Below are 71,689 nucleotides of genomic sequence, written 5' to 3' on the forward strand. Positions count from 1 at the left end.
GAAACCATTCATGGAATAATTAAGTCTATTTCCCATACAAATGAATATTTATTCTAATGGGGTAAAAACTTGATTTCGAGTAGAGATCTATCGAAACCAATTGTTTTGGTCTTTTGGGGTAAGTGATGTTATCATAAAGCCAAGTACGTTTCATTGCGGTAAAGAAACCATAAGTAAGCTCAAGCGAATATCCTAACCCTCTTTTATAGGCAAAAACTCATTAGAATAATCACCACAAAATATACGCTCTCCAACACCTCAATGGTGGATAGAGCAGCATCAAGCTTTACCCTTTTTTTAATGATCAATGAGCTTATTCCAACTGACACTCTTAATGATATCAGGTATTACTATGCTATATATAATTGAAAAGTTCATAACATACAACAAATGAAATGCAAGAATCAAACGTTAGAACTTATTTATAACAATGACATGTATTTATAGCAGGGGTATAGATTTTTTATTCTAAATAAATAAATAAATACTTAAAAAAAAAAAAAAAAAAAAAAAGGAGGAGGGAAATTTGTTTTTGCCAAAGAAGTATCGTCACCAAAAAAAATCGATAGGGTTAAGCTACAAATTACTTTTTTAAACTTCAAACCCTAAATATCCGTCAGTTGAACTCCTAACATATGACCACCAACTTGGAAATCATTGCCATCTCACTTCTTCCCCATTTACACCACCACCAATGATACCTCTCTAGCCCCTGATGGCCCTCCTGAAATCATGCAAAACCCCGGAAGCCCTACGCCAAACCCACGCCCACCTGCTCGTGACCCAGAGCCTCGACCCTGTGTGCGAGGCCCAACTCGTGGCCTCATACGCGGGCGTATTAGGCCTCGCGCACGCGCGCCAAGCCTTTCTCTCTCTGCCCCACAAGGCCCTCGCCTCATGGAACGCGCTCTTGGTCGCGTGCATAGGCCATGGCCAGGCGCGCGAGGCCTTGGACCTATACGCTCGCGCACTTGCCCGTAGCTTGAGGCCTGATAGCTCCACCTACACGCTTGCCCTGAAGGCTTGTACGCGCCTCTTGGCCCATGAAACGGGACTCATGGTGCATGCGCGCGTTGCTAAGTGTGGCCATGTGCGTGACGTCTTTGTTGGCTCCGGTCTCCTCAACCTCTATGCGAAGTGCAGTCGACTCTGTGAAGCGCGCAGAGTGTTTGACGAAATGACGAAGAGAGATCTCGTGTCTTGGACTTCTATGGTTACTGGGTATTCACAAAATGGGTTTGGAAATGAAGCTTTTGCTGTATTTCGGGAAATGGAATATGAAGGAGTGAGGGCTGATTCAGTGGTTATGGTGGGCTTGGTTCAAGCTTGCACAAACTTGGGTGTTGTGAAATTGGGTTCGTCGATTCACGGGTACGTTATAAGGAGAGACATAAAGGTTGATGTGGTCTTAGAGACAAGTTTGGTGGATTTGTATGTGAAATTCGGGTTCTTGGAGCGTGCTCAAAGAATGTTCGATAGAATGGATGATAGAAATTTGGTTTCATGGAGTGCAATGGTTTCAGGCTATGCACAAAATGGGTTTGCAGCAGATGCTATATCATTCTTCATAGAAATGCAAGAGGAGGGGTTCTCACCTGATGTGGTGGCACTTGTGAGTGTTCTTTTGGCTTGCTCACACCTCGGGCTTTTGCACCATGGCAAGTCTGTGCATTGCTTTGTCATGAAAACCTTAGAATTCGATGTGGTTTCAGGCACCGCTCTTGTGGACATGTATGCCAAATGTGGTAGTCTTGGAAAAGCTCACGTTTTGTTTGACCAGATTAGCTCAAGGGATGCCATTGCTTGGAATGCCATGATCTCAAGTTATGGTATGCATGGTAATGGTGAGGCTGCTCTTTCTCTATTTACTCAAATGCTAGAGACACCCAGTAAGCCCGACCATGCCACCTTTGCTTCTTTGTTATCGGCATGCAGCCATGCAGGCTTGGTGGAAGAGGGCATGATTTGGTTTGACAGGATGGTGAGAGAGTTTCACATATCACCATATGAGAAGCATTATGCATGCTTGGTTGATCTACTCGCTCGTGCTGGCCAGCTTGAAAAAGCCTACAATATTATCCAGTCAATGGAGTTTGAGCCTGGGATAAGTGTGTGGGGTGCGTTGCTTGCAGGGTGTCGGAACTATAAGGAAACCAAATTAGGGGTGTTGATAGCTAAAATTGTTTGTGACCTAAAACCTGATGATCCGGGCATGTATGCCTTGGCTTCAAATGTTTTCGCTATGGCCAAAAGGTGATGTTATTGCATGCTTTTTTTATCTTGTATACTTTCCACATTTATTATTGAGCATAGATATGAAAAGTGCTTTGTGCGACAGTGAACGCATGCATCCTCTTTGCTCTTCCTTAGAGGTAGGACTCAAAGCACATTCCAAATCTTTGCATATCCATTTCTGCCTGAAACCCTTCAAAAATCATGCAAATCTGATGATATTTGAAGAATTGAATTTAATGGTCCAAAAAAAGGGGTACAAGATGCTTTTTCTCTTATCAATACAAATGTTAACAATCTCAAAAAAAAGGGTACAAGATGTACCATATTTAGACTCAAATTCCCCCCTCCCCGCCTTTTTTTTAATCAGATTCATGATTGGGGAGGTTGATTATAGATTTTCTATCCATCTCCAAGATGTCTTTTGAAGGGTGGATGCATGAGTGGGCAGATGCCTACTACCTTACCCAATTGATAATATAGCTTTTAACTAGTATGAGATTTAGTGTGGTATTTATGTGGATGCATATGCATCAAGAAGCTCTAAACCGTGCCACGAACATTGATATACAGGACGATTTGAAAATATGGTGGCTAATGTCTATTCATGATGTCAATTTATTATATCAGCCAAAGAAGCAGCAGCGATGGCAATCGATTAGCACTTGTTTTGGAGTTTTGATTTATAGTTTTTTGGCTTTTTGTTGGATCGACTTGTTTTTCTAGGTTGCTGTGACTCACCGTAACCTCTTAAAAGAGGATTTTGATTCCGTGTTTTGGCTTTCTCCTTGAGCATCCTTCTTTTGTGGATTGCCAAGATCTTGTCCTTATCTTCTCTTCAATTAAAGGTTAACACATTCAAAAAAATGTATATATATCTTCTAGTTGTATCTTTGTTGTAAATAGCTTGAGACTTGGACTCTCATAAGTCATAATGGTTCATATCCTCATGTGTTTTACTTGTTCATTCGTTCTAATCAGGTGGGAAGAGGTGGCAGAGGTGAGGGCAATAACGAAGAAGATGGGGATGAAGAAAACCCCGGGGTACAGCGTAGTGGAGATTAAGGGAAAGCTACATGGATTTCTAGTGGAGGACAAGACCCACCCTCAATACGAAATGATCAAGAAGGAATTGGGGAGGTTGGATTCCGAGATGAGGGCAGTTGGTTATATGCCAGACACTGCATCAGTGCTACATGACGTAGCAGAGGATGTAAAAGAAAACATGTTATGCAACCATAGTGAGAGACTGGCTATAGCATTTGCACTTTTGAACACATGCGCTGGGTCTAGAATCCGAGTCACCAAGAACCTTCGGGTTTGTGGAGATTGCCATGTTGCTACAAAGTTGATATCGAAAATTGTGGGTAGAGAGATCATTGTGAGAGATGTGAAGAGGTTTCACCATTTCAAGGATGGTGCGTGCTCTTGTGGAGATTATTGGTGAAAACATAGAACAAATTTTTTAAGGGAAAAGAGTGTTTGTTGCACCAAAGCAAATGGATGCAAGCTACTGGTAATGTTTCCTGATAGCCTTTCGATGCTATACAATGTTTTTATCTTTGTGATCATATTAGATTCCAAGTGGTGAAATGGTTGTTCAAATTTCAGAAGTGATGTGGTTTCTCTAACATAGGATTGCAATGTCCATGTCCATCCAAATGGAGAGTGTCAGATATCCTAGCAGAGGCAAAGGATTGGTGTAAACAATGAAAAAGAGGAGTGCACATGAACTTCAATGAGCCAATGGAGATGCCAATCGGTTGGCTAAGCATTATCAGTATGGATGTAATTCTTTTCTTTGTTTTCTTTCATTCTTTTTGGGTTGTCCCAAGCAACGTGCATTTATTTATGTATTTTTTTTAGGTTCTGTAGGCAGGTGGGTATTGGGACCCTTGAAATCACATTGTGGTAAACATGTATCTATTTCATTTTTTTTACTTTTAATTAATTTATTTATTTTGCTGTCTTTACTTAATAACAATCACTTGAACTAATGATTGGTTTATCCAAATATTTCAGTCAAATATAATCTAGGCGCTTGAAGACAGCCTGTATTTGATGAAAATATTCCTTCTCACACCAAAATGTCTCCTTCTGACAAACCTGATGCGAGGTCCATTCCATGGAAGACATGCTTGCAAAACCCCATTCGCAGCACCTCTGCCACTGGAGTGAGGGTCTCTGTTTCCTCTGCTGCTCTTGCTCTTTCTCAAGTGACAAAGCACATTTTTTTACCACTCCTCCTTGCAGTCCGGTAATTTCTTTTCACATATACATGATACAAAGTCAACTTGTCTCCCAAAAAAAAAGGAAAAAAAAGGTATGATCTAGAGGCATCAATGGTTTATGAATACATTTGTCTCAAAAAGTGCATGTGGAATATGGCCATCAAAGTGCTCAAATATTTGGGAGGTTCAGATTCCTCTTCCATGATTTATTTTTCAAATTTGGCTAGTTTGAAGCATGTAATGAGGAATCTAATGATCTATTCTTGGATATTTTGCTGGTAAGTACTTCACTAGTTATATTCTATGAATTAAGATTAATAGCCACATATTCTGTACATTTAGAAATTTAGAAGCAATTATAACACTATGAATAAGATGGGTTAAATACCTTTCAATAAATTTTTTGAATAAGTTCACATAATGACTTAAATTACATTTGCAATATATGCAAAATGTGTCAACTTCTTCTCTCTCCCTCTCTCTCCAAGGGCAGGGAGACAACTGCAGATATTGCCGTGCCACCCATCTTTTGTAGGTAGTGTGGATGAATGCTTCAAATCTCAAGAGACCCAACTCCTCGCTTGTTTTAGCGTGTCCCTTTCTCCTGCTCTCATTGCACTAAGGAGATCCCTCCATATGAAAATCTTAAGCGACTCTAATTTTACTTACCCCCGCTTCAAAGTTCAAATCCATTTTCTTTGAATTTCGCTTGCCCAAATATACTCTCCAGCATGCAGTATATGTTCTCTGACTCCGGGTGAGAAGTATTGCCAACATAAAACACATGAACTCTGCAATTCACTTCAATATAACTGCACCCTGGTGTTTTGCTCCTGACCACTCTCTCTCTCATGCTCTTTCTCACTCTAGAAACATCACGCCATCTCCCAGAAGCAGCATATGCATTAGCCAAGAGCACATAATACTCTCTATCACATGAATCCAAGTCAACCAACTTTCTAAAAGCCATCTCTGCAACTCCAATAGCCCCACAGTTTCTACAGGCTGAAAGCAAAGCACCCCACATGGAAGCATCTGGTGCATGAGGCATCCTCTCAATGATTACGACTGCCTCATTTGTGAGCCCTGCTCGCCCTAGAAGGTCCACCATGCACGCATAATGCTTTGGACATGGCATGATCCCATACACATCAACCATCTTTTGGAAACAATGTAAACCTTCTTCTATTAAACCCGAGTGCGAACATGCAGATATAACATTTAGAAAAACGACCCCATCTGGTTCAATCCCCTCCAGTTCCATCTCTTTGAAGAGCTTGATGGCTTCCTTTCCATAACCATGCATCCCATATGCACTGATCATTGCGGTGCATGAGATAACGTTTCTCTTACTAACTTCTTTGAAGGCCAATAGCGAACTCTCTAAGCACCCACACTTTGCATACATGTCAATTAGGGCAGACCCCAGCAGGGAGTGAGACACGAGCCCGTATTTGGTCGCATAGGCATGGACCCGACTCCCATGGTGCACCGAGCCTAAGTGTGCACTGGCTTGGAGCACACACGCCACCATTACATGATCTGGATCTAAACCTGACGAGCCCAACATTGTATAAAAGAGGTCTAAAGCTTCAAAAGCATGGCCATTTTCTGAATACCCATTGATCATGGATCCCCAAGTGATTATGTTCTTGAGAGGAACTTGATTGAAAAGCTCTCGAGAGGACAGTAGGTCTCCACATTTTGCGTATGCATCAATTAGCGTAGTTACGACAAGGTGAAATGAACCCAGGCCTGATTTGAGCACCAACCCATGAACCCACTTGCAAAGCTTGACTGACCCTTTAAAAGCAGGGATCAAACCCAAAATGGTTACTTCATTATATTCACAATCAGGGGCTGATCTCATTTTCTGAAACATTCTTAGAGCTTTATTGGAGTCCCCAAGCTCACTGTAACCTGCAATCATAGCACTCCAAGTGACCACATCTTTCTGAGGCATCTCATCGAATACCTTGTATGCAGCGTCCATATCCCCTGACTTTGCATAGAAATCCAACAAGGCTGTTGCTATATAGACATTGCTTTCCAGCCCAAGCTCCAGAGCGGTTTTGTGAAGCTTCTTGCCCTCTCTAGTGGCACACAACCCAGTTTGCGGATTGCTTTGTGAAGGCTTTTCACCATCACTAATGGCCGATAATCTCAGTTGCAGAGCGGTTTTGTGAAGCTTCTCCCCCTCACTAATGTCCGATAAACCAAGTTGTAGAGGAGTTTGTTTAAGCTTCTCACCATCACTAATGACCGACCATTGATGAATCTTCTGACCCTCTTTGGTGGCCGACAACCCAAGTCGTAGATTGCTCTGTTGAAGCTTATCCTCCTCAATAATGTCGGCTAGCTCAAATTTCCAATCAGTTCGCTGAAGCTTCTTTCCATTGTTGATGGCCGAAAGGGCAGCACAGGACTTGAGAACAAAAGGAAGGGTGAAGTGATCAGGAAGAACGCCTTTTCGTCGCATCTGCAGATAGAGTTGCAGAGCTTGGGGCCATAGCTCAAAGTGGGTATGAGCTCTGATAATGGCGTTGCAGAGAAAGATGTCCGGTTTAGAGTGAGAGTTGAAAAGAAGGCGAGCATCGCAAACGCGACCAGCTTTTGCATAGGATTTGAGGAGATGGGTGGCCAAGAAGGCGTTGTCTGAGAGGCCATGAATGACGACCTGAGCGTGGATTTGTTCAACTGTGGATGAAGGCGGGAAGCCACGGAGAAGGTTGTAACATACAGATGCCTTGCGACAAAAGAATGGATGCTCCCGCTGGAGCATGTCAGACCCTCCCTGGACCAGTTAACTCATCTACTCACTACTCCTTTAGGACCCTAACTTTTTGACTTAACCTCCTCAAGTGCATGGAACCAGTGTAGGAAAGCAGGACTCAGTCCCAGAACCCGCCACAGGGACGGGCCAAATTACTTGGCCCAAGTTGGGCAGCAGGTCTTGACCAGGCTAAAAAGTGTTAAAAAATAAAAAATACAAAACGATCCCAAGAAATATAAAAAATATGTTTAGAAGTAAAATTAAACAAAACACATCTAACTGATATTAAGAATATATGGAAAAAATGGATTCTGAAAAATTAACTTGTGACTTTTTAAAATAATCCAAAAAAAATATAAAAATAATTATTCATAACATTTGCCAAAATGATGGAAACTATAAAAGAACATATTACAAATAAATTTTTTTTATTTTATGGATTTTTTAACTTCTTTTAAGATTGCGAGCTTGATCACCGAAACTTGGATACTCGGGCGAGTCTGGATTCGCTTGCAGTAGTCAAGCACTAATGGTTTCTTTTCGATGCTAACATGTATCTATTTTATATCTACATTGAAATACAAGTTCTCTGGCCTGACTGCTGAAATAAAATTGCAGGTAGGTGATACCCAAATCCTAAAAATGTATTTATAATCAACTCCTAACCCTGTGACAGTATTGAACAATTCATCGACATATTGATACAAACAAGTTCGATTGGGTGCGGCATGTGGACGACATTGGGTGCAGCATGTGGACGACATGGACAGCACAAATTTAAAAGGAGTTCTGTTAAGCATGTAGACGACAGTTGAGTGTGCATGCCGAGAGAGAACTAAAATATATGTACACCCGCGAAGGCAACCCACAATTTTCTCAAATGCAATAAGACAGCGTCGGCGCACAGGGTCACAAGCAAAACCTAACAACAATGATGCATTATATTTGTGAATATTTTAAGATGTGACAACCTCTAACAAATTAGATAGTTAGGATAGGGTTCCAATGATGATAATTGTACAACTCAGTGGGCCGAAGGTCAATTGATCATTTTATATCAAAAGCAAACGGTCCTATTAAAACGTCCTATTAACACGTAATCAAACCGTTTACTTTTTGTAAAAGAAAATCACAACTATTTCTATTCATTAGATGACCTAAAAATGGCTAAAAGTGCATCACGAAGTTCAAAAAATTGTTTTTATATTATATATTCTTGAGCACCCTCCTACAACTCTTTTACAACTTGAATACAAGGGAGAATATGCCATTAAACCATTTAACTTTGGTACGACTATGCTTAACAGAAAATGCAATTTACCGCACTTAGAAGTTTAATTCTTTCTTTTTTCCCTCGACACACATCCAACACCCAAATTCGCATCTAATAACTAGGGATGATTGTGAACTTTTTGTATCAAAGACAAACGGTCTCATAATAAGCATATTGTAACTTGTCCTTTGTTTTTGTTTTGGTAAATGTATATAATAATGGTTTCTAAAAACCTTTAAAAAATGAGTCAAATGCACTTCTGGATACAATAGTCAAGTACCAACCTAACCAATAATCTCAACTCCAAAATGATACCAAAACACAACAGCACACCGCTTCTCATTGTGACTCTGAAAAAGAAGCATGGATACCAAAAAGGAAGCATAAATACCTTTAAATACCAAAAGACTAGCAAGCAAATTCATTATGGGCATGCATTAATTATTATCCAATGTACACAGCTTCCTTTTTCCTCTACATAGAGCCAAGCTCTGCCAAATTCCTACCTTTCTCAGGTTTCTTTCCCATATCTTTAGCAAAGAATTACTCTTCATACTTTTACAAATAAAGTTACTTTTTTAGGCAATACATTATCCTTAACTCTTTTTCTGATAAATAAGAAACCCTGGCCAAATGCTTACCCACCCACACTAACCTCTCTGTTAAAAGGTGGCCTCCATTTTCGATCTACGCACCCCTCAGTGAAAGAACATGAAGAAGAAGAAGCAGTAGAAGACTGCATGTTCAGCTTTTGATCTATGAGTTTGAGCAACTCCTGCAACCCCAATCCCATTACAGCAGATGCCTCTATATGTTGAATATTTTTAGGCTCTACCTGTGCTTCTTCCGAGAAGCTACCGACCTTATCATCCTCTTCTGATTTGGCTTCATCGGAATCCGTAGTTGCATGAGATGCAAGTTCAGATGCTTCATTATCTGGTTGTTCCCCTTCATCCTCTTGTAATTTAGCATAATGGCAATCCATGAGCTCAGATACTTCATCATGCTGCTCTTCTTGTTCTTCTACAACTTCACCATCACCTTCATCTTCTCCTTGATCTTCACAATCATTAGATCCACTCTTCTCATGCAAAAGATCAATCTGAGAAAGTACCAAATTGAATCATTTTGGTGTCACATAATGTGGAAGAGAATCAAGAGAACGAATTATGACAAGGAAAATAAGAATCAAGCAAGATATACCTTGTTCCAAACTTCAATCATATTTTGGAGCTTTACTTCGGGGACTCCTATCTGCTGCAGGACCTGCAGAACAGCAGCTCGCTGCTCTTCGAGGTTCATAGCACTCGAGTCCAGCACATGCTGCCAATTGTGAAAGCAGAAGCAATCTTTTTTACACATTTCTAATCCAACCCAACCTTACCCCCAATTGCATGCATGTGCACATGCACACGTGCAGATGCTTTGCACACACACACACTTCTAAATGTTTAGTTAGAATTCATGTGAAATTTAGATTATCAAGTTTTCCCATTTTATGAATAATCAGATTCTTCCAAACTAGATTCACACATCAAACATGTCTCGAGCATTTGAAATTTCTAAAATTCTATTTCATCTTTTTCTCTCTTTGTTTTTTAATATGATGACTGTATTAAACTTAAAGTGAGTACAGAATGTGTGTAAAGAGGGGGGCAGGATACCCACAGACGGGCTCCGCCCGAAACATAGGCTACCCACAAACCATGGGTAGATCAAAAATGCTTTACATGAATTGAATCATTAAGGATATCAAAATTGAATCATTAAGGATATCAATTCCAATTAGAGATAGGAAACCAAGAAAAAAATCCCCTAGGGGTAGCTCAGGTTGGCATGAGACAAGGTTGCAGCTGCCTTTGCTAGGGAATCAGCCTCAGCATTTGCTTCTCTCCAAACGCAATTCCACGAGATTTGTAGATTCCTTGTGAGTTGACTGTTCTCTTCGAAGATACTGTCGAGCCTCCAAGGCCAAGAGGGAGTGCCTGGGGTCAAGGCTATAACACTATAAGAGTCACCTTCGATAGTTATTGCAGTGTCTAATTTTCTAAGGCCTTCCCGGAGGGCTGAAGCCTCTACAATTGTTGAATCTGAGACACTAATGGGAATAGAAAAGGAGCAAAGGATATTGCTGTTGTGGTCGCGGAACAAGCCACCTATGCCTGCAAGGCCAGGATTTCCAAGAGAACACCGGTCAAAGTTAAGTTTGATGGGGCCTACTTCAGGTGGTCTCCAAAGGGAAAGCGTGGGGGCCTCTGAGGTTTAAGGAAAGAATGGGAGTCCAACTGTGTAGAAAATCAGAGTGGCAAAGATTTCTGAAATGTTTGTGGTGGGTGGCCCAGAAGATGACAGCAGCTCTGATCTTTTCTACTAGTGCCGTCAACGAAGATATTTGGCTTCGAAATATTCTGATGTTTCTCTCAGTTCAGATTGTCTAAAGAGTGGCAGCCACCGAAGCCTGCAACAGCAATGTGCCGGCCTTAGGCCAGGGAGTTGAGAAAGTTGAACTGATGAGATGAGGGACATCAAGTGGAGTCACCCACTACCATTGGAATAACTAAGGGATGTCAGCCCAAATAGACGAGGTACTTGCAATGGACGAAGAGGTGACCATTGGGTTCCTCATCTTCAGTGCACATAATGCATCTGCTTGGGATTTAGAGTCCCTTTCTTTGTAATTGATCCATGGTGAGGGCTCTGTCGGACCCAGCTATCCAATTGAAAAATTGAATCCTGGGGGGGACCAAAGGCATCCAAATTTGTTTACAAAAGAAGTGGTACAGATGGGGGGGGGCTTTTTCTCTCTCTCTCTTTGTTTCTATGAAATCTTTTTCGAGTATTTGACAAACCATAACATTCTAGTTTTCCCCAATTGTAAGATTCTTTTCCACTCTCATATGAGGCAAACCCATTGTTTCAAGCTTCAGAGGATTTTATGCCCACAAGGAGAAATAGTAATACACCACACTGTCAAAAAGTAGATTTTTTTTTTAATGAAATGAAGAAGTAGGACAAGATTATGCCACGAAACTTCAAAATGATGCTAGTGGAACTATACCAAAGGACAGATAGCACTGGAGCAGGTTGAGTTTCATAGGGTTACAAAAGCAGGTTGGATATGTCTTTTTTTTCTTGAAAGTAGATTGGGTATGTCTCTCGCCCATTATGTTTCTAGCCAAAACTGGAAGTTCAACCAAGATCAGTTGGTCACGTGACATTTCTATGTACTGGCCTGTATGGCTGTAACAGTCCCAGGCAGTCTAATCGGGCAGTTTAGCGCTCTAAGCTTCATCTGTTGACAAATTTGCATTCAAGCTGTTAGGGATCATTCTGTGTTGTCCTTTAACTTGGATTCATGACAATAGGAAATGGGGCTACAAAGTGCAATAGCCATTGTCCACAAATACAAATCTAACACTTGAAGTTAAGCCCGAACTCCCTGAGACCCCTGTACCACCTCCAGACCAAATCTTCATCGGTTTTCTTTCCAAATAATATGACCGAAACATAGAATTTAGTAACCTCTGTTCTTTCCTTTCCTTCTCCACCACCCGAATCTTCCAAGAGATGCTAACTTTCATTAACAGTGACGTGGAAGCCACCAGCACCAAACTCATACGGCCTTATTCTCCACCCAGCCATGTTTCCCATTGCTAGCACTTGGGGTTACCTAAGGTTTCCTTTCCACTTTTTGGATAATTTGACCACTGCATAATTTTTGTTTCCCTAAATACTTCAACTTGGTTATAAACATGCCTGATCTCTTCATGATCTCTTCACTGGTTGCAAGGGACCACTTTGTCACAGCTAATGACTTCCTCTAAAAGATAGGGAAGATAGGATGTCTTGATACCCACATTTCCAGGAAAATTCGAAGAACATTTAAGTATGAGGAGATTAGTGTTTTGACTAGTCAACTGAAGGAAGTCTAGATTCGTAATAGAAATACTGACAACGACTTAAGCTTGCTGTTCTTGGGAAGTTTTTATTGCCAGATCCTTCTATAGAGCACTCACTGCTGAAATTCTGACAATGTTCCTCACTCCCCAGCAAAAGTTGCTTGGAGTACTCCTCAGCTTGGGTTCCAAATTTTCATATGGCTTCTTGGCATGGACAACATTCTGGTAGTTCACTGCCCTCACCATCATGGAATTTACCTCAATCCTATGAATTGGAGTCCACTGGTAACTCTTCGGTACCTTGTATTGTGGGTCATCACTAGTATCCCACGCAGATAACTCACCCTTTTGAAAATGTGCTCCCGAGTTATTTTCTGAGAAGTGAATAACAATATTTTAAGAGGTTGAAGAACGGGCCCCAAGTAATGAACATCATCAGAGACACCATATTCCATTGGGCCATGGTGAGAATAAAATTTAAAGATTTTAAAAGGAATCAATTCCTGATATATGGAAAAGTACTGCTTCCAGTGCACCTTTTTGCACAGAGACACATGATAGTACCAGAAGCCTGTACAAGATTCTACTGAGTTATATGTCGACAGATGTGCTATCAACATCCCAGGTCTGGCTTGAGTAGCCTTACTATCAGTATCACTATCAGCAAATACCATAAAGCATTAGTAATCTTTAGTTCTTTACACTATCAGTTATAGAAAACTAGTTGCATTCTTTCTTTTTGATAGTTCTTCCCTAGTTGTGTTAGACTGCTTTTAGTACAACGTAGATCGTATTTGAAGGGTTAATGTCTATGAATCTTGAACCTGCATGTTGCAAAAGAGTAGACAAGATGAAGACAGTATGCTCACTTTTTCTCGACACCTTGCGGCCTGAGAATCTTCCTATGGCCACTTTCACAGTATCCTCAGTAGTGAAAGCATAAAACGGAGGGATCTCACCTTTTTCCAAGGATGATATTTGTCTATAAATGTAAGATACATTTTCCTTCTGGATAGATGTATTATAATAGCAGTTTATAATTTTATATTAGGTTAATTTTCACTATGTAAATGAAACATCTACCAATGGTTAACACTTATTGAACAACTCTTCTTTTTTTTTTTCTCAATTCTCATTTATTGAACAGCTCACACAGATCCCTTAAAGCACAAATAAGAAATCAGTTGCATCAAGATCACAGCCTCTTAATGCAATGCAACCAGCGGCATACATTGCAACCCGGCAAACCCAAAATATTGGCATAAGAACCACAAAATGCTCAACACTTTAATTTTCAACCTTCTCTCAAAAATCTTAACCAATGATTAATAGGTAAACCACATTTTCTTACTTAATGTGATCAAAATTTGCATAGAGAAAGCAAAAATCACTTTCGTAGAATCATAGTTTGTAAACAAAAAGGTTACGGATACAACTCAAGCTGCAGTAACATACATACCACAAGAAGATCAGCTTCTACAACTTCTTCCAAGGTTGCATGAAAAGCTTCAACAAGCTGCAAAATACACAAACGTGTAATGCCAAGCAAAGGATTTGCAATGAAAAACTAGGATATCATCTACAACTCACAGCATCCTTGAATTACCTGAACAGGTAAATCAGATATAAAACCTACTGTGTCACTGAGAAGCACTTTTTTCCTGCAGAATTAACATTTAATTAAACCACCTAATTGCAGTTTGATTTGGTCATCTAGATGAGGAATGGCGACGCAAACAATTTATTTGCTGCCAGAAAATGCCAGAAGCAATGGAGAGAATCTCACTCGCAGAATCCTCACCCTGAAGGAAGAATAACGCTTCTTAGACGAGGGTCTACAGTAGCAAATAATCTGCATAATATCCATTGCAATCAATAAAATTAGCAAGGCACCATAGCAAATGAAGGGACATGGAGATCTTCAAATTCAACAAACGTCAAAGGTCAAAGTTTGGAAGTGTGTACCGGTCATCACTGTACAGATCAGTATTTGAAAGAGCACTAACTAAAGTTGACTTCCCCTGAATCATCATACCAAACATATCGGTATGGGTCCGGGAAATAAATGAGGAAAGAATAAAATAGCATCAAAATGTTCAGAACCATTGGTAACCAAAATATAAATGGCAACCAAAATATAAACATAAACGGGCATTAGGAAGCTTAAAATCTCACTGCTCCAATCATACAATGAATATAACAGATTCCAAGCAACACCATCTGTGTTAAGATTGTAAGACCAAAACAATCAATACATCCATGAGACTCAACAAATTCTCACTGCTTTGCAATCACAAGGCGTCATTAATGTTGAATGTGCTACCTCAAAATGAAATAAAAATACCCCCAGATTCTTCCATAGAGTATGTCACTTAGCATGAACATCATAAAATACACATAGAAAACCTTATAGACAAATAACATAAGTCACATGCATCTGAAATATAGACATATAACCAACTATAGAAGTGAAGCACTAAATAAGATGTCGTTAAGAGGACTGATGACTGAAAGGAGAACTAGAGGCACTCAAAGATTGCACGGCACAATAAAAAAACAGAATTCCATAACAATTGATGGTGTATTAATATAGAATCTCTGATCACCGACAATACAGCTATGTTTCCCAATTCAACATTCTAAGAAGAACTGCTTCACTTAGGCAGCATTACTCTTGCACTATTCCCCTTACATTACCCAGGAAAAATGACAGTCCACAATGTACTGGAAATACAAGCTCAAGGGTCTCGGCACTCCACTCTATATATCTTCCCTAAATATGACAGAAACAGTATTTTCCTAGCCAACTACAGGGCCAAACCCCTCAGATGACCTACTTAGAGACTGAAAAACTGCCTGCGAAAGAGGTTCTTCATTAAGGCACTACCCCATTGGCCCATTCCAATCTAGAAAATTTTAGGAAGTTCAAAATTCCCAATACGATATCATAGCAAAAAGTAAATAAATAATCATTTGACCAGAGGCATGCAATTTTATTTTATTTTTGAAATGTCAGGGGCATGCAATTTTTGAATTCCAAGCAGCCAATATCATGATTTGAAGTTGCATCTTGGGATTACAAGTAACTTTTCACAAATAGGTGCAATAAAATCTAGAAATTAGCCCCCAGAAATAGAATTATTGCACTTGCAAAAAACGACCACCTTCCAATCCAGAATCACATACAGCATTTGTATACCCAACAACAGCCACAGTAGGAAGCCCTTGTCCTTGTAACCCACCCCGCCTTTTGCGAGCCGCACGTTGCAATGCTCGTGTACGACGTACATCTTCTATCCGAGATAGGAGACGGTTCCGCCTTTCAAGAATTCTGCATTTCATAGAATCACGTCAGTATTGAGAAAAACGTTCGAGAAGGGAAAATTTATAAGTCATTGAACAAAAGGCAAGTCAGTTTTCACAACGATGTCAAAGACGAACTCTCCTTGAGGGGAGAAATCAAATGTTTTTAGCCAACTGCCACAGATGCAGAATTTTGTCAAGCTGGCAGCGGAGTGCATATATATATGATTACATATTAAAGTGGACTAAAACAATAAATTAATAAAACACTCAGGAATATGAGCACACAAATTTTGTAAATATCTTTACACGTCAATGAAAACATAATTAACATTCAAAAAAAGAAACACACACAAAAAAGTGTAGTAGTCAGGACTAAGTAAAAGGAACACTGGAACATTGTGACCTAGCTGCCCCAGAATCTATGGAATATAAGAAGTCTAACTGCCAGAAATTCTGCAGAAACAAGTTCATGGAGAAAAGCAGGGACTTTTTCTGCATAAACTGGTAAAGGCATAAAAAAGATTCTAAGTCCTGTTTGACCAATGAGAAGTTTCTATCTTGCTTACTATGTCTCATGTAGTGTAGATAGTGACGCAGTTTCTTTAGTTCTCTGGACATAGAATAATCGATTTCCCTTGTTATATAATGAAAAGAATCAAGTAATCATACTTGCATGTCCTTGATCTGCAGCCTAAATGAACTACAGTAAATATAAATTTGGAAGAATAAGAAATTATGGAAGATCTCATTCAAGAGGCATATCTAGCCTCATGATATAGAAGATCGCATATTGGTAATACAGTTAGCTCACAGAATGATCTCACTCTTATAAGCCTACTCATGTAGTCATTCTTTTTGCCAGTATCATAAGTTCAACTTGGTAGTACCTTTCTTTAATATTTCAGAACAGCTCATATAAAAAAATAAAAGCTCACAGAATAAGAATAATTTTGTTAAGATAATACCAGAGTTAGAGAGTCATAACATGCTTAAATTCAGTGTTTCAACTACTAAAACTTGCTGGTACGTTACTTCCACAAAAGGGATCAACCAAAACAAATTACATGAGAAAAAACTAGCAAACCTCCGTCGCTGAAGTTGAAGTTCAGTCTCTCCAGCCCCACTCATGAAACCCTGTCCCCCACTTCCTCTCCTGCAAGAAAGGGATTTCTATCAGAATTGGTAGTCTGACGATAATTAATATATGAATATGGAAATCCAATAAAAAGGAGATGTTTTATGAGGACAGGAAATCGACCCCATACCAACACCATAGGATGTGTAGTATTTAAAGCAAACCCACAGCCAAAGTTGTAGTCCTTTAGAGGGTGACTGCATTTTATTTTATTTTTTGAAACTGTTAGATTGTTCTATTCTATGTAGAGTAAAGAAAAGAACAAGTAAAGCTCTATACAAAAAGTAAACATCACACAATTGCGAAACAGTGAGTCAGTACTCGATTTTCTTAACTACATGGTTTCTGAGTTTTCTGGCCCAGTAAAGCATGAACAGATTGTGGCAAGAGAAGAATTTTTTCAATTGAAATGTTGTTCTTTCAAAAGACAAGACCTTGAGAAACATTTTGCTGAAATGGACAAAAGATGTCATAAGATTGGTGGAATTGATGATGTCAATCTAAAACAATTTTATCTTGAATCCATACACCCAACTCTAGGCAAGGAGGCCATGAAAACAATGGAAAATCAAGGGCTTACAATTCAAAACACCACTTTTGGTGAACTATATCAATATTGTCTTCATGCTCTGGAAAGGCTTTGCAATCAAGTTGATTTTGTCAAAGAAATGGAAAAGAACAAACATTTGTTAGGAAAATCTTGTGAGAAACCTTATCTCAAAATCAATTGTAATTCAGAAAAGCTCTGTCAATGTCCAAAATCTCAGAAAGAGGACAAGTCCTTTAAACAAAAGAGGCACAAAAAAAAATTTAAGAAATTTAAGTTTCTTCGAAGATCAAGATTTCGAGATCTAGGCACAAGAAAGGAAATAGATGTTTTGTTTGTGGACAGAAAGGACATTTTGCAAAAAATTGTCCTAATCAAAAGAAAAAGAAAAAGATCATTCATCTCCTTTCACAAGTAATGAATGAAGAAATAGAAGATGATTTAGAATCAGTTTTTCCTTAGATGATGAGCAGTCCTCAGAAACATTATTGTCTATAGCATATTATTCAGAAGAAAACGAAGTTAATGAAATATGCAAAACAAGCTCCTCTGAGATCTTGTTACCACAGGAAAATGAGACAGATATAGCCAGTTTACCCTTGCAGCCCTCACCAATAGCCATGGTTCAAATACCGCCAGAACATTGTGCTAAACCAATGTCAATCACTGCCTTTTTTGATACATGCGCATCTGCTAGTATTTTAAAACCAGATTTACTGGCAAAGCAATTTTGGGAACCATGCCACCAAACCTTTAGAGCTGCTAATGGAGAAAAGTTTACCATAAACCAGATCAGCAAACCCATTTTGATTAAACTTTTCCCCAAACTTGTAATCCAGCACAAACTGTTAGGAGCCTATTTACCCAACAAAGAACTTTTGCTTGGATTTGATGTTCTTCACCAAGTAAAACTCCAATGGACCTACAAGGGACTACACTACAAATCCTTGACTCTACCCTGGATTGCATCCATAGACCAGACACCAAGCCTTGAAACTGTTAGACAAAAAAATTTAACAGATTGTTGTGCTAATTCCCATACTGAGTTTCTCAAAAAATGTACAAATCCTCTTTGGAGAAACCAGAACTTTTATGTCAAATTACCTTTTAAGAAGAATGAGGATATAAACCCTACAAAAGCTTCACATAGAGGTTTAAATCCAGACCTTTTGGAACAAGCAAAACTGGAAATCCATGATTTGATAAAGGAACAATTAATTGAACCTATAAGTTCACCTTGGGCTTGTGAAGCCTTTTATGTAAATAGAAGAGCAGAACAAATTCGAGGAAAACTCAGATTGGTCATCAATTATCAACCCTTGAATGATTTTCTTGCTAATGACAAATTTCCTCTACCAAACAAAACAGCAATGTTTTCTCAAATTTCTAATGCACACATATTTTCTAAATTTGATTTAAAATCAGGATTTTGGCAATTCACCCAGATGACCGTCCTAAAATAGTTTTTTGTCTACCAAATTATCACTTTCAATGGACAGTCATGCCTTTTGGTTTGAAAAATGCTCCAACATATTTTCAAAAAGTTTTAAGCCACAATTTTTAACCAATTTCAAAACAAGCTCCGGTATACATAGATGACATACTCCTCTTCTCTTTAGACCTACAAAGTCATATCATATTATTAGAAAAGTTCTATTCCATTTGTTGTGAATATGGAATCATACTCTCTGAAAAAAAATGTGTCTTTGCTACTACAAATATTTATTTTCTTGGTATGCATTTCCAGAATGGAATGTACAAACTACAGACTCATGTAGCAAAACATTTGTTAGAGTTTCCTAATGTTCTTCCCACTGTAAAACAAATCCAGCAGTTTTTAGGCATTGTAAATTATATGTCCTGTTTCATTCATAAGCCTTCTCTCTTCACCAACCCTCTTTATCTTCTTCTAAAGAAAAAGGCACCGCCATGGACAGACAAACAGACTGAGTCTATTCTGAAGCTCAAAGATTTATCCCAAAATCTCCCCCCCTTAAAAATTCCTTCTGATGGAAAAAGGATTTTACAAACCGATGCTTCAGATGAATTTTGGGCATGCATTTTGATTGAAGAAAAAGAGAAAACAAGAATGATTTGTGGATACAAAGGCGGAAAGTATAAGGAATCTGAACAACATTATCACTCTACATTCAAAGAAATTCTAGCAGTAAAAAGACGAATTGAAAAGTTCTAGTTTCATCTTATAGGCCATTCGTTTTTTGTACAGATGGATATGTCAAGTTTTCCGAATATGTTAAAATTCAAAAACAAGATTCTTCCCAACCATCAGTTACTCAGATGGGCAAATTGGTTTTCTCAATGAAACTTTGCAGCCAAACATATTCTTGGAAAAAACAATGTTTTTAGCTAACATGTTCTCAAGAAAAAAAATTGAAGAAAACTCTTTCCAAATTATCCCATTTTTGGGATCCATAATCAGAATTGAAGAAGAAAAACCAAGAGAAGTTCCTGAAGAAATTTAGACATCATTCTCAACAAAACAATGGAAGCACGTAATGAATTCATGCAACAAAAAATGCATAAAATTCTGATCAGGAATCATGGAGAATGTTTTCAAGGAATTCGATGCCATCCAAAATACCCGTTTTTATCTTTATTCCAAATCAGACATTACTATAACATGCCTAAAGAAGCTCTTTGTTTCTTTTGGTACCTTACCCAAAACCACCATATCTGCTTCAATTTTCATGTTAGGAAATTACTGTCTTATCTAAAGCATTGTCATTTCTTGCAATGGAATAACTATATCCATCCAAACCCAAGAGCTTTCAACTTCTATAAATTCCTTTTAAAACATTACCATTATGATCAATGGACACAATCTTTTGATTATTATCACAAACCCTATCTCATCATAGCCTTCCATCTAGATCTGCAACCGCAACGTTTTCCAGAACATACCTTCATTACCCAATATCCCCATATCCAAACCATTGGATGGTATGATTCTAATCTCCTAAATTATTGGATGTTCCAGACAGACCAATGGAAAGAATTAAAAATTCTTATGTGCTACATTAACAGCGTCAAGCCAGAATGGATTCCTTTGGATATCTTTGCAGGAATCACAGTATGAAACGATGAAACTCCCCTTAGTGCTGCCCTTCTCCACCAACTACACCTCTGGTTAGCTGACCATCCTCCTCCTGAAGGATAGAGGGACACTGGTTCCAGTGACGACTCTTACATTGGACCCTCTCACAGTCCCTCAAGTCATTCCTCACCAAGCTACGACTCTGATGGACTACCACTAGCCTATGACACAGACTGAAGGATAAGGATGATGTCTTCTCAAGCTTTCCACCTGTCAAAAGACCTGTCTTTTCGTAAAGCTGTCTCTACTTTTTCAAAAGATGTCACTATATCAGATGTCACTATTCCCACTACCAGTTGTCGAGCACTGTAACCACTCAAGCATTGTACCCAGATGCTGTCACTATTCCCACTACCAGTTGTCGAGCACTGTACCCACTCAAGCACTATACCCACTTTACACTGTACCCACTTGTACACTGTATCTACCAGCTGTCTAGCACTGTATTACTTTTTACTGTATCCATATGGATCCACGTGACCATGTTTGCCGGGTGTTCTTTTCACTTTGAAGTCCGAATTTGAGATCCGTCGCCTATATAAGGCCTCTTAGTGTGTGTTTTAAGGCAGGAGCTTCTTGGAGCCTCTCAGCCTAGTCAGTCATCGTGTGCTTTTCTTATGACTTATTTATGCTTTGGTGTGCTATTGTACTATCAACCTCTTTGTAAATTCCTCCATTTCAGGTATTTTATACTATGTCTCTCTTTATAAACAAGGCTTTGTTTTCTTGTTCTGGGGAAAGAGGAGTAACCATGTCAAAGGCATGGTTCTGTAATCTATACACCATTTGGTAATGGAGTGTAGCTACAATGGCTGTTTCAATTTGTCTGGTGCATGTGATTTGCAATTTAACTTTAAAGGCTGAACTTAGGTGAGGGTTCTCTGATGGGGATATTGAAATTTGGGAAGAAGGTAACAAAAATAGTTCCGACATTTAGGGTTGTTTGCACAGTTCCAATACATGCATGCTGGTATTTTAGAAACCTAGAATCTAACAAAGCAATTCGGGAGACTGCTTCCATTCTTTTCTTCCATGGAAAGTTAAAGCAAGCTTAATGGCTCCAAAGTGAACATGTGTATAACCTTCCTTGATCCATTGGGGAAATAGGTTGTTGGGTAGGGTTATGGTAATATATTGTTCAATTTGGGTGGCTGGTATTTGGTGTTGGTCAAACTTGGATAAATTCTTTTATAGCCTCAGGGGTTTTTTTCCACACAATTTTTTGATCCTTTGAGTCCAATTTAAATTGGATTTATCATAGACATGATAAGGATTTATCAGTTGGGATTTTGTTTCTGAAAATTTTTCTGGAGTATAAGTAATTTCAAAAAGATGGTCTTGTTTTGAAAATATAGGGCTGAAATCAAGACTAGTAGAAGGACCACTATTTAAAGAAGTTTTAGTAATAGCATCCTCTGCCATTAAAATGTTGTTATTATTTTGACTATGATTTTTGAAAGGATAGAAGGTAAGGCCAGTTTTCTTTTTTGTTAACAAAGTATGATCCCTAAAGGCGTTAAGGCCTATTACAGGGTTCCTGTTATGTTAACTTTAGAAAACATTGACAGTGGTATAATCAAACACTCTTGAAATTAACCTTAAGTACATACCATGTTTTTTGATGCGAGAGATCCTAGACCGGCTAGGCAGACGCAGAGCATACTAATCTCAGTATGGACAGAATGTTAACCCTTCAAAATAGTAACATTAATCAAAGGTGATTGGGTTGTGTGGTGAAGCACCACAACCATTTTCCTAGTAAGGCTATGATACACTTTCTGAGATTCACATATTGAAACCCCCACTTGATTCGGCAAGGGTGATGGTGTTCCACACAACCAGGTAGATTACAATAGTCTGAGCCAGACCATAAGAAGTCCCTCATGATCGTCTCAAGGTATACGGCTATGGACACGGGTATGGAAGAGGGACATTTGATAGATTGGGAAATTGGAGAGAGTGGCTTTTGTAGGAGCGACATGGGCTGCCTGGCAGAGAAATCTGCCCGTCCAAGCCTCGAGCTTACATTCAAACATTTTTACAATGAGGGCCCCCAGTTGCTTTCAGAGTTTGCCAATTAATAAAGGGAGACTGAGGTACTTCATGGGAAGGCCATCTACGCCACACCCCAATCTGCTTGCCAAGTCTAACATGGCTTGGTGATCGGAGGCTACTCCCGTTAGTTAGGGTTTAGCCAAGTTTACCTTGAAGCAACTAGCCAACTCAAGGCATTTTAGGAAGAGCCACAGAGTGTCCATCTGATCTTACGAGGCACCGCAGAAGATGAGTACATCATCAGCATATTGAAGATGAGTTATCTGTGTGGCGTGTAACTTTGAAGACTTCAAGGAGACCGCTCTGAAAGAGCTTGGTTTCATGACTTGAAACAACCACCATGCTCCAATTCTAGCAGCTAGAGGACTTATAGCCCCAGGGAATAAAAGCAGAGAAAAATAAATAGTGTATTCTTACCCTCGAGCACTTACAACCTCAGCTTCCCCACTTGCTCCAAATGTAAGACGGCCATCAGAGCCCCGTACACGAACGAGTCTACTCTTCTTGTACATCAAGGATGCCAATTCTGACTGATGTCATGAAAAATCACCAAGAACATTATATGAGACACCAAAAATTAGTGCTTATTTCCTCAATAAACCAATCAAATGTAACCTCATAACTAAGAACAATTCTACCAAATGAAAGCATTGAATATCAAGTAAATATGGTTTTACAGAGTTTTTTAAACCACAGTACTCAAAATACCTGCAGTTTAGCTTCCTTGGTTTGTGCATGGGCATTGAATATTTCAATTATAAGTCCCACACGGTCCAAAACCGGTTTGCCCCAATCCCGCTGCACATATGTCATAGGACATAAAAAACACGTAAACCAACAGCTAGCATAATCAACGTAAGTTGTAAAAGAAATTAATACAGACAAGAGGCTTCAAGCTGGAAGTCTAACTAATATTACAGAGAAAACCACATTCCATGAAGAACTTGCCTCCAGATTACGCTGCTGAATCCCTGAAAGGATGGCATTCACAAAAATAGCATCTACTTCTTCCTGTAAACATCACAAGATTCACCATCGTTGGTAAAACAAATATATGATAATATTTCCAGTTATTTTGGTATCTTATTCTCAAAATGACAAAATATGCTAAATTTGAAGATGGATGGGATATGTTAGAGAGCATTTTTAATACAATGGTGAACAAAAACCAAAAGGAAGGGCCTGTTAAGCATGAAAGATAAAGAACTACTTTTTTATTTGTAAGGAAGGCCAGTTTCCATCGCTCAAGGAAGATAAATTTATGTATTTCTTTGGTAGATAAGCAAGTTATGTGCATAGGTGAGTTGACAAAATCTAGATCATGAACCAAATGGATGTCGAAGAGCATTAAATTTGATGGACACAAGGATCATAGTCATACTCCTATAGAGACTTGAGGAATAGTGGGAGAGCATAATGGAAGATCAAATCCCACATATCGACAACATCACAACAGTTCATCAATAAAAATAACAAATTAAAAAAATAACATCACATACTGGATATAGCAGTGAAAATCCTAAAACCCAGCTGGAAGGGAATATGGCTCATGATATCCCTCTACACGCCTTGTACTTTGACATAGAGGATTCATGAACCTAGATTCGTATTTATCAGATGTTGCCGCATTAACGCATTACGTGGCCGCATCAAAGTGGTGTGACTGTTGGCAGCACCGCCCACCTATGCAGGATAGCCAGATGTACCCGCATAGATGGATAATCACCTGCATATGCAGGTGCAACACACAATGTGATGCGCCCGCATATGTGGCCCTTGCTCATGAGTGAAAATATGAGGAAAGACTGTAATTCCCGTACAACAGAGGGGGGCAGGGTTTGGGGGTATACAACCACAAACGCACTTACCCCCCCACACAAAAACAAAAAAAGAAAAAAAAACAGCTACAAAAAAAGAAAAAAGGAGCCCTCTAGAACTGATGGATTAAACTGGGAGCAATGGTGCACATTATGCAGCTCAAGGCAACTATGCAAGAAAGTACAATCCCTGATAAACATTGTTGCAGCTACTCACCAGATCAGAGATTTATCGAGAAGACAAAGGATCCCATGAGGGAAATGAATTTTAGGACACAACCTCATACTCTTGAATCGCCTCAAAGGAGATTGAAAGAATCGACCATGCAAGAGGCAATCTTGGTATGATGTTGGGCATCACGGGCTTGCATTATGACGCTCTGGTCAATGATATAATAGATGTATTTTCAAGTAAATGCAGCAAGGACGAGGAAGGAGAGCAGTGGCAAAGATGCAAAACCGAAGAATAAATGCAATCGACAACTCAAGAACCTCGCTTTTACCATCAACCATAATAGAGCTGCCCACCAATGCTACCAGAACAAATCTTTGAAATGAATATGCTAAACCTGCAGTCATTAAAAATGCTTGGAGAAGGGATCCCGTAAAATGGTGCATCTTGTGTCTAAGGGGGATGTGATTAGGGATTGGTCAATCCTCATACAATTTCAATGGGTACACTTTCTCAGCATCTACTGTCTTCAGAACCAATGCAGATGGATTTCGTTGGTAATTTTTGTCGGTGTATGGACCAAACATGCCAAACCTCAGAGAAAGCTTCTGGGCAAAGTTGGAAGCAGTGAATGATAGATATGTTTCTCACAATGTTTGGGAGGTGATTTTCATGTCCCCAGTTAATCCTTTGAAAATACCAAAAGAGAGCTGATTACTAAAAAAAAAAATGGAAGATTTCTCAGGATTCCTACAGAGACAAGAACTGATGGAGATCCCTCTAACTGGTGCAAAATTACTTGGCCTAACCACTCTGCCTCCTTGACCCTTATGAGACTAGATTGCTTCTCTATTTCTCCTGATTAAAAGCTCAATACGCAGCAGTCATATATCCTCAGCCCTCTCCAAACCCACCCCCCGACTATCTGCCCATTCTTCAGGATACTCAACCTGCTAGGGTGATACCTAAACCATTTCAGTTTGAATTCATAGACAAGCAATTAACCAAGCTTATCAAGGATCGGTGGGCACAATTCCAGTCCAAGGATGGGCACGTTTTAAGCTCTGTAGATAGCAACAGCTTCTCAAATCAAAGCTTAAAGCCTCGAGCATAGAGTCTGTTGACCTCTCGGAGGATTAGAAAACTGCATACTCTCCAAGATCGTGGAGTTCGATCACACAAAGGAAGATAGGAACTTATTAGATGCTGAGCTTAAATGCCATACTCAGCAAAGACAAACTTCTAGAAGTTGCTAAAATGTAAGGAGGTTACTAGTATCAGCATCCCAAATCAAGTGGCTCAAGGCGGGAGACCTAGATACCACTTTCTTTCACCGCAATGCCAATTCTAGGAGGTGAATCAAGTCGATCACAACCTTCAAGATGAAAGGCAAAGTGATTGATGATGAGTTAGGGGTCTCAGGTACAATCTTTTTAAGGACCTTTTCTGATGATGACTTAGGGGTTTCAGGTGCAATCTTTGTAAGGACCTTTTCACTTCCAAACCTGGACGAACACCAATATTCCATGAGGAATAGTTATCAAATTTCTGGAACATCAGCCTCATGGCTATAAAGGCTTTTTAACTTTGAAGAAATCAAAGAGGCAGCCTATGACTTGACCAGGATATGGTGACCTGACCAAATAACTTACCAGTAGCCCTATTTCAAATATTATGGGAGGAAATGCAAAAGGACATCCTCAAGTTGTTCCTAGAGTTCAACGAACACAGCATAACCCGCAAAGCCATGAACTCCTCTCTCATAGCTTTAATCCCGAAGGCCAAGGGTGCTGAGGCTGTTGCCGATTTTCATCCAATTATCCTCCTTAATAGTACCTACAAGAATGTTGCTAGAGGTTTAGCATCAAGATTACACGAGGTATAACACCAAGTTATATCACCATCCCAAGGAGGTCTTGTCAAGGGGATTCAAATCCTTGGCAGGGCTCCAATAGCCCATGAGAGAATAGATTACCTTCATAAATCAAAATACAAAGGTCTGACATCCAAGCTTGATTTGGAGAAGGCCTCTGACCATGTTGATTGATCATTCCTCATAGACATCATGACAAAGATGTGCTTAGCGCCAAAATTCAGAAAATGGATTAAGGGATGCATATCCTTGGTGCATTTTTCTGTTTTAATCAACAAGGTTCCTGGTGGTTACCTCCCTAGCACAAGAGGCTTAAGGCAATCCGACCCATTGCCCCCCTTTTTATTTCCAATCATTGCAGAAGCACTTAGTAGGAGCCCTGATCACAACCACTCCCAATGTTTACTCTCAATTGTACCGATCTCAAGAAACGGTAAGAGAATTTCCCATCACAACTACTCCCAAGATTTACTTGTTAGTTGGTAAGTATTGTGAAAGAATTTCTGGGTGCTTTGGCAGTCAATTTATTGACCTAGTAGAAGGAAGAGGCTCACGATAAAGCCCACTCCTAATTCTCATTCTTCTAATCGGAATTCTCCACCTTAAGGCATGACAACGAACATCAATGGAAATTCTTTCTGCAAACTGGGCCCAGATGGATGCAAAGGTGCATTTGGAGATCATAGAGGTCTTTTTTAGTGTCTTACTCAGGATATGCTGGCATCTGTGAATTGTCGTGCAACAATAGCTGAAGCTCGTGCACTTCTCAATGGATATAGGCTTTACAATACTGATGGGGGCCCACTACAAATCGAAGGGAACCAAGAGAACACGATTCTTTGGGCACCCCAGAAAGCTAGCCACCCTTGGCACCCCAACAACATTTTCGTCAAAATTTTTGATAGACAGGAGGTGCTTCATCCTTTGCTCATATCTGGTGGGAATGAAATCAGCAAGCAGACTTCCTTGTTCGGGAAGGATAAACTAGAAACTCCACTGTTGTGGTTGTCAACAATATTAAACAGTGCACATAATTTTAAAGATCATAGCATAACAAAGTATAGAGCCACTTGAGATATTACAGTTTTGTAAATATTACATTAATTAATGAAAGCTAGTTAACCTTCAAAAAAAGAAATTCACAAATGATGAGCAATATGAAAACCCATGATCAAGATAACAGTGGTACATGTGAAAATACATAATACAACTTTCTTGAGCACTGGTGCCTCTGCAAGAGAAAAACACACATGAGGAGCAGACCTATTCAGATATATAGGAACCATATAAACATAATTCACTTAGTTCCACTCCAAGAAAGCAGAAGCTTGAACCAGGTTTCCACTATGTTTACTTTAAAGAGAATGCCCAATACATATGCTCTACGAGAATGGTAAACCAGCTTTTCAAACAGCACCAGCTGAATATTCATCGCATATGTTTTGTTTTTCTAATGAATTATTTTGCTAGTTAAGAAACAAAGGATAGTTTTCAGAAATATTTGAAACATTAGAGCCTCTTTTCCTTCACTAGTTAAAAATGTAACATCTACGGGCATAGCTAATCCTTTCAAATTCTATGGTTACAAGTTACAACTCACAATTAATCTAAATAGAAGTACATCATTGTCTATCAACTTCATCAAAAGATCCAACGCATTATCAAAGTACAATTGTTAGTCTTATAACAAATTTTTACTGAAATTCTCATAAGAAACAAAATATTGCTCAATTAAATGTGTGGGATTTATGTTCCATGAAATTATCCATCATATCACAAAAGCACTCACTTGCCTTGGAATCCAATGCATTTAAGTGGCATTTAATGTTATCCACCGTACCAGCTCCGAAGTATGTATCTGCCATAGATACCATCAACAAACCCATACAATCATTTCCAAACACCCCAAATTAAAGAAGGGAAGATTTTTTTTTTACAACATTTGGGTTTCCTAGCATCACCTCGATGAAAGGTGCAACAAGCGGTCCTCGGGGTGAATCGAATCTCCTCTCAAAGTTCTTCAAAAAAATTGAAGAACTTTGAGTGGAGCAATGACACAACCCAACCATCTGCAGTTCACATCAAATGGTTGCGGAAATGCTAGAAGATTGTACGAAACCAGGTACTAGCATTTTATCCAAACCCATAAAAAATTTCAAAAAAATAAAAATTGAGATCAAAATATTAAAATTTAGAGCAAAGAATCAATATCAAATGTTAGCAAAGCAACATTTTTTAAGCATCTTTGTCACAATCAAATTTCCAACTACAAAATCCACAGTCCAATATCCAAATCAAACAAAAAATGAAAAGTTCCATCTGATAACCAAAATTCTTCTTCAAAATACAACAAACAAAGCTAGTAAAATCAAAGCCAACCAGCATGGGTCTTCAACGATCTAGCAACCGGGTTCTGAACAACTAAATGAGGGGGCATCTCTTTAGAGCTTGGCTCATTGTACAAAACACCTTCTCTCTGTTCTTCCAAAGAATTCGCCAAATTCAAAGCTTCAGAAAGCTTCGACTGCAACAGAGAATCAGGCCTAATTCGAGGTTGAACAACAAAGAGCCTAGGTGCCTTGGTCAAGTCCCTGTGGATTATGAATCGCTCATTAGCGTCATCGTCATCAATCTCTGGAGAAGACTGGCCATAATGAGAACCACGGTGAGAAGTTAGGGTTGAAGAAAGTGAGAAAGCGCAAAATGGTGGAATACCCGAACTTCTGATAAAATGGGTCGATCTTGACTGTAAATAAGGGTTTGGGAGAATTAGCGCCTTGCAAAAGGGGAACTCGGGAGAAGAAACTAGGGTTTCTGGCAGTGAAGAGGATTTGAATGATGGAGTTCGTGGTTTTATGAAGAAATGGCTGTTGATTGATTGAGAAGTAGGGTTTTGGAGAATTAGAGTTTTGGAAGAAGAAATTTTGCAATGAAGCATGGAGCTGAGCGTAGGGCGCAAAGCAGAGCGACATCTGAACATTGCAGCTGCTCCGAAACGAGCTCAAAACTGCGTGTCTAAGCATTCGATTTTGAGCACTCCCACTCTGTTTTTATGGAGACGGGCATTTTATCGCGATACGATTTGTGGGGAATTTAACACGCGGGATTTCTTGGGCCAGCCAAGTTAGAAACTGTAACACAAAAACTCGGCCCGATTAAAAATGTGCTTAGTACCGGCCCGTTCCAGTTTCATTAAAAAGCTCTTTCGTTTTTTTTTTGTGAAAGTATCTCATTATCCCTTTTGTTTAACTTTGTACTCCTTTAACAATTAATTTTTTATTCAAAAAAATTACTAAAATGGCATCCTCTCAATAATTATTTTTTTCCTATAATTTCAGTGTCTATATCTCAAAGCATCATCTCTTTCTCTCTCTCAAATCATTATCTCTCTTTCAAAACTCCATCTCTCTCTAACACTCAAAGTACAAATAAGTTCTCCTTTCTACATCATTTTTCTCTCCTCTCCTCTCTCTTATCTCTCTAAAAACAATACGTCTCTATCTAGCCCCTTTTGCAGCCCCAATATACCACAAATTCTCTCTAAAAACCTACAAATCTGAAACCATATTGCTATGCAGCCCCAATATACCACAAATTCTCTCTAAAAACCTATAAATCTGAAACCATATTGCTATGCGGCCCCAACCCACCGATCATTTGGAAACATATTCGCAGTGATGTTGTAAAGGTCATTATTTTTGCTTTCAAGGTGCCACACGTTCATTTTGGGGAAAAAGATTTAACTTAAAAATGAAAAACATTCAAAACTATTCTCAAGAAGTATTTATGTAGGTAGCTACGATAACTCCAAAGCGTTGGGCAACTTCAATATTAGGGGAAAGCGGTATGGACAAGTTACAACCACTGTAGCAGAATGATCGGTGGTTTGAGGCTGCAACAAGGCTTCAAATCTATGGGCTTTTGCGAGAGAACTTAGGATATGTTGGGGGCTATAAAAGGGGCTAGACAAAAACATTGTGGTGTTTTGAGATAGAGAGATAATGTAGATAGGGGAACTTTCTATATCAATTTGGGTATTTGAGAGAGCGGGAATGAATGTACCATGTTTGAGGCTTGATTTTGTAACTTCCAAATGATCCTTGGGTTGGTGCTACAACATGGCAATAGGTCTTCAAATCCATGTGCTTTTTTAGAGAGAATTTGTGGTATATTAAGGGCTGCAAAAGGGGCTCAACAGAGATGTAGTGTTTTTAGAGAGAGAGAGAGATGATACAGAGATGAGAGCTTCTATGCATCTTTGGGTATTAAAGAGAGATGGAGTTTTGAGAGAGAAAAAGACAGAAATAGATGTTGAAATTAATCGAAAAAAAAACGAGTTTTTTAGATGATGTTATTTTAGTATTTCTTTGGTTCAAAAAATACACGGTCAAAAGGGTCTAGAGGATTGGAAAATAAAAAAGATAGAGACCCATTACAAGTAATATTTTAAAGGGAAAAATATCTCCATACCCCACATTTTTAAGGTTTATATATTAATAGACTCAAAGTTTCAAAACATATATTGAGTCATAAAAATGCTAAGTTTATAGCCTTTAACCCTCTAAGCTAACTTTATCCCCTTTAAACATATTTTTTTATCCCAAACAAATATAAGAAAAACATATCATTTATAAACATCATCATTTCTCTCATGTCACGCGATCTTCTCTTAAATCTCTCTCTACCTATTTTCCCACTCTCTCTCCCATGTCTCTCACTCTCTCTCTCCCCCATTAAAGAGACAAAGAGGATGAATGTTAGAGAGAGTAAAATTTGGGGGAATATATCACGTAAAGATATAGGATTTAAAATGAGCATATCTTTTTTATATTTGTTATGGCTAAAAAATAATTAAAAAAGGGTAAAGTTAGTCAGGGGGTTAGGAGATATATTTTAAATATTTGGTCTATTGAGATATAAAACCAAAAATATGGAGTATAATGATATTTTTCATACTTTAAATCATTGGGTCTCGTGAGAAATAGATGCTAAAAATAAAGGATAAAGAGATATTTTCCCTTTTTTTTAAAATTTTTCTCTTAAGCTTTTCTTATTTGTAATAAGCCAAAAAAAAATATACGTTCATAAAAACTTTTTCTTGGGTTTTTAGAGAGAAAAAGAAATGTTAAGTTTCGAGAGAGAAACTAGGTTTTTAGTGAGAGATTGAGTTTCTATAGAGAGAAGAAAGAGATATTGGATTTCTAGATAGATAAAGTTAAATTGGGTTTTTAGAGAAAGGGGTTTTAAAGAGATAGATATTGGGTTTTTAAAAAGAGAAATAGGTATTGGGATTCTAGAGAGAGAATGAGTTTTTAGAAATAGAAAGAAAAATTGGGTTTTTAGAGAGTGTCTGGGTTTTAGAGATAGAAAGAGATATTGGGTTTCTAGAGAGAGTAGATTTTTAGAAAAGCTAGAAAGGTTGGGTATCTAGAGAGATAATGGGTTTTTAGAAAAAGAGATATTGGGATTCTAGAGAAAGAGATAATGGGTTTTTAGAAAGAGAAAGAAAAATTGGGTTTCTAGAGAGTGTGTGGGTTTTAGAGAGAGAGAGAGATATTGGGTTTCTAGAGAGAATAGATTTTTAGAAAAAGCAAGAAATGTTGGGTATCTAGAGAGAGAAGGGATTTTTAGAGAAAGAGATTGAGTTTTTAGGGAGAGAAAATGGGGTTTTAGAGGGAGAAAGAGAGATTAGGTAACTAGAGAGATTGGGTTTTCTAGAGAGAGATTGGGTTTTTAGAGAGAGGAAGAGAGAATGGATTTTAGAGAGAAAATATATTTTTAAATAGAGAGAAAAAGAATGGATTTTTAGAAAGAGAAAGAGAGATTAGTTTTTTAGAGAAAAAGAAAAATTGGGTTTCTAGAGAGAGATAGATTAGGTTTTTAGAGAGAGCAAGCGAGATTGGGTTTCTAGATAGAGAATGGATTTTTAGAAATAGAGACATTGGGTTTTTAGAGAGAGATGGATTTTTAGAGAGCATGAGAATTAGGTTTCTAGAGAGAAAATGGTTTTAGATAAAAGAGATTGGGTTTCTAGAGAGATGGAGAATGAGTTTTTAGAGAGAGAAAGAGAAATTCGGTTTCTAGATAGTGAGAATGGGTTTTTAGAGAGCAAAAGAGGGATTGGGTTTCCAGAGAAAAATTAGATTTTCAATTTTCTAAAAAATATTTTAGCATCTATTTATTTTTATTTTTATGTTTATTTTTGCTTACTACAAACAAAAAAAGTTTGAATAGTGGATATTTTTTTTTAAAAAAAAAAAGGGGGCTTCTAAAGGGGCCATGCTAGGCTTTTATTTGGGCTGGGCCAAAAAGTCGAGGCTTACCAAGCTAGCTAGCCCGGTGACAAGTTTTTAAGCTTTTTTGGGCCGGGCCAGTATTTTGGGTCATTGTGTGCTTCGGGCCGGGCCTTTAACGAGTCAGACAATCAGATGGATGACCTGATTGTGAATTGGCCAGGATAAAACACCCTCTTTCACATTTTTCTTCTCTATTTTTAGGGTGTAATTTGCATAAGGTTGCAACCTTAAATAATTAAATTAATGCACACCTCTAAATTTTATTATAATATGTAATTTTGGTATCAAAAATTCTTAAGATAGCCTAAAAACTATTTTTGGGATTTGAAATCCTTTTTTATATATATTCATACATGTCAATTTTGAGATGATCAATTAGAGGCTTTTTCAACATTAAAACAACCTTTTTCCATGATTTTTTAGATGCATCTTAATTCTCTTTTTAAGGTTACAAACTTATATAGACTTTTTCCTTATTTTTAAGCTTATCTGATGTTTTTCGTTTTCCTCATTAAAAAATCCCACCATATAAAGAATCCAGTTTTGGTGCATCCAGGCCAGTGCATATTATGGTCCGGGCATTGAGATCTATACGTCAACGCATACAACAGTTCAAATGGGCCAAAAATTTGAGATAGATATCCGGGGTACCAGAAGCATTCGTTGCCCTATGAGTTGTCTTTGACTTAGGCAGAAGAACAAAGAAAACTATTATAGAGAAAGAGATTACAATGGTAACCCAAAATGTTGTGGACATGATAGACAATATGGGGTCTGGTGATCATCAAGTATAAGAGTCGACTAATGTGTCATCGACACATAGTAGGATCAAATAGAAGGTCACCATCAGTGGCATCAATTTTGTGGAGTTGTTCCATAGGTATATGAACAAGGTGTGCCCCAAGCAGCCCTAGTTTTTCAATGATTTCCAAGGTGTATTTGTGTTGGGAGATACAGATGCGCTTCTTGGAGTGGGCAACCTCAATTCCAAAAAAATACTTAAGAAGCTAGAGATCTTTCAAGTGGAAATGATGATGGAGGAACTGCTTGAGAGAGGTGATGGCAGCAAGGTGATTGCCAGTGGCAATGACATCGTCTACATACACGAGTATGAGAGTAAACTCATGATGTTTTCAACGTGTGAATAAAGGGTAGTCAGCTTTAGACTGAACAAATCCAGTATCAATGAAGACAGAGGAGAATTTCACAAATCACTGTTGAGAAGCATGTTTAATGCCATTGAGAGATTTGTATAAGCGACACAAATGTTTCTCCCCCTGTTGACAGAATCCTGGTAGAAGAGTCATAAACACTTTTTCATTCAAGTCCCCAATGTAGAAAAGCCTTTTGGACATCACGTGATGCAGGGGCCAGTTTCAATTGGAAGCAATGGCAAGCAAGCATCGTACGATAACTAGCTTTGTAACTGGTGCAAATGTCTCATGGTAATCCATGCCCTCTAGTTGGGTATAACCCTTGGTAACAAGACGTGCTTTATATCGATCAATGGTGCCATCTAACCGATATTTAACTTTGTAGATCCATTTGCAACCATGGGCCAGGAGGCAAAGTAGTGATTGTCTAGATTTTATTTTGCTCAAGTGCTCAGAATTCATTTTACACTATTTCGTATCATTTCAGGTCTTGCACAGCCTAGGAAAAAGAAGTGGTTCTGGAATAAAAGAGACAGCTAAACCACAGCTTTGGTGGGATGGAGATAGATGGTCATAAGAGAAAAATTGAGAGAGTGGATATTGAGTACCTATGGTGGGTCCAATTACAAAAGTCGACGTTGGAGAAGTTGGCAGCATGGCATGAAAATTATGAAAATCCTGAAGGTAATATGGGGAGAGATGAGTGTTGTGATTTACGGATATTTGTGGGAGGTGGTATAGAAGGGATGTTGTGAGCTGATTGTTCTTGAATGACTTAAGATGAAGCGAAAACATTATCAATTGTGCCCAAAGAATTATGAGAAGTGGTTTGGAGTGGTTCTTGAACTGGTTGTGGGGAATCCAAAGGTCGAGGTGGAGGTGGTAGAGAAAAAGAAAGAGTAGTGTGTGGGCTATTTGAAGAACAAGTATAATCTGAGGTTTGTGGAAGATCAAGTATAAGTACAGGTAGAACGGCCGCTAGTTGTGTGGGTGGCTGTCTGACAGGAGAAAAATGAAAAATGTTCTCATGAAAAACAACATCTCGACTAGTAAAAAAAAATTGAGTTCGCAAGTCAAAAATACGATATCCTCTTTGGCCATGAGGATATCCAACAAATATGCATTTTCCTGCCCAAGCAACAAATTTGTCTTGATTAGAAGCTAGAGTGGTGGCGTAACAGAGACATCCAAAAACCCACAAATAAGTATAGGTCGGATGTTTATTGAAAAGAACTTTATAATGAGATTTGTTCAATAATAAGGATGTTGGTATTCGGTTTATTAAATATGTAGATGTAAGAATGCAGTTATCCAAAAATTGAGGAGTAGATGTCCATGGAAATGCAAGGCTCATGCCATTTCAAGGATATGACGGTTGTTTGTATTCAGCAACACCATTTTGTTGTAGAGTGACAACACAACTATATTGTTGAAGTACTCTATGTTCTTGAAAATTTGTCGTATGTTGGTGGAGAAAATTTTAGAGCTCTAGGCTGTCCAAATTTGCATAATTTTGCAATAGAGCAAAAAATATATTAACAAAGATTGTGTTTCAGATTTTGTGCACATAAAGAATATCAAGGTATACCGTGATAAATTATCAACAATTGTGAAAAAATAACGAGCTCTATAGTGAGAAGTTGTGGAGTAGCTGCCCCAAATATCATAGTATATAAAATTAAAAGGTACAAGTGAGGAGATAGAGCTAAAAATAAAAGGCAAACGAGTTTGCTTGGCTAAAGGACAAATGTCATAATAACAAGAACTACAACTAGAAATGCCATCAATATTTTTTTGCTAATAACTTCAAACAAGCAGAAGAAACATGATCGAGGTGCTAGTGCCATAGATAAAAAATTGGTAAGTTGGAAAAGAGAGGGCCATGAAGGAATCATTAAGAGCTTGGAACTAATAGAAGCCACCATGTTATCGTCGTCTTTTGGAACTGGTCCTGAAAGATACAAGACTACGAGAGAAAATCACTTAGTAGGTATGAGAGACAGTGAGTTTACTGATGACTAATAAATTAAAACCAAAAGAACAAGCACAAATAACTTGATGAAATTGAATAGAAGGAGTTAAATAGACCGATGCAGTATGGGTAACTACAACATGTGAACCATTTGGGAGTTTAACGGGTGCAGTAGTAGAAGTTGATTTGTATATGTGAAAAAGTGAGGGATCAAATATCATGTAATCAGAAGCACATGTGTCAACTATCCAGGTGTTGTGATAAATGGGATTTGGAGTTGAAAAAGAATTACATACAAAATGAACATAAGGTTTTCCACTACCTTCATTGGACATGGATATTAATAGAAGGAAGCCACCTAGTTGAAAGTGGAAGATGGTCTTTCAGCTGTAGCGGCTTTAGGATGTGCTTTACCAGGTTGGTAGAGCAGGTGTCCTGGTGGATAACAATGAAGTAAGTTACACTTTTCTATGGTGTGTCACCCAGCCGCAATGATCACATTTGGACCTGGGTCAATGAAGCCCTTTTTGCTTGTTCAAAGTGCTATTAGAGTGAGTTGTTGTTCGACCATTTGCTGCAGCAGCAGTGGCAGTTGTGAACACAGCAAAGTCACCCCCATTAGATGATGTAGCAACAACTTGTCATTGCTTCTCCTCTTGAAGAAGCATATAATAGGCTTGGCTCACATTAGGGAGATGATCCGTAAGAAGGATCTACCTTTTAACATGGTTGTATGACTCATGAAGACCCATAAAAAACTGGGTCAACCTTTCTTGTTGTTAATAATTGTGCAAAGCTTTAGACGAACCACATGAACAAGGAGGTATAGTAAGATGTCATGCAAGTTCATCCCAATGATTTAAGTTTGGTGTAATACACATGGTGGATTCTTGAGAATGAAGAGCAATGTCTTTGTGAAGTTGGAAATCCGAGGAGCATTTCTTTGTGCAAATCAATCTTTCAAATAATCCCAAATTCCTTGGGCAATGCAAAAGATTGCACTTTCTGACCGATCCGGCCCCAACTTTGCATGTCGGGCTTACGGGTTTGGATTCCTAGGTATTTTTCTTGTCCGGATTCCTAAGTCTTCTTTTTTTCTTTGCTTATTTTCTTTTCTCTTTTTTATCCATTCTTTATTTTCTAGAATCTTTTAAGAGATCATTTCTCATGTTTTTCATTCCAGTTTTTATAGTTTCGTTTGGTTTTACGCAAAATTTAAGCCAACCCTACTAATGATTTGGGAAGAAAAAGTCTTTTTGGCTTTGATTTTTCATCACCCGGAATTCGACATAACCCTTTTCTCTATTGAGTTTAAATAACTAATTTTGGACATAAATCGAGGCATTGTGTACTTTAAGTAGTCGAGTTCATCTTGGATTTCACATGTAAACCATTATCAACCTAGGGGCTGTTTGGGTACCTAGAAATCTATTACATGACAATCGATTACAAAGACATATGAGATTTCCACCATTTGTGTACACTTTATAGTAAGGAAATGAAATACATTACCCGAGATTTTTCCAAAAATCATGAAATACATTACGAGCAGTGAAAGATGAAAAATCTATTACGGGCTTGACGGGTAATCTTTGGAAATCTTTTGTGTGCGTCTCTATCTGCCATATCCCCCACTTAAATGTCATCCTGCCTACTCTTTCTAATAAGTAGTTTACCTAAGGGGCTCCCTCTCTTTTTAAGCTCCTTCCTCTCTTTAAGCTTATTCCTGTTTTTTTAGCCCTTTTTATCTTTAAGCCCCCTTCATCTCATCTAGATTTTTTCTTTTTTTTTTTTTTAAACCCCTTCTCTCATCTGGTCTCCCTCTCTCTTTAGAATGTGCATTCTCCCTAGCATATCTAATCAATGAGAAATTACACAACACAATTTATAAAATATTTCACCCAACATAATCCTCCAAAATTTCACCCAACATAATCCTCATAAGAGATTACCAAACACCAAACCTTCTAGTTTACTAATGAAACTTCTTCTACTAAGCCTTCTAGTTTACTAATGAAACTTCTTCTACCAAACCTTCTAGTTTACTAATGAAACTTCTTCTCATTTTTTAATTTGTACCATAAAGATTTTTAATTTGGTATCATAAATTTATTGTTTATTTGAAAATATATAGATAGATATTTGAAAGACATCTATAAAACATAAATTAAAATAATGCTTATCACAATAAAAATATGTTATTCCAATCATATCATTCCAATGACTTATCATGTTGAAACAAAAAAACAAGGCTTATCACAATAAAAACATGTTATTCCAGTCATATTATTCCAATGATTTATTATGTTGAAACAAAGTCTAATTATGTTAGAAGACATGTGATTCCATGTAAGTGCCAAAAGCACGGAAAATAAGTAAGAAATTATGTGATGATGATTTTAGAATGGTACAAGTTATTATTAGAAAATCTTTTTGGAATGGTAATGATGTTATTATTAGAAAATCTTTTTGGAATGATGTGATGATGACTTTAATTCTGCATTTCAGTGAAATTTTGCGACAAAAAAAGAAAGAATGATAGTTTATAGGCAAGTGCTGATAAAATATTGATAATGCACTTCCCATCTTTCTTCCAGACATAGTCAAACAGTAGCAATGTATTTACCAGGTTGCATCTAAATACTACCCAAATAGTAACAATCCATTTGCGGGTAATGTGTTATGCAGTAATATGTTACGCCAGTAATATGTTTCACAAATAATATATTTCTAGGTATTCAAACGACCCCTAAAAACTAATCTTAAAATAAAATAAAAATAAAAAAGAACAATATCGAGTACCCAAAATTTGGATAAGTAACCTCCTCAACGCATATTAACTTCAACAAGGCACACACCCTATATATATACGTGTGTGTGAAGAAATAATGTCCTAAGGTTTAATAGAGATGATCATATTTTGAAAGGTCATATCTAGGTCCCAAAAAATTAAAGTTGAAAACAAATTTATATTGATAAGATCATCCTATCCACGCCTTTTGCCTGAAAGAGTAGGTATACAATATGCTCCTATCGTAGACACCCATTTTTTAATTTCATAAATTTTTATTATTTTTATGACCTTAGGAATAGTATGAAACCCTTACCTTAAATCACAAGACACCATGGCTCTCATTTCGTAATCCTTATCCTTTTAAACCCTCAATTAAAATTGAAAATAATCTAAATACGGGATAGAGATCGTGTTTAAATTTTATAATGAGATAACAATAATCCAAAAGCGGGTGAGAGACAACCAGAATAAAAAATCCTATGAATCTGATGGTCTTGAGCTAAAATGACACGGTCTTGTTGTCCGAGCAAACTTGACAAAAAGACACATATTGTATTATGTAGGTTATTTGTTACCAAGCTGTAACGACCCAAATTTTTTGAAATCTTAAAAAAGAAAATAAAAATATTTTCTTAAGTGATGGACCATGGTGTTGATAGTGCACCTTGAGACCACCGTTTTTCAATGCCTTTCTTTTCCACCGAATTGTTTAAGAAACATTTTTAGTGTACTATGTGACATCATGACCTAATAACAAAAAGCAAGGTGGTAACATAAGATAAAATAAAGGGTTATGTGTGGCATTAGGAAAATAATTAAAAAAGAATTGAAAATATGAAGGACACATGACTTCACAAATGTCAAGTTAAAGAATATCCTCCGTTGCCTTAAAAACATGCCCTTTTCCGCTGTCATGAGCTAATAATAGAGCCCATTAAAGATGCCACTCTTCTCTTGTGTAAGTCTCTCCTCTCTCTCCATCATTGTATATTATTTTTATTTGCTTATTTATCTTCTCTCTCCCCCACATCATATTTTCATTACACTTTTTCTCTCTCTCTCATAATAATATTATTGTAATTATATACTCAAAATATCCTCATTGTTTCCCTACAATGATATTATTATTGTTCACGCAATAATAAGCAATAATTATGCCATCATTACATCTTATTTAATTTATAGTCTATGTCCATATTAATTGTGTGCATATTATATGCACTGCTTAAAAACTTTATTACTGTAATTGTTTCAAATATATTGTTCGTATTTGCATGCTTAAAACTCTTAAAACTGTAACTTCTTCGACTATACTATTCGTAATACTAAAAATTACGATACTGTAACTGCTTGAAAATATTGTAAGTGTTATGCACTGTTCAAAAACTCATTAACTCTCTCGCTTTTCATATCTTTAGCTAAATACCTTTGATTTCAGTTCTACTCCGGCAACTCTCAGAGTGACTTATATGTAAATGACTTTATTTCCCTGAAAAATAATCATCTGAAAAATGGTATTGTCGTTTTCAATAAAATTGAAGTGTTTCCGTTTACTGTTATGAATTTTAGATGCCATAAGTTTTATATGTAAGTGACTTTATGTCTTCATTATTTGAAAAACTAATATTAATGCCAGAGATATTTCGATATTTAATTGTAATATTTATAGTATAAATGTTAGCTATTGTAAGTGGCTTCATTTTCCCGATATTGCTATAGTGTTCTCAGAGATATTTTTGCATTAAATTATAATATTTCTAGTACTGTAAATTTTATGTATTTCTGTATTTATTTTTGCATAAATTTTAGATACGATAAGTAGCAAATGTTGTACGCAATTGTTATGCGCGATTGTTATGTGTAAGTGTTATGCGCAATTGTTACGTGCAAGTGTTTTGTGCAAGTGATTTAAAGGATATTTTGAAAAAAAAAACAATATTAATGTTTCTTGATATCTGCTACATTGATATGTAGCCTACAATTGACATAATAATGTCTTCTAATTTATATGCATAATAATACGATATAGTGATGCCACTTGTAACTATATGTGTAGCGTAGACATGGTTATGTTTCTTATGATTATGCTTCTGATGAGATATGTGTGCATGAAAACATGTTTATGATGAGATATATATGCATGGCAGCATGCTTTTGATGAGGTATATGTGTATGGCAACATACTTTTGATGAGATATGTGTGCATGGTAACTTACTTTCGATAAGATATGGGCACATGGAGACATGTTCCTGTTATGATATGATGTGATATTGTGCCGGCAGATGTGATTGTTCCGTATCTCTCTATCATAAGATTAGAGTTAGGAATACGTGTGTTTGGAGGGTCGCGCCCCCAAAATCTATGTGATGGCACTACTCATTGGGATCTATTTGGTAGTGTAAGATTCTCTCGCCAGAAGGATACATGAAAGGGTCGTGTCTTGCAAGGCCCTTGCCTATCAAAAAACCCCAAAGTGCATTGGGGACTATGTACGTGTGTGATGCACTACGCATCCAATTAGATTATAATTGATCATGATATGAATCACGTGCATTTAGTCTATGTATCATGCCTATTTTATTTGTCCAATAAAGAATATATGACATGTAGGAGATTAAAAATGAAATTATTTAATGGCATGTAGCATATACGCTGAAATTTTGCTTAATATGTATTGTTTTATGAAATATTTGCACATCTAGTCATGATTTGTAAGGTTAATGATGGTCACTTATTGAGTAGCCATACTCATCAAGTTATTATGAAATTTTTCAATGTAGTTATAACAACATCATTCATATGTACAACATGAAGTTTATACCCATGAATAAATTCGTTTTTTTCTTTTTTTGTAACTTTTGTACTATCAAGGTTGTATACATAAGTTATGTACTTTGTACAAAAAGTTTTTGAATGGAACACTTTGTTTTGTGGCAATATACAGTAACAAAATTCCAAATTTGTTTTAAGTTTTTTTTTTTTAAAGGATAGCCTGTTACATTAAGAAATTTGGGCATTAAGACTAGGGATGTGACACAAGCTTTTGTGATGACACTAAAACTAGACGACACATTACATGTCATATGGACCTTGAAGACCTAGATGACACATATTGTGTCGTCTTAACCATCTGGTATCATGGTTTGGTTTGCGAACGGCATTAAGCTTGGACAACCCAATTAGTGTCGTCTGGACCCCAATGACCCAGAAACATGTCTCGTGTCATCCATGCCTTTGACCACCATATTTTCAAATATTGAGTTAAACCAACCGGATAAGCACTCTAAACCTCTTCCCAACCAAAAAGGACCTGTGTCCGATCTCTTGAGGGTTGATGACTAGAATCACTTAGGGTCCCACTAAATTTAGGCATTAAATGAGTGGTGTGATACTTAAAACTTTAGGAGAGTTAAGAACCATTAATGCCATTAGCAAGACCAATGTTGTCAAATTTGGTGAGAAAAAATGAAGTAATTTGGTGCTTCAGTTGATTCAGGGAAGGACTTCAAACTTTTTTAAAAAAAATTAGATATTTATATATAAAATATACAAATAATGAAAAAAAAAAACAAAAAAAAAATTATATAGCTATTTCTTTACTGACTGAATCAAACCCGAATCTGACCGAAGTAGCATGAAGCGGCCCGAATTTGACCAAAGCTGCAGCACCAGGCTTCCATTCGCTTCGGTTTATACCTAAAATCCGAAGGTTGCGGCCGAAGCGAAATGAATTTGATAACATTGAGCAAGACCCATAATTCAGCCTCCAAATATTAGACTTAGGAAAACCCCAACTTCAAAACCTAATAGCCCTATTTCAACCAAAGCTAAGGCTTAGTCATTTCTGAAGAGAAAGAAGAGGACAACCGGCTTAAAGTGAAGCCGCAGTTCTATATGGGTGGAACTTCAGGCTTCGAGTGTCCCGGGCAAACTGGCCCAAGCATGTAAGTTTCAATTTCCTTAACTTCAATTATTTTTGTTAGATCTAAAGGAAGATCGGCTCACTCGGATAGATCAACCCCTAGGTCATAATTCAACTGATTCCCGCGACTCCTTTGCTATTTTTGTTAATCAACTAGTTTATGGTGTTAGGTCACCTGAAAATCTCTCAAATCTATACTATAAACACCCATATATACAACCTATACACAGTCCTTAAAATTTGTGGTCTTGTTCGGCTTACTAGTTTATAGTGTTAGGTCACTTGAAAATCTCTCAAATCTACACTATAAACACCCATATATACAACCTATACACAGTCCTTAAAATTTGTGGTCTTGTTCGGCTTTTACGATTGGAAAATTGTTTCATGCGGACTGAACCGCATGAATACAATATGTGATCCAAAGGTATAAAGCATCCATCTTAAAGATGGATGTAAATAGGTGGTTCATCTAAAAATAATTGTACCTAACTGTCTAAATATTGTTTTCATATAATTATTATTTTTAATTTTTAAGTTTTAAATTTTTAATTTTCATATTCATGATTTCCATGTTAAAGATTATATATTCTCCAAAAATTAAAATCAAATTATATTTAAAAAATATATTTATTATCAAGCCCGTATTTCTACAATATGCGGGCTGGCTGCATAGAAACGGTGTCCTTTACTATTAACGTGCAATTGCATGGCATGTGTAGAGGGTGCATCATTATACTCATCTCTCTTCATATATCTCTTCCTATATCTATTCTATGCCTATTAGGTCACAATTAAGGGCTAGACACGTCTTTAAAATAAAAGGGGATTCTATTGTTAAGAGAGAACTTAGGGTGGATGATATGAAAGAGAGGGAGTTTTGGGCAAAATCGTGTAGGGTAAATAAAATGGAATTTTAATAGATATTTTTTAGAGATCACCAACGAATGGATCATTTATTTTTTGTATAAAGATGTTGGGGTGATCACGAAATTTGAGAAATTTTTTTTGGAACTTTATGATTAATTAATGACATTTTTACACCAACCCATTTTGAAATCTAAAAGATAAGAATGATTGTGATTTTCTTATATAAGAAGTAAATTATCTTTATAAGCCATTGACCATTTCTAAACCTTTTTTTTTTTTTTAATTCTTAATAAAAATTTAAAAGGAGATGTTAGCATGGAAAGAGACAGAGAGTGACGTAAAAACTATTAAAAGATATTTACTATATGAGGTTTGAAAATAGGTATAGGACAAATTTTGTAAAATTTTATGTCATTCCTTTATGCCTTTTGCTTTCCAATAATAACTTTGGTCGTCTTATGTTCGATGGTTTTCTTAGATCACCTGAAATACGCTCCCTTTTAATTTTTATTCTGGACTAAATGTAGCACAATGTATGCCCTTTCTCCTATCAATAAGAAGAATTATTTATAAGAAGAATGTAATCCACATGTTTCTCTTAGCCATGTGACACCAGGCTCCTAATGGAATCATTTCCCTAACTATGAAAGGGAATAATACACACACACACACATATATATATATATATGGAAAATACTGATATTAGCGTACTAGATTATATGAACATATGAGCCCAATGGCCCAGATTGAATTTGAGCCGATCTGACAGTCATGACCTCATTTTATGTTTGAATTTTAATTTTTTCCTATTAATCTAAATAACTTAAAATTTTAGGCTTTCATTATTCTCATCAAGATGCACCTAATAAAAATATTTTAAAAATAATTCACAAAAAATAAATTGACTAAAATACCTCTGAAACGTTTCAATGGAGAGAGAAACTAAGGTATTGCACACAACTATTGACAAGGGCTTTTTATCAAGGATAGTCTTTTTTCTCTATGAAAAAAGACAAGTTTCACCAATATAATTGTGGGATTGTATGCCATGAGACTGTTTACCTTTGATACAAAGAGGTCACAATCACTTATAGCCATATGATCTGAAATCTAATAGCTTAAAATTTCTTTTGAAGTTTGAGCTTGGTCATTGGAACAAATGAAGCCATCCAATTTTACATCCAAAGGTCAAGATGAATTGTTACCACCTTATATCAAAGGTAAATAGTTTCATTTTATACTTTTTCTTATAACCATGGATGTTTTTGTTTCTTACTTCCATCACTATAAGAAATATTTTCATATCACTTTCATTGAAATTTGAAAGTGCACGCAATTGTTAACTAATAAAGAAGAAATGTATGGTTAAGTCCACTATATATATATATATATATATATATATATATATATATATATATATATATATATATATATATATATAAGGGAAAACTTTCTATGTTCCCCCTACAACATAGAAGTTCTATGTTCCCCTTATCCAACCGTCCATTTTTTAATGGAGGGCTAAGATTGCCCCAATCACAATGTCACGTCTCTACACTGTTTTATTTTTTTCTATAAACTATTTTGACACCAAATTTTGGACTTCCATTCCTATATTAAACTCGCACTAACAAAAAATAAAATAAAAATATTTTCAATAAAATAAAATGACTGGCTCTCTTGATAAAAATAGACAACTGGATGGTAGGGAAAACATAGAACTTCTATGTTGTAGGGGGAACAATAAAAAGCTTTCCCTATATATATATATATATATATATATATATATATATATATATATATATATATATATATATATATATATATATATATATATATATATATATATATATATATATATATATATCTGAACTAGATTAACATTATTGTGGGCTTTAAGTTTTTAATTTTGTGCTATGGCCCAAGTTTTGCTAGGCCTGAAGACATCGTGCATATCTTAATCTCATTCAACTTTGTGCTGTGGCCCAAGTTTTCTTAGGCCTAAAGACATCGTGCACATATTAATCTCATTCAACTCTCCACTACATTTCTTTGTCGATTTAATCACATTTGGATGGAGAAAATGTTGTCTCCAAGTTTTTATTTTTTCTTAATCTTTACATTTTTTAATTAAAAGAGGCTCATGTTTCCATTTTTTTGATGTTCAATGCTTGTCCACGTTATACTCATCCAAGCCGTAACAACTCTATATGAGTCATCACCTTTTCCCAACTAATTGGGTGTCCGCTGCACTAATTTTGGTGGTTGGGCCTGATTTTTTTCGTGCAAATGGCAGGAAAAATCCACTCTCAAACAACCATGGGATCCATGCGCACGTATGCTTGTGGTGCAGATAGGAACCAAAAAAGAGAGAGATTTTAATCAACAAAGAAGGCATCGAGCACCTACTTTGCCATGTTGAGTTCGGGGGGCGATTCGCCCTTTTAGATCATCTCGAAAGCCCTCCGTCTGTCCTTGCAGCGCGGTATGAACTCGGCTCCCTCACTTTCCTACACAACACTTGACCCACACACTAAAAATGACCTTCAGGGTATACTTATTTATGGGGTATCTTTCTACTCTAGTGTGACGAGAATCAACAGTTAGAGCGTTGAAGAGTCAGAACTCTATGGATTGCTAACTCAAGATGACCCCATCCAAGTGACAAAGGGCAAGAACATCAATATCTCTTGCAGCTGAACTCGACTGTACGGAATGGAGGTTCGAGGAGCAGTCTGAAAGTTAAAACTCTTAAAATAGTTTTAAGTGTAGCACCAAGTCGATCACACAAAGAATAGAAAAAGCTACCAACACAAAAGAATAGAGGGGTTGTGAATATTAGAGTGTACTTGAAAAAGTGTAGGTTCGAATGGGTAAAGTGCAAGTGGAAGTGTGTGAGTGGGGTGCATAAGAGAGTAGAGATAGGAGTGCGTGGTCGAGAGTTAGTGCGTGAGTGTAAGTGTGTGTGTGAGTGAGACTCACGTGCAAGAGAGGAAGAGAGTGTGTAATAAAGTATGAGTACGACTCATCTATAAGAGAGGGGTGTGTGAGACTGGGAGAGATGAAATTTGAGAGAGAAAAGAGGAGAGAAAGGTAGCATAAGGGAGAAGAGAGAGAAAAATGACGTGAGGGAGAAGAAAGAAAAAATACGTGAAGGAGAAAAAAAAGAGATACGTGAGAGAGAAAGGAGAGCAAAGTGGCATGGAGGGAAGAAAGAGAAAGAGATACGTGAGTTGAGGGGGTTAATCAAGGGGTGGGAGAGTTAAATTGGATAGAGATGATTTGGAGAGTTGATAAAGATGGTTGGGAGAGTTGAGAGAAAGTGGGGATCTGGAGAGAGAAAGAGAAATTGAACAGGATAGGAGGAAGAGAAAATAATGGCATAGGAGAGAGAGGGATATACAGAGAGAGGAAGGTTACGTGAGCAGAGATAATAGTTGTGTGAGAGAGAGATGATGGACAAATAAGAGGGAGAATGGTTGCGTGAGGAGAGAGAAAATGGACAACTAAGAGAGATATAATGGTTGTGTGAGGAGAGATAATGAGAAACTAAGAGAGAAAAGAAGGAGATGAGCACGGGTGGAGAGAAAAGTGGGAGATGAGCACGAGTGGAGAGAAAAGAGGGAGATTAGCTCGGGTAGAGAGAAAAGATGGGATTGTGCACGCGTATGGAGATAAAGAAAAAGGATAGCGCAGATAGAGGGAAAAGAGGAAGGTCGCGCGTATGCGGTAAGGGGAGATAAAAAGGGAAGAGAAAGAAAGAATGGACAAGCAAATAAAGAGAAAGGTGTACAACGGAAGGTGTGCATCTGTGAAAATGGCGAAGAGCAGAGAGGGTGATGATGTTACGCTCCTAAGCACGAGCTTGAGATTTTGATGAAGATGAGAGAGGTGATGACGTGCACACTCCTTGGTGTGTGCCAACGGATAAGGGATAAGAGAGAGGGAGAGAAATAAGGGAGAGAACAGAGAGACGAGAGAGAGGGGCTAGGTTTAGGTCAAGGTTAGGATGTATGGACTATGGTGTAGGCTAGGGTATATGGTGTAGTGTGTAGTGTGTATGGAAGCTAGAAGTTCTAGAGAGTGGGCAGTCCAAGGGCAATTACCCAATGTGGTAAAGTTTTATAGTCAAAACTAAGCTAAATTGTGGAAAATTACAATTTAATAGAACTAAAGTAAAATCTTGTTTTTGGATAAAATTACCAAAATACTTCTTAGTTCTTTTGAGACAAAACCATCCCTCCATGAGGCGCTTCTTGCCATTGCTAGACTTTAGGAGCTTTTTTGGATGCTTGTGATAGTGATCTGGACGATCTATCATCGTAGAATTGATGCTTGATCCATTACGAACATTTTGATGTTATTTGATTGTCTTGAAACAAATTTTTCATAAAGGGACAAAAATCCGGCCAAGTCCATAGACTTCGACCACCAATCCGGTGTGATCCACAATGTTTCAAGTCTTTATTTTGATCACAAATTAAATGAGACATTGTCACAATCGTTTTGCACTAAATTTTGTCCAATTTGGTTTTTGTTTGAGCATATCTCCAAATTGGGAATTCGTCAGAAAATGGGATTCCGACAATCAGGAAACTCTTGCCATTTTTAACCTAGAAATTTGTACTATCTTGAATTTAATTGAACGCAAAAACTGTAACAACCTTGTAGCCATTCGCGATGTGGTCGCAACGGACCCAATTTCGTGTCGATTCGACTTACGAATCTCGAGTTATGGCTTCGCAAAGTATAAGACGTCTTCAGGCTCATCTTCTCTCTAGAAAATATCTCGTATCGGCAACTGGTTCACCGAGGTCATACCACAATAGTGTGAAACCTGCCCGTTTATGGTAATTTGGGGTTAGAATAGGCCTAGAAGGTCTGATTGAGTTCACATTTGGTCCTTGGGGGCTTTCGATGTTTCGGATCTAATGGATGTGGTTTGGTACTGTTTTAAAACTCTAAAAAATGGGCATGTAATTATAAGGTCCCTTTCAGCATGATAGGAGCTGGATTTGAAAACTGAGTTTCGTCTTGATCATATCAAAACTTATCGGAATGTGACGAAACTTTGTGAGCGTCCTTCGAGCATCCCAAAATACTTTTTTTATGCCTTACGAAGCCGTTCCAGTACTTTTTTCAGAAGTTACCCATTTTTAGGCTTATTTTGCAGTGTTGCTTTAGGGGCCGTTTGAGTACCTAAAAATCTATTACATGACAATCGATTACGAGGAAATATGACATTTCCACCGTTTGGGTACACTTTATAGTAAGAAAATGGAAAGAGATTACTCGAGGAAATATGACATTTCCAATGTTTGGGTACTTTATAGTAAGAAAATGGAAAGAGATTACTCGAGGAAATATGACATTTCCAATGTTTGGGTACTTTATAGTAAGAAAATGGAAAGATTACCCTCCCAAAAATCTTGAAAGAGCGCGCGATGAAAGGTGAAAAATCTATTACGCACTTAACGGGTAATCTTTGTAAATCTTTTACGGATAATCTTTAGAAATCTTTCGCGTGTGTCTTTCTGCCCTATCCCAGCTTAATAAAATGTCAACCCACCCACTCGGTTTGGATAGGTGATCACTACCTCTATAAGCCCGTCCCCCTCTCTTGAACCCTAATAACTGGTTTGCATAAAGTGCTCCCTCTCTCTTTAAGCCCCTTCTTTTCATTTATACTTTTTCCTGTCTTTTTTTTAAGCTTGCTTTATCTTTAAGTCCCTTCCCCTCATCTGGATTTTTTTTTTTTAAGCCCCCTTACTCTCTCATCTGGACTTTTTCCCTTCTCCCTCTCTCTTTAGCATATCCATTTTCTTTAGCATATCTAATCAATGAGAAATTACACAACACAATTATAATAAAAATTTCACCCAAGAAATTACACAACACAATTATAATAAAAAATATCACCCAACATAATCTTCACAAGAGATTTGTAAAAGCTCAATTGAAATAAGATACCTCTTTAGTTTCCTCCAAACCTTTTAGTTTACTAATCAAACTTCTTCCCATTTTTTAACTTGTACCATAAAGATTTTTAATTTGGTATCATAAATTTATTGCTTATTTGAAATTATATAGATAGACATTTGAAAGACTTCTATAAAAAATAAATAAAAATAAAGCTTATCACAATGAAAACATGTTATTCCAATCATATTATTCTAATGACTTATTATGTTGAAACCAAAGTCTAATCATGTTAGAAGACATGTGATTCTATGTAAGTGTCAAAGGCATGCAAAATAAATAAGAAATGGTGTGATGATGAGTTTAGAATGGTACAAGTTATTATTAGAAAATATTTTTGGAATGGTGATGATATTATTATGAGAAAATCTTTTTAGAATAATGTGATGATAACTTTAATTCGGCATTTCAGTAAAATTTTGTGACAAAAAAAGAAAGAAATGATAGTTTATAAGCAAGTGCTCATAAAATGTTGGTAATGCATTTCTCATATTTCTTCCAACAAACACTAGCATGTATTTCCCAGGTTGCATCTAAATACTACTCAAGCAGTAACAATCCATTTGCAGGTAATGTATTACACCAGTAATATATTTCACAGACAATATATTTCCAAGTATCCAAACGACCCCTTAGTTTGACGGTATATGTTGGGTGAGTGTGGCCATTAAAGGCATTATGAGTATTTGTAAAATGAAATGATATAATGGAACAGAAACTTAATGAGAGTGTGGTCCCTTGTGAACTATACTAAGCAAATGATGTTTATTGATACCAGATTGTGGCTGACGGTCTAGACCAGTTGGTTGGGAAAAGCCCTATGTTACTTGGGCCTAGAGTATAAACCGGTAAAGGTTTTAATAGGTCATCCCTTGATGAGGTCGGAGTATGCTCGAATGAGTGAGCAGAGAGACTGTGTGACCCTTATGTGTGATGGTGGCCTTCAGAAACAGGGGCTAAAGCCTCATCCATGTACTATCACACATTATGCCTATTGATATACCGTTTTGGGAAAGCAAACCACCTTTCAGGGTAAAGTGTATGCATGTGAAAGAGATACCCCTATACATCATAGGAGTTGTGGTTGCATTAGGTTTAGGTGACATTGGCTCGTCTCTAGGGGAGAACCTGAAATCCACAGACTGGGATTGTCATCCCTTGGCTCATTGGTCTGACTTTAGCGACCCACTAATGAGCCCCTGCATGAACTTGTGGGTCATGAAAAATACTTGGTCGGTTTGATAAAATAAATGTGGTCCGTTGTCCATAGTTGCCGGTGAAGTGCCCCAGTATTTGATTAATTTAATTTCTATACCATATGGATTTTTTTCCCATCTAGTGAATTTAATTAGTTTGTTTTATGATATATATATGATTTTAGAATTATTATTTGAATTTTTCGAGATCTTTGGATATTTCATTTATCTAATTTGGATTTATAAAATCAGATATATTGATTTTACATTAATTTAAATATTCAAATAAATTCTAAAATTATTTTATTGAGTCTTAAAAGTATTTAAAATTCCATGGGGGCCAATTTTTGCACATGGGCCCACCATGGCCTAGTTGGTAGGGCCCATGAGATCCTCTCATGGGTGGCACACCCCACCCATTTAGAAGCTTTTTATTTTTGTGATAAATGATTTTGGCTCATAGGCTAAGTTGAGATGTGTTTTGGAAAGGTATTACTTGAGGAAGCTTTGAATGAATTTTTGGAAAGCATGAGAAGTCTTGAGTCTAATTTCAAACAAAAAAAGTTTCATGAAAAAATTCCTTGTGGTTTGAAAAATATGATCAATTTATTGAATGTGCGCGAGTGCTGTTTTCTGCAACGAAAACTATATTAATGACTTGGAAGTCATGATTTTATTTTCATTCTTAACAGAATGTTTTATGGTCCGCACTAAGTTTTTAGACTCCCATTTTGAGTCTATTTTCTAAAAAAAATTATTTGAGAGATAAATATATACGGGAAGCGAAGAATACAAATTTTGGATTGAAGAGCGGTCATCCTGAATTTTCTGTAATTTCGTATGTTATTCATTGAGACATGAATAACTATATTTATCATGTCTACTTAACAGAGTGATATGACACTTGTGGAAATATGTGTTACTATTATGTGTCTACTTCAAAACAAAATTGGTTTGAAAATGAAACTCCATGAGGGTATAAAGAATAGACAATTTTACTAGATAGTGTTCATCTTGAAATTCTGCAGTATGATTTATTTTGTGATATGAATGTCACTTATTTATTTCTCTGAAGAAAAATATTATTTGAAATTCACACTATGATGCTATGATTTGGTTTTCAGTTTAGTTTGAAACATAAAAGATTTTAGGAAGAAATTATTTGAGGATTGAAAGAAACATATATATTTTTTTAAGAGGTTCGCAATTTGATTTTCTGCTGAGAAAATTGCAATGTGACATAAATGTCACTAAAACGAAGACTCACTAAATTGTATGATTTAGGGATGAAACTGAGCACTATGTTATATTTTTTAGTCTATTTCAATACTTAAAAGGATTCGGAGATAAACTCTTTATGAGTTGAGAGATATCATATTTTTATCATGGGAAGCTCAAATTCTAATTTGCAGTAAATTAAAAGATGTAGCATGATAAGACACATCTTTGGACTCCTAATTATGGAGTCCTTTTTAGGGCTCATTAAAAAAGATTTTATAGTGTGTCATGAGTATGATTTATTATAGTAAAACTTCAGAGAAATGTAATACATAGTTGGTGAGGTATGATACTCTATATGAAAAGTTTTTTTTTTCGATCTGGGAATATCAGAAATAAGAAGAAACACAATACCTATAAAAGCATCATAGTTTCTTCAAGATGAAGTGATATATAGATAGACTCGGTGTCTGCAAATAAACGCTAAAGATCAGTGGGATAATCAAATTTGTGATATTTGAAACGATAAGATGAAGAAGAGATTTTGTTTCACGGTGTGAGACAGAGAGAATCCAAGTGCTGAAGAGATGGACACTTCGTGCTATGTGAAATCGATGACCAATATATTCTCCATAGGTTACATGCTCTTCCAATATCACAAAAGCTTGTCAAACAAGTAAATTCAATGAATCAAGAAAGCCCATGTACCACACTACATGGTTTTGGGGCGTGAAATCTATTATACATTACATAGTAATGTCATCTAGGGAAAGATGATTCAATAACTTTTTATTTTATGTTTAATATGCTTTGGTTATATTTTGACTAATTGTTTTATGAATATGTATGAAGTGTATGGATATTAAGTGATGGGTACTAACAACTTTAAAAGAGCCAATTTATGAATACCTTGTTTTTAGTGCCTCATTGTACTAAAGTATGAACTACTTAAGGTAATAATACACATGGAGCTATGATTTGATCAGGGGTCTTGAGCCCTAAGGATGAAACACGAGAGATGTGTATGACTCATTCAAATATGTAAGCACAAAGGGAGTGTTCTGATGGAACTCGGTTTTAGTGACCATTATCCCAATAATGTCTATAATATGATGTGCTGCATGTAATGATGATCTCTTGATATTTGCCAAAAAGGAAGTATTTTGTCAAAGCTTTAATAACCATTCTTTTGAATGCTTTATTTTGGATTAAAATTATAAGATAATATATATGATTCGTTTTTGTAGCCATGAACTTGACTTGGTAGGAAATTAAAGGTATATGTAGTAAAATGATTTATGAAGGCTAAACATGTATTCTAAAATTAAATTGGATGATTTGAGAAAAACCTAAGTCTATGAATACGGTTTTGAGAAAACCACATAGTCTTGCAAGGTCCACTAAGTCTTTATGAAAAATCATTTTAAACTGTCATACTATTATCTAACTATTTATTGTAAATACATATATATATGTACTAAGTCAATAGTTTTTTTTATTAAAAAAAAAAAAAACATTGTGTCTTGAAGGTATTTATAAAAATGAGAGAAAAATTGTCATACACTAGTTTTTAAACACCCATATGCCTTGACCCATATTTCTAGTTATTTAGAATCTTCGATTACCTAAGACCTTGAACCATAAGGAATGTTGAAGGAAGGCCATCATGCTAGGCTTCCTTGACGCATATTATATTGATTAAATAACTTGGTTTGTATAGATTTACTACCAAGATGACTAGTGTGGTTGAACCTTTGTGGTTCATAAATATTTTGCATATTGTGAAACCAATGGGTATTGAATTACTGATTGCATAAGAATATTAAGAATGTATATATTCTGTGTGCAATAATTAAGTGTGAGTTACTATAGTCCCACGTTTTTTTTAGCTGCTTGGATATTCAAATATATAGGTACAAGCTATCTCACGGATCCATATGATGCAAAGTTTACATCTAGATATGTGTTCATACTTAGTGGGGGTACATTTTTTTGGAAATCAAAGAAACATGATGTGATGGAATTGTCCACCATGGAGGTAGAGTACGTGGGTGCTGTTTGGTAGCCAAAGAGGCCATATGGATTAAGAAATTTCTTAATCGACTTGACTTTCACCCCATGCATTGTAAAGCAGTAAGGATTTTTTGTGACAGCGGCGTTATACGTGTCAAAGGAGCCACGATTCCATAAGAACTCAAAACATATAATATCACATTTTTATCATCTGAGGAATAAAGTGAGATTGAGAAACATTCAGATAAACTAAATATTCCAATGGGAGCACCTGCTAGTATTTTACGGGCTAACTGAAACAACAGACTATAGTGTTGTTTACCTATATAACCCAGATGTGTGGCGTTGGTTGTATGGCTACATAAGGAGCAGCTTGTTTGAATAACTCCTTTGAGCCCATGAACATACGACCCCATGCAACGAGGATACGTAATGATCTTCTGCGACAATAGGTCCATAATTTGTGACGCAATATGAAAGATAGACTACGACTACTTTGGGATGAGATCCGAGTAGCAAAAGAAAAAAAGACGTTTTCTCCATAAGTCCTTTTGTAAAATATTTGATAGCGAAAGCCACGATTAATGTATTGAGAGAGAATAAGTGAAAAATGTTTAATAGAGAAATTGTAATTGGGAGAGAGAGATGAGGATGAGAAAAAGTGAGGAAGAGATAATGTAAAGCCTTCAAAGGGCAAGTGGTAGATGTTGGGTGAGTGTGTCCATTAAAGGCCTTATGAGTACTTTTAAAATGAAATAATATAGTAGAACATGAATTCAGTGGGAGTGTAGTCCCTCGTGAACTATACTAAGCAAACAATGTTTGCTGATATCAGACAATACTTAACGGTTTAGGCCAGTTGGTTGGAAAAAACCAATGTTACCTGGGCATATAGTATAAATCGATAAGGGTTCTAATGGGTCATCCCTTGATGAGATCGAAGTATACCCGGATGAGTGAGCCGAAGGACAGTGTGATCCTTGTGTGTGATGGTTGCCTTCAGAAACGGAAGCCAAAGCCTCATCCATATACCATCGCACGACATGCGTATTGATAAACCGTTCTAGAAAAGAAAATCACATTTCAAGGTGAAGCGTATGTATGTGTGAGATATACCCCTATGTGTCATAAGAACTGTGGTCGCATCAGGTCTATGTGACCTTGACCCGTCTCTAAGAGAGAACCTGAAATCCACAGAAAGTGATTACGACCCTTTGGTTGATCGACCAGACTTTAGTGACCCACTAATGAGCCCCTGCATGGACTGTGGGTCATGGGAAACACTATCAGTTTGACAAAACAAGTGTAGTCTATAGTCCACAGTTGAAGGTGGAGTGCCCCAATGTCTGATTGATTTAATTCTTATATCATATATATTATTTTCTCATCTAATAAATTTAATGATACTTGTTTTATGATATATATGGTTTTAGAATTATTATTTGAAATTTTCTAGATCTCTGGATATTTTATTTATCTAATTTCGATTTATAAAATTAGAGATGTTGATTTTACATTAATTTAAATATTCAAATAAATTTTAAAATTATTTTATTGAGTTTTAAAAATATTTAAAATTGTATGGGGGCCTATTGTGCACATGGGCCAATCATTGCTTAGTTGGTGGGGCCCATGAGATCCTCTCATGGGTGGCTGATTTTCGTGATAAATGATTTTCGCTTATATGCTAAGTTGCTATGTGTTTTGGAAAGGTATTGGCTTGAGGAAGCTTTGAATAGATTTTTTGAAAGCATGAGAAGGCTTGTGCGTTATCTTGGTATGCTCAATATTATATTTAGAATTATTTTATTTAATTTCTATTGATGGGAAAATGGTTTAGGAAATGTTATAGCACATTCCATAATATGGATGCCCCATCTATGGAATGGAGGACTCAAATCTCTCATCCCACAAGTCACCTATGATCAATGGTTCATATTCAAGAGGCAAGCCAAGGAAAGCCCTAAGAAACCCTAATATTGTTCAAAACCAATAAAAAAAGGATTGTCTGTATCCAAAATCTCTACATTTTATCTTTTTATTTCTCTCTTAATAAAAGTTTCTCTCTCTCATGAAAGCCCAAAAGGGGGCATGCCCCACTCTCCCATCTTTGAGATATCTCTCTCCCACATTGTGAAAAAGCCTAAGGGTTTAGGCAATGGAGTTTTTCTCTCTCTCATCTCTCAACTATCTCTCAACTATGAATTTATGCCTAAGGGTTTTAGGGTGAAGCAAAAAGATAATCCATCTTTTTCAAACTAGGTTGCTACGGGGATTCGCCTAAGAGTTTGAGATTTGTGATAAAGGAGTTCATAATTCCCTTAGTGGGTTTAGCTTAAACTTGTTTTCCTAATTGAGATTGAAGGTTGATAGTTGATCCTACGCCATCGGATGGTGGTGATTCGGTGTGGGATGTAATAAGTCCGGTTGAGGAATATCCGGCACTATCGTTTTGTTTCTTCCCATATTTAATTATATTGTCTTTATATTCCCAAGCATATGAACTGTGGATATTTTCTTTGTTTAAAGGAAATTGGTTTAATGACATCAAGGTTTTTAAGATATTGGATTTGTTAGTTTAATTTTCTTTGAAGCAAGAATTATTGAAATAAGATTGTTTGTAAGTGATATTTGCCAAAAGAAAAGAAAAAGAAAAGAAAATAGGTACAAAGAAGAAAAATAAAAAAATATATTCCCCGACAAGATCGCATTAGTCTTTCTTTCAATATCTTTAGACACTGGCAGAACCAGGTTGTCACTAGCTCTCTCCTTATTTGCACCATGGATGTAAGTACGTCAAAAATGACGTATAACACTTGATCCACCAAACAACTCCATATAAACTTAGGAAACTATTCATATGCCATTTTTGTGATTTGGGCTCATAACTTCATGTGCGCTCCCCTTATTAGCCTACAACCTTCTTCCCATACAATTAGTGTTTCAAAATGGTGTTTTAAATACAGTAAGTGTTTCAAAATGGTGTTTTAAATACAAAAAGTGTTGGGTCGGACCTCCACTGTACTTGATCTTGATGATTCTGATCTAGATAAATCGAATTATTCAGGTAAAACGGACATTCAAAAATAAAAAATTGAAAAATTGAATTAGGCAGGAATCTGATTCTTTGATTTGGATCTCCAATTCTAGTAATGGAGTCACCTGAGTCTCTCATAGAATTGAGAACTAAGCGGTGCATGTGACTGATTCTGCCAAAGATCGAAGCCGAGGAATCTGACTGATTCTGCCAAAGATCGAAGCCGAGGAATCCGATGTTGATTGCCGATTTCCAATTTGAATTGGCTAGCGATCATTCACATGCTTCAAATAAGTTACTTTAGAAACAATATAAGCAACTAGTCGATTATACCACCAGCCGTCCGATTGGATTCATCGAAAATACGGTTGATAGGCTATCCGTCAATTGCCTTTGCTTGCACTCCACCTACGCAAGTTTGTTTTTAAGCCAAAAGATATTGGAAAAAGTTTATATAGAGCCGAAGCTCTAAACAATCAAATTAGAGCTCACCGCAAAAATTTAAGAAGAAGTTTTGATTAACAAATATCCTTAAATTGATTATCTCGACATCATGATGCATGTACATGAGAAAAATATGGATTTCAAGTAATAGTGTATCTTGTTGTGCGTTTTTGGACCGTCAATTTTCAAGATTTTCAAGTTGTCATATATTAGCTCGATCTACACTATTTTTGAAGTTTTAAATTTTATAATTAAAGATAAAATGTATTTTAAGGCTATCACAAAGATTTCCAGTATTGAAATCACTTTCTCGACACTATTTGAAGATAGGCTCAAATTTGATTGCTTAGAGCATGGACTCTATACAAACCACACCCAAAGATATTATACTCCCTCTGGAGTATACTGTGCATTGATTCCCTCAGGTAGAATCCTAAGTCACCCAGGATTAATTTTAGGACCTTGGAGATATAGCCTCTTTAGGCTCGATCTCAATAAAAAAAAAAACAAAAAATCCTATTGCACCCTCTACACACTTTGGAAAAAAAAGAAGAAAAGGTCTCAAGGTTGAATAGAGACCATCTAATTATTAAAGGGTGAGATACAAGCGTTAGAAGCTCAAATTTCAAAATTTTTATTTAAAAAATAATCATGCAATGATTCTTAAGATTTCAAATTGGAAAATTCCTCCTAATTAAGACTTTTGACTGAGGGAGAAATGTAAAACTAGGGCTGACAATGGGCCACCTTGTTCCTAAAACAAACTACAACCCAAGGGCTGGGCTAGGCCTATGACGGCTCGGTTTGCCCTAGCTTGACTGTCTATTTCATGTTTTTCTTCCTATTTTTTTATTTATTTATTTTTGACCAGACCCTTAAACTAGCCTATGGGGATTAGGGCTGGGCAAGGGCCAAAGTTGGCATGGCGCAAGAGAGTGTAATACACGTGCCCTTGTTTTAAAGCCTATAACTAAATTCAATATCACTCATGATTAATTGACTCATTTTTAAAGGGAAAAGTTTATATAAGGTTGCAACCTTAAAATGTAGATTCACATATGCACCTCAAAAATCTATCTGCAAGGTTGTTTTAATGTTGAAAAACCCTCTAATTGACCATCTCAACATTGATATGTATGAATATTAAAAAAAATGTTTTTGAGTCCCAAGAATAGTGCATTTTGTAACACATTATTTAAACCGTTCATTTTCCAGATTTTCATATTTATAGATCTACTTGATTTTAACCATTTTTGAAGTTTTAAATTTTCTAATTTAGATATGAAAATAATTTTTAAAATAATTTTAAAAATACTTTACAACGAAATTACATTCATAAAATTTAGAAGTGCGCTTTAATTGAATTGTTTAAAGTAGCAACCTTCTAGAAACCGCACCCTTCTTAAAGAGACTTGTAAATTCAACATTACATTACTCATGCTTAAAATTTTCAGTTCCTTTTTAAGAGATTTTTGGGCAAAATTTCCTATCAAAATTTTATTGGTGGGAAAATTCACATCAGATCATATATATATATATATATATATATATATCATTGTTCACTTCCACTTGTTTTTAGGTCAAGTTCCTTACTATAATATTTTTGTGCGGGAAAATTCACATCAGATCATATATATATATATCATTGTTCACTTCCACTTGTTTTTAGGTCAAGTTCCTTACTATAATATTTTTGTGCCGGTAATTTAGGCCTTGTACGTCGAAAAGTTTCGGCAAGGAAATAAGATAAAATTAATCCCACTTTTACGTGCAAGTCACCGACATTCCTACCTGTCACTTTTCCATACGAAAATGCAGCATCTCCTCTCTTTCTTTCTCTAAAATACGAACTCCATGTCTGATCTCTCTCTAGGAATCGAACTGCTCTCTCTCTCTCTCTCTCTAAATTAAGTTACCCATTTCTGCTTCTGCAGCCCTCTCTTCTCTCTCTCTTAAAATCTATCACTCCCTATTCTCCATCAGACGCGGATAATCTCTCTCTTCCTCTCTCTCTCTCTCTAGAAATAGGCTAATTCCCATGGTCCTGGATTGTCTAGAGAAATCGCGACTCTCTCTCTAAAAATATGACATTTGTCTCTGTAAAGAAACTGAATCACTGTGTTGAAAAACGGTGGAAAGAATCAGAATAATCGCGTCTAACAAGAGGGAGACAAGCTCAAAGACCGGACGGGGCTAGTTTAAGCCAGCCCAAGTGTTTGATACTGGTTCGAAGGTTTTCGGTTTTTAGGGTTCTTTTTACTGTGGGGGGAGGTTTGCAGAAATGGCGGCTGACCATCGTTGTTGCAAGCCTGATTTCTTCATATACATTGCGGTGGTTGTTTTGCTCGTCTTGTTTGCTGGTTTGATGTCTGGTCTCACTCTAGGGTTAATGTCTCTTAGCCTGGTTGATCTTGAGGTTCTCGCGAAGTCTGGGACGCCTAAGGATAGGAAGCACGCAGGTATCATCTCCCTCTCTCTCTCTCTTTCTATCTCGGTCTCTCCAAAATTAATATTTTCTAAATTAAATCTTAATAATTACGTAATGAACTCTTTCGGCATATTATGTAAACTCAAGCTGCTAATCTTGTATCTTTGAAGGAGTTTCCTTCATTTTTCTCTTGGGGTGCTCCAATTTTGCTTTTTGCTCTCTTGGTGTCCTCAGATTTTGCTTTGCTGATGTTCTATTTCTTTATATATGCTCTTGAGCCATGTTCTTACAACTGTTTATTAAAATGCGTTTTTTGCTTCTATGAATTTCTAATTTTTTTAAAATGAAACTTAATGAACTATTACCTTGGCTTTTGGATTTGGAGATGAACTGTTGGTTATTCTTCGCTTGATTCAACCTAGTTCTTCTATATAGTGACAATTTCATTGTTTAAATGGACGATCTGGCTCATAATTCTGTTATTAGTTCCAATTATTAGCTCCAACTAAGCGCTTTGCATACCTGCTGTGAATGCTTAAACACTTGTTCAGATGGATGGTTTCGATTTTTAGTTCATGTGCTTGTTGAATTGATCAGGCCTGCTCTCTTCCAAATGTGAGGAGCAAAATTTCTCAATGTTCACAGAGTTTCTAAGTTCTTGATTAAGTTGTGGACTTACCAGTTGAAGCTGATGTTCTTCATCCCTTAAAATTTATTGCAAGCGTATTGTTCATGGAATATATTGATATTGTGATTTTTTCTGAAAGTTTTGAAGATCTTTTTTTATTTATTTTATTTTATTTTTATGTTTTTTCAAGAAGTCTTAGATTTAATGGGTTGGATCTGCTCAATGCTACTTTCATGGATTTTTATTCCCTCTTTCTCTCTCTCTATCACCCCATTAATTTTTCCGTTAAAATTTTCTTGCTGTTTTTGTTTGATCAAGAAGCTGTTTAATGTGGTTCCTTTTATGCCTCAGATACCAAATAATCATAATTTTCTTCCTTGTACTGGCAGCGAAGATATTGCCTGTTGTAAAAAGGCAACACTTGTTGCTTTGCACACTTCTTATTTGCAATGCTGCTGCTATGGAGGTAGGAGTTTGGTTGGAACTTCTGAGTTAGTATGCCCTCTCAACCAATATGAAATTGTCCTCTTGAATGTAATTCCACTATTCCATGGTGCAGGCACTCCCAATATTTCTTGATGGTCTTACTTCTGCATTGGGTGCTGTATTGATATCGGTGACATTGATACTTATGTTTGGTGAGGTGTGGTTGCCTTAACTTGGTTCATGTTATACAGTGCTACATACATATACATCTCTGTCTTTTTTTTTTTTGGCGTGTGTGTGTGGGTTTGTGCCCCTGTGTGCTTGTGCAGGTGCGTGCACGCATGTGTGTTTGTGTGCTTGCCCACATGGGTATATATATGTATATGGATTCTTTTGATGTCTGCATGTGGTATAATGCTCTTAACCTAAGGTCTCCTTTAGGAACTCAATGGTTTGATTTTTATGGGGCAAAACAACCCAAGATGGTGCTGTGTGGTCATAGTAGCCTGGGTTGCTTGCTTAATGAAATTTGTTTACATATTATTTTGGGTGCTCATTGCTGAATGAAATCTGTTTGTTGAATGACATTTGTTTTCTGCTTATTTTTGAATTGGGATTTGGTCATCTTTCAAAAAAAAATTGGGAGTAAAAGCAGCCACAAATGAGCAGCAAACGTTGTTTTTATAACGGAAAGTCTATGTTAATGATGTGTGTGCACATCAGAATATTCTTATGTTTTGCGTGCATGTGTGTGTGGGTATGCATTCGTGTGCACGTGTGAGTAGCGGTGGATTCATGTGAATTCCTTTTTTTTTTTTTTATAGTTGTTAAAATGATTAATCCTTGTATTTCTATGATTTACAAGCAGATCATACCACAGTCTGTATGTTCACGCTATGGTTTAGCAATTGGGGCAGCAGTAGCACCGATGGTCAGTGTGCTTGTTTGGATCTGCTTTCCAGTTGCTTATCCAATAAGCAAGGTAATACCTATAGTTCTTAAATTTGTGTTCTATGTCCAAGTTTCCAGCTTGGGTAAAATGCTTAAATGCCTAAAAGTCATGGTTGTATTCATTTTTTTTTTCTTTTTGTGCTTTTTGAGTTATATAATGTTTTAGGTAAGGTGATTTGACCATTCTAATATTTAACCATGCAAATGCTTAAGTAAGGAAATATTTGCTATGTCCACTGTTCAGCTTAGAGAGAGTATTGTACATAGTGATTCTTTTTAATGGTCTATGAGTTTCCATAGTTTGCTGATTGGTAATATCTTTTTTCTTTCTATTGTTTACTTAGCTTTTGGACTATTTGTTGGGGGAGGGACATGTTGCACTTTTTCGTAGGGCTGAGTTGAAAGCGCTTGTTGACCTGCACGGGAATGAGGTATATTGATATACTCTCTTCAGTAATCTTTAACTTTGAAAGGAATCTTGGAGTCCTAAGCTGAATTCCCTCGTTTTTCTTTTCCTTTTCTTTATTGTGAACCCTCATTAATGCTTATGTTTTTGGCTATGCCCCACGATAGTGATTATTCTGCATACCCAGCATGCCCTTCTTGATCACTCTAAATCTAACAGGAAAGCTCTTGGGTTATTAAATTAGTAGTTTTTACTTCATTTTTTTTTTTTCATTAGTCTCCAAGAGACATGATAATATGCTGTATGGGGAAGTAGTTGAGTTAGAATTACTGATGCATTAAATTTTGGAAACATATATTTTGGCTTTTTGTGTCCAATTTGTGGTCGTTGCAAAAGCTGCCATGCTAGTAGTATGTTAGCCTACTGAGCTTCTCTAATCATTGCACATTTAGTTTTATGCTTAAATCCATTTCTCCCAGAAAGATCTAGAGCAAACAATACCTAAATGGCAAAATAAGATCAAGACACATTCTTATTGAACTAGGTACTTGGCATTGTGCAAATGATTATTATAGTTTTAGTATTTTGTTTGTGTCAGTGTGTCACTGTGAGTCTGTGTGCATGTGCAGGCATTAGGAAATATGATTTGTCTACTTTAGCTCATGCCAACTTTGGAAATGCTAGTCATATTTCACTTGGGTTGCCAAAACTCTTTTATTTTTTTTAAATGATAAATTATTTTACCTAAATTTCATTTGGCTGGATGCCATTTGACATGGGCGGTCCTAGCAAAATATATATGAGGTGGTTTCATTTGATGGCTTTTAAGCTGCATGCCTTTATTGACTCATAAGCAGGCTGGAAAAGGTGGAGAACTGACACATGATGAGACGACAATCATAACGGGAGCCCTTGAGCTTTCAGCGAAAAAGGCCAGAGATGCAATGACTCCTATATCTGAAACGTTTGCAATTGATATTAATGCCAAGCTTGATATGTATGATGATCACTATGTTTTGCTCGGTCCATAGTCTTTGTGAAGATTGGAGATGGATGGGTGAATCGCTTTGATGAATATCTCACTGACAAAATGCAAATATGTGTTTCGAATTATCCAGGTACTTGATGAAGTTGATACTAGAGAAAGGACATAGCAGGGTACCTGTCTATTATGATAAACCTACAAACATAATTGGGCTTGTCTTGGTGAGTGTTAAATTGATAGTGCTGATTCTTTAGATGCCTAATCTGCATGCATCAGTTTTGTGTCATGAACTATTGAAGTTTTAATCGTTGAATGTGCTATAAGTATGTCCTTTTTTTTTATGCCTGTTATTTCTTGAACTACCGTACTTGTATTGGTTGCAGGTGAAAAATTTGTTATCTATACACCCATCAGATGAAGTACCTGTTAAAAGTGTAACGATTCGAAAGATTCCTCGGTATGTTTTCCAGGCAAGCTCTAAATGAATCACAACTATTAATTTCTTGGGAAGTGAACCAAATCTGATGGCTGTTCAAACTGTTTGCTTGTTTATTTTATGACAGAGGTTTATGTTTTTAGATTGATTGTCTTACAAGATACTTCTTATATTTTACTGCTTGTGATATTTATTTGAGCTTTTGTTGCACAGTTTCCCTCATATTTTTCTGAATTTTTTTCCTTTATTGTCATGGTTACCTGCCTTGCGTGCTTCCTGTTCAACTATTCACAAACTCTTGGGGTTATCCTCAATGAGGATTCCTCATTATGGTAGCATCTCTGAAGTCTCTAATCACGGATTTCATACTTTCACAAGTAAAGTGCATGTGTGTTTTAGATCAATTCAATTCTTGGGGTTATTGAAAGAAAGGGGGAAGCGAGGCTTATCTTATGCTGACTGTTTTGAATAGTACTATATAAATGATATTGGATTTTAATTGTTTGCGTTGTCCCTGTGCCTTAACAAATAAACTCCTCCTCTTATGCTCTTGTGTAGATCATGTAAGTACGACTAGTGAATTTTGATTCCTTGAGTTAATGTAACATATCGTAATGCATTATTAATTTCTTATTCTATATGCACCAGTTTGATGTAGCAGATATTATTGTCCTATTAACTAATAATGGTTCTCTGTTTGTCTCGTAATTATTTGAAGAACCAAGTCTTGTTGATTCTTGAAACTCATATAATATAGACTTTTGGAATTCCTTCAAGCTTATATGATTGGGGACTGCTCAATAGGATAATAGCCTGTTACTAATTCTTGGTAGATTTTGATTTTGGATTATGTATGTGGATGCTTGGATATTATTTTATAGAATTTTATGAATGTGTAGTGAATGGTAGGGTGATTGATGAAAATTTATTTGTTTTTTGATAGAAATTCTAAATGATTTAGTGATTAAAATGAATACATATATGGATTTAGTTTTAAAACTGTTCTCCCATATGTTTAAACTTCCTCCAACTTCATGCACAAGACCCTTGCTGGAAATTTATACATGCCCCCATCCTTGATAATTGGTCTAAAGGCTCAAACATGTTCATTCCCCTTCAGATTTAGAGTGCGCTTTTCAGTGGTTACATTCTTCTTATTTCTGAAATCTTGCAATGACTTCCTTATAGAGAACATAATAGATTTCAATGTAATAAAGCAAACTGAAGTTGTCCTTCACATTTTAGGAGTCAGAGAGACATAAAAGGAAATGTTTGTCATGCAAATCTGAGCTCCATAGGACACTCAGCTTTGGAAAAAAAAAAACTTGTATTGTTGATGCATTAGCGTGCAGATCCTCTGTTACAGTTGTCAGTTTTCTGCAGTAGACCTGCTTATCTTAGAGGCTTCTAGTTTGCAAATTTAAATATGCCGAATGGGTGAAAATAGAACAATCCAGATACGCAATTTTACATATAATCATGTTTTCCTAAGAAAGATATTCATATTTTGTTCCTAATTTTGCAAAGAAGATATTCATGTATTGCTCACTTTAGCATTTAAGATTTATAACTAGTTTTTTTGAACTTGGCTTGGCCGCAGAACTTGGCCTGTGGCATGGCCTAGTTACTCTTGTGAGCCCATTAGGACTCTTACCCGAGCACGTGCCTACTTCAAGAAGGCCCTCAAAAAGCCCAAAAATTGGGAGAAATAGGTAAAAATAGATAAATTACTCTACTGAAACAATTATTGACTGACTGAAACTATTAAAAAATAAAAAATAAAGCAATTTTATGAATTTAAAGTGAAAAAATAGAAACTTATCCAAAATTTTGATAAAACCAAAATTTTGATAAAAAACTTGGTTCCAAGATCTTCACACTCAATGCAAATCGATGCCACCAACTCCTGTCAAAACTTTGTCCATTCAAATCCCTATACTGGTTTTGGGTTTCGAGTTCAGGTTTAGGGAATCTGAGCTCTTTGAATTTTTGAATGAATAGTGAATACGAAATACAATCTCAAAAAATTCTAAAGTTTTGTGTTGTTGTGGGGGCAAACAAGTCTATGATTGGATGAAGAACTCAAAAATGGGCTTCGGGATGAAATTTCATAAAAATTTGACCATCAGTTGTGAAGAAATTGCAAATTTTGAAAATTGGTGAAAATTTTGGCCGAAATCGTTGATCTCCTGCTTCCATCAAGTTTAATTGTTTTTCTCAAATTTGATCTATCGGTAGAAATCAGTCTATACATAAAAAATGGGCTCAAATCGCACTGAAGTTCAAAATCGAAGACACGAAGAAAAAATGGGAAGTGGATTTCCAAACCAACCACCCCCTCTTTTTTCCTCTCTCCTCTTTAAACTGCTCTTTGTACGAAACTTGGGGGAGGACTGTGTATGTTATATAGTATATATATCCCTGAGTTTGGGGAGGTTTCGGGCTCGTCACCTTGTGAAGCCCGAGTAACTCGGGCGAGTCTGAGCAGGCTCGCCAAGGTTTCAAACATTGTTATAACCTAAATATATGGTTGCTTTAACACTCCAATAAAAGAAAAAAAAAACCGTGGCTGCTGGATAACATGCTTTATGAGCACTTGATAGAGATGCAATTACAAGTAAATGCTCACGCCCTTTTCTTGTTTTTTTGTTTTTTCTTTGCTTGTGTAATGGCAGGGTTCCTGAGAACATGCCTTTATATGATATTTTGAATGAATTCCAGAAGGGGCACAGTCATATGGCTGTTGTTATTAGGCAAATTGAGCCAGGTGTGGATGAGGGTAACAATCCAGTTGATGGTAATCATCCAAATCTTAGTCTAGCTTCTCCAAATTTCTCAGAAACCCAGACAGTTTTATGCTTAATTTGTCTACATGGAAAAGTGTACCACACACCTCTGGTCTATGGTAAAATGGTGCACCTCTGGCCATTCTCCAGGTATGAATGTTGGAGATTAACGGTAATTTCATACTTCCACTCTGGGATGAATAATCTCTACCGTATATCACCAGAAACAGTGGTACCCCTGATGTGTACAATGTCGCATACACCAGAGTTGTATGGTATACTTCCCATTTCTCGTTTAGTTCCCCAAGTTGAAAAGCTTTCAACTCAATTAATCGAAACTTGCTGCTGCTCATTATTATTGTGCAACCTTTTTTTTGTTTTCAGAGATCCTTCAGAAAATGATTTAATGATTTACTACCCTCTTTTTCAATGCTTGTGCGTAGAGTCTGGGAAAGATGTGAAAATTGACATTGGAGATGCACAAACCCATAATAAAATTATCAAAAACAAAAGGCCACTGCAAAAATGGAAGAGTTTTCCTGCCAATGCTCAAAACTCAAATAGAGGGACTCCAAGGCCCAAAAAGTGGGCCAGGGATTCGTTGCAAGATGTCCTTCGCATCGATGAGAGCCCTCTTCCGAATGTCACTGAACAAGAAGAAGCAGTTGGCATTATTACAATGGAAGATGTTATTGAAGAGCTTCTGCAGGTTTCTCTCTCTCTCTTTCTCGTGCGTATGTTAGGCTTTTGCATCAAATTTGATGTTGTCATCTTTTCCTTAGGAGGAGATCTTCGATGAGACTGATTATCATGAGGACTAGTAGTTACAATATTCTTTCACATGGCGCATTGGGGTGAGTAATCTGAATGGTTCCTGTAATATACTTGTATTCTATACACGTGAGTGCATCATTCAAAGTTGCAGAGCGGAGGTTTATGTCAAGAATTCGAAAGCCATATGCGATTGGAATTTTGGTTGCAGTAGGGTATTAAAGTGAGTGCTGAAGAAACTTGGCTTTTTGAATCTAGCATTTGCAAGTTAATGTGGGTCTACTCTGTCTGTATCCATCATTTCGATGTACCTTTTGCCCTCAAAAGTGCTGTATGGATGAAGACTGGTGCTCTTCTTATGCAAGTCACTCTCTCTCTCTCTCTCTCTCTCTCTATTTCTCAACATTGAAATTTCTCATATCTAAATCTTTAGGAACTCAAAAATCTATTTGTTATTTAAATAATTGTTTAGTGATTTAAAGTTGGATTTTAAATTTATAGAAACAAGGGAGTAAATGTACAATGTGCTCGAATAGGAGTATGAGCTCTATATTATAAGGGATTGTATATAATGAGCCTGGATGGAATTACTTATAATCAAGATTTATCTTTTATACTAGGTCACAATTACTTATAATCAAGATGGAAAATCTGATAGCTTGGATGTATCATAAAATTGGAGAAAATTTATTTTGAACTTTGAGCTTGATCAATGTAATAAATGTAGTCATTCAATTTCACATCTAATGGTCAAAGATTAATTGGGATCAAGTTATCAAAGATTAATTGGGATCAAGTTATCAAAGATTAATTGGGACCAATTTGTATCAAAGATAAATGGTCTTATTATGTACTTTTTTCATATTATAATATATCAAATGGGAAAGGTTTTTACGTTTCCTCTGCAGCATAGAAGTTCTATCTTTCCCTTTATCTCAATCGTACGTTCTGAATGGAGGGTTAAGATTTTTTCAATCACAATGTCATGTCTTTATATCATTTTATTTTTATTTTTTTTGCTATAAACTGTTTTGACATCAAATTTTGGACGTCCATTCTTCTATTAAACTTGTACTAGCAAAAAATATAAAAAAATATTTTTAATAAAATAAAATGACTAAAATACTTTGGAAAGTTTCAAAACGTATTTTGGTTATTATATTTTATTATTTTTAATATTTTTTATAGGTGCGTCTCAATGAGAAGATGGCACTGATCAAATTCTATATGCATACAATTTGTATAAAAAAAACTAAAAATAAAATACTTTGAGACGTCGGATTTGAGATCAAACGGTGAGAATAAAACTTTTATCCTGCAGGAGAGCATTGAAAGCTTGCCCATATCAAATATGGTTTATCGGGGTAGTTGTTTGAGATTAAAAAATGGTTTGTAATTAGTGGTTTTACCAATTATGTCCACACGTTTAAAATGGCCATTTGACTTGGCAAGCCAATGAATTAAAATGTGGTTAACTTCATATATATTGTGAGAGGGTTAGTATTACGTCCATAGCATGTGGACTCTTAAACGGTGCGTGGTTCAGATTGAACCATGCTCATCCAAGGGCTAATAATGAATCTCGTTTTTTGTTTTTAATTTTTATTTTAAAATAATTTTAATCTGAAATTTTGGTTTTAGGTTTATTTGTATAAATAAGATTGAATAAAATTAATAAAAAATATTTTGAACAAAAAACTATTGATCAAAATAAATTTACAGGTATTTAGGTAGTTTTACTTAATTTTTTTTAATTATTTTTATTTAGTTATATCTATGGGAATGCACCTACACTCCTAAATTCAGATAAAATATGAGACTGATGTTTTGCAGTTGGATATGACCATATGAGATCTTAACCATTCGAAGGGTGCTTGTGCACCCTTCCACCCATCCACATGGCGTGTTGGGATACCTTTTCCGTTGTGAAAACATACATCTATCCATGTGGCCACTTCATGAACACCCAAAACAGTCGGTCGAAACTCCACCCATCCCTTCCAGTAGCACTTTAAATTTCACAACTCTTTTATAAGTAAATTTATGTTAAATTTCACTACTTCTTTTATAAGTAAATTTATGTTAAATTTCACTACTTCTTTTATAAGTAAATTTATGTTATAAATTTAGGATAATAAGATCGTTTATCTTTGGTATAAGGACGTCACAAGTATTTATAACTATCCGATGTGAAATTTGATAGTTTGGATGTGCCTTAAAGTTCATCAAAATTTCTTTTGAAATTTGAGTTTGGTGAATGGAATAAATGCAGCTGCTCAATTTCACATCTAATGGTCAAGATTAATTGTGGCCACATTATTTCAAAAATAAATGGTCTCATTTATATTTTTCCTATATATTTATGAACAATATGGTTGACAAATATGCATGTACAAACTATTATTTAGAATATTCCTCTTTTTTAGATTTCTTTCTTTTTCTACTTTTCTACAATTTTTTTTTTGCTTTGACCCTTTACGAGAAAATTTCAAGAATGGCCAACTTTTTTAGAACCCCTCGAAGATAACCTGCCCGCCAATTCAGAACATAGTTAGCAAGTTTATGTTTAAAGCACGATTTTTTTCAAAAACCTCCGATTTTTTGAAATCTATTAAGAACTCCAAGTTTTTCAAAAGATCTTCAAAAAATCACGTTTTTTTAATAGAAACCGATATAAATCTGTATTTTATCTTTTCTCAAAAAAGATTTTTTAAAAAAATTCTACCCTATAACTTTATTTCTTCATTAACTTAATTTTGTTGAATTTTAGTTTAAAGATAACCACATTAACATTGGGAATAAATTAAGAAACTCGATTTAACAAAAAATTCTATAAAATTTTTCACTAATTAGCTCCCTTAAAAAATTGTACGAAAAAATACAAACAACATATTCCCAAAAAATAGTAATCAAAACAATCATATATCTCAAAATAATAGGTAGAATTACAAGAAGAGTAACCCATGAAAAATCTCTTTTTTTTTTTTCTTTAAACCTATAGTGTCTTTATAAAGATCAAGAGAGAGATTTAACGATACTAAAGATATAGGTAGTTAATAATTCAGTGCAAGATTCGAATTTGCTTAAGCATTTTGTTGTTTTTTTTTATGCATAGAGAAGTTTGATTAATTTCATATTTTATTTTTATTTTTTAATTTTTATTTCATTGAAGTATACAACATAGCATTTTGGATCGACTACTATTTTATATATTTGGCTCTTCATGTTTTCTTTTAATTAACAACAAACTTATATTGTGGGTGTTTCTTATTTTTTTCTCTATACCTTAGTTCACAATTCTTGTTATTTGCTAATTAGTCCTTGTATTTAGTACTGTTGATTGTGTTTCATTTATGCTTTCAATAAATCTATGATATGCTTTTTGTTGTGACAACAGAGTAAGCATTGTTGCTGGATTTATTGAAAGTTTCAACAAAAATGATCAAGTATTACTCTAATGACACTAGTAAGATAATAAAATTATTGTTTTAATGGCTTTGATATATCTATACAATAGCTGCAAATCATAACCCTATAATGCGTCAAATTTAAATATCCAATTCTTTCGTTATGTTTTTTTGAACCAAATCTGAAATGTTCACGATTCTATAACGTACCTTACTTTTTGACGATCCGTATTTTTGATGTTTCGATTTGTCGATATTTTATTGTTCCCCAACTTGCTAACTATGATTCAAACATATCATCATCATTTTCATCCAAACCTTATCCCAACTATTTGAGGTTGGCTCATTCCTAGAGAACCTATTAGGTTAAGAATGGTAACTTTGGTGGCTTATGTCATCTTATTTCTTTGGTGCCTCCACCATTGAGTGTTGAACTCATAGTAATACAATCCCTTCCACTTATCAAAATAAAAAATAAATAAAAAATAGATAAATAAATAAATAAATATAAATAAATAAACATATATATATATATATATATATATATATATATAAACCTTTCACCTACGTGTGCAGCCAGCTCTCTTGTAAAATAAAAGATGGCCAGTATCTGTAAGCCTAAAGTATAAGGTATCATATTCCCAATGAAAAGTACTAAGTCGATTAAACGGCCAAACCGTGAAAAAGTTGTTATTTGTTGTTCTTTCTCAAGCAAAAAAGCCAAAGAGAGACGTGAACCGTAAAGTCTTTGGAGCACAGTTTTTGTTTTATTTGTCTGTTGTCTTTTTCCTAAAAGGAAAATTGTTCCATGGTGAAATCAAACATTGTTTGATGGTGTCAAAAACATCCTAAAAAAATTATATACATTTTAAAGATCAAATTTTTTTCCTTCCTCTTTATGGCCGGCTTGGCTTAGATGATGAAGTTCTAAAATTATAGATACCTCTTAAAATAAAATTTCTAAACATTCTAGCCCCAATATTTTTTCTCTCACACTCTAATCTTGACATTATTTTTTCGTGTATTTATCTTAAGACGAAAATAGCTTTACCCTCTCTCTACACAAACCAGTGTTCACAAAATCGAACTGGAACGGTTAACTAAACATGGGCTTGGAAGCGGTTTAACTGGCCTAACCGGT

At 36.3% G+C, this 71,689-nt stretch overlaps 4 protein-coding genes across 28 annotated transcripts; 2 read left to right on the top strand and 2 right to left on the bottom strand.

Annotated features, from left to right (window-relative positions):
* Nucleotides 1-657: 657 nt before the first annotated feature.
* LOC18421821 (putative pentatricopeptide repeat-containing protein At3g25060, mitochondrial) lies at nucleotides 658-8,318 on the top strand. 14 transcript variants are annotated; one of them, XM_088853621.1, is made up of 5 exons: nucleotides 658-2,253; nucleotides 3,214-3,748; nucleotides 3,869-4,020; nucleotides 4,255-4,489; nucleotides 7,855-8,318. In XM_088853621.1, the coding sequence occupies exons 1-2, from the start codon at nucleotides 716-718 to the stop codon at nucleotides 3,677-3,679; spliced, it is 2,004 nt and encodes a 667-aa protein (XP_088709747.1). In that variant the 5' UTR covers nucleotides 658-715; the 3' UTR covers nucleotides 3,680-3,748; nucleotides 3,869-4,020; nucleotides 4,255-4,489; nucleotides 7,855-8,318. The 14 variants fall into 14 exon arrangements, with proteins under 14 accessions (XP_088709747.1, XP_088709752.1, XP_088709754.1 ...); XM_088853626.1 differs by having other exon boundaries at nucleotides 3,869-4,012; XM_088853628.1 differs by lacking the exon at nucleotides 7,855-8,318 and adding an exon at nucleotides 4,099-4,151 and having other exon boundaries at nucleotides 3,844-4,012; nucleotides 4,255-4,787.
* LOC18421820 (putative pentatricopeptide repeat-containing protein At3g11460, mitochondrial) lies at nucleotides 4,835-7,245 on the bottom strand. The gene has a single exon (XM_011622431.3). It carries the CDS (start codon nucleotides 7,243-7,245, stop codon nucleotides 5,140-5,142), a length of 2,106 nt encoding a protein of 701 aa, XP_011620733.2. The 3' UTR covers nucleotides 4,835-5,139.
* Nucleotides 8,319-8,918: 600 nt separating the features above from the next.
* Nucleotides 8,919-29,463, bottom strand: LOC18421818 (GTP-binding protein, HflX). 10 transcript variants are annotated; one of them, XR_016045761.1, is made up of 14 exons: nucleotides 29,144-29,463; nucleotides 28,808-29,019; nucleotides 28,222-28,286; nucleotides 23,515-23,577; nucleotides 23,275-23,364; nucleotides 22,984-23,096; nucleotides 16,799-16,867; nucleotides 15,595-15,739; nucleotides 14,374-14,429; nucleotides 14,195-14,260; nucleotides 14,015-14,069; nucleotides 13,868-13,924; nucleotides 9,713-9,832; nucleotides 8,919-9,611 (listed from the first exon to the last, which is right to left on the bottom strand). XR_016045761.1 is itself a non-coding variant. In XM_020662802.2 (14 exons), exons 1-14 carry the CDS (start codon nucleotides 29,449-29,451, stop codon nucleotides 9,147-9,149), a joined length of 1,869 nt encoding a protein of 622 aa, XP_020518461.2. In that variant the 5' UTR covers nucleotides 29,452-29,463; the 3' UTR covers nucleotides 8,919-9,146. The 10 variants fall into 10 exon arrangements, 4 of the variants coding, with proteins under 4 accessions (XP_020518461.2, XP_020518457.1, XP_020518451.1 ...); XR_016045762.1 differs by adding an exon at nucleotides 16,980-17,046 and having other exon boundaries at nucleotides 14,210-14,260; nucleotides 28,808-29,463; XR_016045763.1 differs by adding an exon at nucleotides 16,980-17,046 and having other exon boundaries at nucleotides 28,808-29,463.
* Nucleotides 29,464-58,902: 29,439 nt separating this feature from the next.
* Nucleotides 58,903-67,505, top strand: LOC18421817 (DUF21 domain-containing protein At2g14520). 3 transcript variants are annotated; one of them, XR_016045766.1, is made up of 12 exons: nucleotides 58,992-59,783; nucleotides 60,770-60,846; nucleotides 60,940-61,023; nucleotides 61,675-61,788; nucleotides 62,102-62,188; nucleotides 63,021-63,160; nucleotides 63,282-63,369; nucleotides 63,532-63,605; nucleotides 65,185-65,296; nucleotides 66,260-66,381; nucleotides 66,814-67,079; nucleotides 67,153-67,505. XR_016045766.1 is itself a non-coding variant. In XM_006826614.4 (11 exons), exons 1-11 carry the CDS (start codon nucleotides 59,606-59,608, stop codon nucleotides 67,189-67,191), a joined length of 1,269 nt encoding a protein of 422 aa, XP_006826677.2. In that variant the 5' UTR covers nucleotides 58,903-59,605; the 3' UTR covers nucleotides 67,192-67,505. The 3 variants fall into 3 exon arrangements, 2 of the variants coding, with proteins under 2 accessions (XP_006826677.2, XP_088709759.1); XM_006826614.4 differs by lacking the exon at nucleotides 65,185-65,296 and having other exon boundaries at nucleotides 58,903-59,783; XM_088853633.1 differs by lacking the exons at nucleotides 63,021-63,160; nucleotides 65,185-65,296 and having other exon boundaries at nucleotides 59,101-59,783.
* The last annotated feature ends 4,184 nt before the right edge of the window (nucleotides 67,506-71,689 follow it).

This window comes from Amborella trichopoda, chromosome 12 (assembly GCF_054954075.1).
Source record: "Amborella trichopoda isolate Santa Cruz 75 chromosome 12, AtrichopodaSantaCruz75HAP2 v2.0, whole genome shotgun sequence".
NCBI classification, from domain to species: domain Eukaryota; kingdom Viridiplantae; phylum Streptophyta; class Magnoliopsida; order Amborellales; family Amborellaceae; genus Amborella; species Amborella trichopoda.

What these genes read in the sequence shown, in the direction of transcription:
- LOC18421817 (XM_006826614.4), top strand. Translation starts at nt 59,606, where the DNA reads ATGGCGGCTGACCATCGTTGTTGCAAGCCTGATTTCTTCATATACATT. An exon ending in TGATACTTATGTTTGGTGAG is followed by an intron (nt 61,024 to 61,674) that starts GTGTGGTTGCCT and finishes ATTTACAAGCAG; the next exon opens with ATCATACCACAGTCTGTATG. An exon ending in ACATAATTGGGCTTGTCTTG is followed by an intron (nt 63,370 to 63,531) that starts GTGAGTGTTAAA and finishes TATTGGTTGCAG; the next exon opens with GTGAAAAATTTGTTATCTAT.
- LOC18421818 (XM_020662792.2), bottom strand. Translation starts at nt 29,408, where the DNA reads ATGTTCAGATGTCGCTCTGCTTTGCGCCCTACGCTCAGCTCCATGCTT. An exon ending in ATCGTTGAAGACCCATGCTG is followed by an intron (nt 28,287 to 28,807) that starts GTTGGCTTTGAT and finishes TATCTATGGCAG; the next exon opens with ATACATACTTCGGAGCTGGT. An exon ending in TTCAGCAGCGTAATCTGGAG is followed by an intron (nt 23,365 to 23,514) that starts GCAAGTTCTTCA and finishes ACATATGTGCAG; the next exon opens with CGGGATTGGGGCAAACCGGT.
- LOC18421820 (XM_011622431.3), bottom strand. Translation starts at nt 7,245, where the DNA reads ATGCTCCAGCGGGAGCATCCATTCTTTTGTCGCAAGGCATCTGTATGT.
- LOC18421821 (XM_088853621.1), top strand. Translation starts at nt 716, where the DNA reads ATGGCCCTCCTGAAATCATGCAAAACCCCGGAAGCCCTACGCCAAACC. An exon ending in GTTTTCGCTATGGCCAAAAG is followed by an intron (nt 2,254 to 3,213) that starts GTGATGTTATTG and finishes CGTTCTAATCAG; the next exon opens with GTGGGAAGAGGTGGCAGAGG.